This window comes from Rhinatrema bivittatum, chromosome 2, assembly GCF_901001135.1.
Source record: "Rhinatrema bivittatum chromosome 2, aRhiBiv1.1, whole genome shotgun sequence".
NCBI classification, from domain to species: Eukaryota; Metazoa; Chordata; class Amphibia; order Gymnophiona; family Rhinatrematidae; genus Rhinatrema; species Rhinatrema bivittatum.
Genome location: NC_042616.1, coordinates 749,585,407 through 749,657,495, shown reverse-complemented (window position 1 = coordinate 749,657,495; position 72,089 = coordinate 749,585,407).

Sequence of the window (72,089 nt, the reverse complement as noted above, 5' to 3'; positions counted from 1 at the left end):
AAGGACACAGTCATTTTATAACATATGCATGCTTGTTAGAACATAGCCTGACTGCGCACACTTGTGCACACAATTTTAAATGGACACACGCCTATGTGCACAAATGCTGCTTCTACTAAGTGGTGGGATTTTAAAAGACAGTAGTGGGATTTTAAAAGACTGACATGTGGACACCATTATCAGTTTTACCAGATCATTCCCAAGTGACCTAGGTAAGGAACAGGACTTTCTAGCCGACTAGTTTAATAGCTTCCCTTCTCCCCTATTAGTCCTGACCCTTAAAACCCCACCGATCTATTTATCTTTATTTTATAACTTGCATGTCATCCATAGCAGAAGTAAAATTACGCGCTAGGGGACCCCCAGCACATGTCTGTGCAGATAAGTATTTCCTCATTAATTTCAAGTTAAAATCCAGGAACGCTCATACCCTGCCAAGACATGCCCATGCGGCAAGTATGCGAGCATTCAGGTGGCTTTTAAAATCCACTCAGTAAGCCGGCCCAATTTGTGCACGTATCTCCAAGTTTTGGCACGCACTGGGTTTATAAAATTCACCTCTAAGTGTGATGCTTTTAAACACATTTGAACCTTAAAAATGGGCATTATACGTAGCATTTAAAAACTTTCACTAGTTATTAAATGAGAGGAGGAATGAGGAAGATGACAGTTACTTTTTTTTTTTCAAAATAATTTTTATTAACTGGAAGACGTTACACTCACATGGGAGAACAATAGCATATGCAACACAGAAAACAGCATACAAGTATTGTACATAAATGTTTGGTCTAACAACCGATCCCACTATAATGTATTCCCTGGTTTTCTCTTTTTTCCCCTCCATCCAGTCCTAGCCCAATCATCCCCTCCCCGCAGAAACAACTCCAAAGCATCTCCATTCGTACCTCATGCATACTACATACAAACCTCCCTTTCCCCCACCCCCAATGCCCTCCCCCCCTCGGAACCTCAGTTAAGACCATATGGGCTTATATCCAGTGTTACTGAGCTCAGTTTGTAAAGCAAGAGGAAACAAGGCATAACATGCATTCCAACAAGCATTATATATCTTGTCCGGTTTTCTCTTGCCCAAGTGGGTCCATATGTTCCATCTGTAGTAAAGAGGCCATCCTGCCAAACCACACATCAACTGAAGGTTGCGCCAAGGAATCGGTCCAGAGAGCCAGTATGGTGCGGCACGTCAACATAACCGCTAGGCATTCAAATATTGCTCTAGAACGTGTACCAGGAACCCGATCAGTCTGTTGGTGAGCCAGTAAAAGGCGACCTACAGGAGAAATGACAGTACCAGTACTTTTATTAATCACGTCAAGAACTGATTTCCAAAAAAGCTCCATGTGTGGGCACGCCAACAAACGATTTATTTATTTATTTATTTAAAAACTTTTCTATACCATTGCTAAGTTAAATACCGTCGCAACGGTTTACATGTAGGCACATATTTAATGTAAGTAAAAGTGTACTATAGCACATTCTAACAGGTGCCTTCAAAGGTTCGGTTACAATATATCATTAGACATAGTCATTTAGCGAAGTAGTTCATGACCAATTGTACCAAGGTACTTACACCGGTAGTTTTATTACACATAGTATTATAGTTATGGTTTATTGTGGTGTAGAGTTCATAGACTAATCTACTGTATAGTCCTAAGGACTGTATGTCGGTGCCTTTCTGTCTTTATACGATGGTCTTTATACGATGGTATAAATTGCCCTCAGCCGCATCACACCGGCTACATAGAGAGACTGCGTAAGCTTCATATGATACCAGCGAATGTCATCACAGTATATATTATGAAGAATTTTGAATTGGACCTCCTGTAGCCCCATGTCAGGCAGCAACTGGTAAAGAGCCGTAAAACAGCTCTTCAAGTAATTCGGGTTCATTGGGTAGTCCAACAAGGCAGTCCAGCAAGTCGTAAGATGGTGCAATCGGCCTGGGTGACCCAGTGATTGACCGAGTTTTTTCCAACCAGCAATTGTATTCTTGAGGCAGGCAGTGTCAAAAACCTTGGTAGCAAATGTCGTTTCTGCTGTCAGGTCCTCTATAGACCATGCGAGGGACAGGATATAATGACGGGTTTGCAGGTACGCATAAAAGTACTTAGTAGGCAGTTGAAACATATGGGCCAGAGTAGCAAAATCTTGGATAACGTGGGAGTCCAGTTCTAACAAATGAATTATGTATACCACCCCATTATCAGCCCAAGCCTGGAAGACCGCCCTGCTGTCCCGCCCCGGCACAAAACTTGCATTCCCTAGAAAAGGCAAAAAAAGGGAGGCTATACCCCGCAAGCCCCATTGTCTCCACAACCATCGCCAGGCTCGGATACAAGGTTGTAAAAATATTTTGGGGTAGGTCAGATTACTCCGCAACCCTGGGCGCAGCTGAATAATACTTAAAGGGGATCTGGGTTGAGACATCTTATTTAACATCCCTAATGCATAATAGCAGTAGGTCCAAGAAATCAAAGAGGTAGGCGATCTATAGTAGCCGTCAGGTAAACACAAAGGAATAGATGCCTTGATCTTTTTCAATACTTTTAGTGAAGCAGAGACGTGTTCATAAAAATGCCCGACTCAGGCCGAGTTTCGCAGCTCAACAGCTGCTGCCTCAGGGGCTCAAACACTCCAAAATCATGAATAAAATACAGTAGTGTAGTATCATCCAGTGAACAATGATTGTGTATCAGCAATGCAAAACAAGTTATCTCCCAGTGCCTCTGCTCCTTTCCCGCTGTGGAGTGTTTATCTGTGGGTGTGCACCATGTGCATACGCCTGTTACGAAGCCAAAGCTGAAGCAGCCGGGCAGACTTCTGTAGTGTTAAATCCAGGCTCTTTTCCCTTGGATGCCTCCTTGTCTTCCATGAAAATATGAAGTGACAAAATCATGCATTTTCATGCGCCATCATGTGGTAGTGTTAAGTATCAAAAGAGCTCTCGAGCCCTTTGGCTTCGTAACAGGCGCATGCACATGGTGCACACCCACAGATAAACACTCCACAGTGGGAAAGGAGCAGAGGCACTGTGAGATAATTTGTTTCGCATTGCTGATACACAATCATTGTTCACTGGATGATACTACACTACTGTATTTTATTCATGATTTTGGAGTGTTTGAGCCCCTGAGGCAGCAGCTGTTGAACTGCGAAACTCGGTCTGAGTCGGGCATTTTTATGAACACGTCTCTGCTTCAATAAAAGTATTGAAAAAGATCAAGGCATCTATTCCTTTGTGTTTACCTAATAGCAGTAGGTCTCCGTAATCCACTCACCCACATACCGCAACTGACATGCCACATTATAAAGTCTGAAATCCAGAAAATTAAGCCCTCCCTGCTCCTGGGGGTGCTCCAAGATGGTATAAGCCAATTGAGCCCATTTCCCCTTCCACAAGAACTTTTGTAAACTAGTACGCAATTGTCGAAGATCCCCAGCTTTCAACCAACAGAGAATCATGTGCAGCAAATAAAGAAGTCGGGGTACTAGCACCATTTTAATAAGGGTACTCCTACCAAGTAGCGAAAGTGGCAATGGGTTCCAAAGCTTCAGCTGCACCTGAAGCTTAAGGAGACTTGGGGCAATATTCAGCTCGTAGAGTTGTTCCAGCTGTCAGGGTACCCATTAGGGATGTGAATCGTTTTAGGACGATTAAAATTATCGTCCGATAATTTTAATATCGTCTTAAACCGTTATGGAACACAATACAATAGAGATTCTAACGATTTATCGTTATAAATCGTTAGAATCGTGAGCCGGCACACTAAAACCCGCTAAAACCCACCCCCGACCCTTTAAATTAAATCCCCCACCCTCCCGAACCCCCCCCAAATAACTTAAACATTTCCTTGCCAAATCCTACCTCCTTCAACCCCCCACCCTCCCGAACCCCCCCCCCCCATGACTTAAATTACCTGGGGGTCCGGAACGGCAGCGGTCCGGAACGGGCTCCTGCTACTGAATCTTGTTGTCTTCGGCCGGCGCCATTTTGGAAAATGGCGCCGGCCGAAGACAACAAGATTCAGTAGCAGGAGCCCGTTCCGGACCGCTGCCGTTCCGGACCGCCGCTGGACCACCAGGTAATTTAAGTCATTTGGGGGGGGTTCGGGAGGGTGGGGGATTTAATTTAAAGGGTCGGGGGTGGGTTTTAGCGGGTTTTAACGATTTTAACGATATATCACGATATTTTACCCCCCCAAACGGCAACAATACGATTCCCTCCCCCTCTCAGCCGAAATCGATCGTTAAGATGATCGAGGACATGATTCACATCTCTAGTACCCATACACCCAGATATTTGATCTTGTCAGGGGTCCACTGAAAGGGGAAATGACCATCTTAAGAGCCAGGCAAGTGAGCATTTAGGGACTTTCCATAATTGATTTTCAGCCCCACCACCAGTCTAAACTGATCAAAAAGGTGAATAATAGTAGGCACACTGGTGCGCGGTTGTCCCACAAACAAAAGGATGTCATCCGCAAATAACGCAGTCTTCAAAGGGTGGCCATTTACACTAATCCCAGTGAACCCTGGATCGCCTCGCAGCCGGATAGCCAGGGGCTCTAAGGCCAACAAATAGCAATGGGGAAAGGGGACATCCCTGCCGGACTCCGCAATATAAAAGAAAAGGGTTGGTAGGCTCCCCGTTAAGCAGAATAGAGGCGCTAGGGTTACGATAAACAGCCTTCAACCATTGGAGATATGCCCCCGAGAAGCCGTAACGTTGCAGGGCCCAGAACATATATTCCCAGGATAAGGAATCAAAGGCCTTTTCCGCAACTAAACTCAAAACCAAAGCCTCCACTGTCAATTGATAGCTTAAGACTGCCAGCAAACACCAGATATAAGCCCCTTGCCGCCCTTTGACAAACCCCGTCTGATCATTATGAATAAGGAGGGGCAAAATTCCATTTAACCGGGCCGCCAGGACAGCTGCCAGGATTTTTACATCTACATTTAGTAAGGAAATGGGTCTATAAAAACCCACGTCCAAAGGGTCTTTTCTTGGTTTTGGGAGGACGACAATGACAGACCGATTGGATGCCTCAGTAATACGGTCAGTGAGCAAAAGGTCAGCATAGTATTTCTGCTGTAGATTTCAGTATTTTGTAAAATTCGGAGCTTAGTCCATCTTGGCCTGCGGCCTTCCCCAATTTAAGCTTGAGAATGACAGCGTGGATTTCTCCCTCAGTGATGGAGCTGTTCAATGCAGTAACCTGATCATTAGTTAACGAGGGCCACGAGATCCCTTGAAAAAGGGACTCAGCAACATGGGCATCCATAGGCTGAGAGCCATATAGAGACATATAATATTCCCGGGATCTATGCGCGATGTCTGTGGGAGTACTCAAGTGGTCTCCCTGACTATTTTGGATCCCTGTTACAGCTTCCTGTTTGCCCCTAGGCCTAATAAGGTGGGTCATCAGTCTACATGCCCTGTTCCCCTGTTTATATAGGTGGTACCGATAGTAGCAAAGCAATTTAGATACCCTTTGGTGAAGTAAGCCATTGAGAGCAGCCCTAGCCCTATCAGCCACCGCCTTGGACTCCCCAGTCAAGGATGTCATGGGTTGTTGCTGAGCATGTTTAAGAACAGCAGTTAACCTCAAAATTTCAGCATTGCATTTTTTATTTGCCCTGGCCACATACGCTATTATTGCACCTTGCATCACGACCTTACCGGCCTCCCACACGGTCACTGCACTCATATCTGGGGTTGCATTATGTTTTAAGTATTCCAACCACTGAGTTTGCAAATAATTATGGAATACTTTGTCCAGATATAAATCTGGATGCATGCACCAGAAGAATGGAGGGCGAGTCCGAGAGCCACAGTGTATGGTTACCATCACAGGGGCATGATCAGAGATAGAAATAGTGCCAATACTGGCCTCTGTCACCCTCGAGAAACAGCTGTCCGATACCAGCAAGTAATCCAACCTGGAATAAGACTGTTGGGGTTTAGAAAAAAATGTATAGTCAGAGTCTCCGGGATGCAATACCCGCCAAATGTCCATTAATTGCAATTCATCACATAATAGATTGACTCCTTTACTCCTGTCCTGATTATGCACAGGCTTGGGGGGGTCTGACGTCTAGCTGCTTATTCGCGACTATGTTAAAGTCCCCCCCAACTACCGAATGATAGGCAGAGAACTCAGCCAGCCGACTCACCAAGGAAGCAAAAAACAGAGGAGAATATACATTTGGAGCATAAATATTACACAGTACCAGTTTCTGATCGTGTAATGTACCTACGACAATCACGTATCTTCCCTCTGGGTCCTGGTATGTTTGCACCAGCTGAAATGGTACATTTTTATGGATGAGAATGGCGACCCCACGCTGCCTCGAACTGAATGAGGAATAGTAGCAGTGACCCAGCCAGTCTCTCTGCAATTTAGCGTGTTCCTTATCTGTAAGATGCGTTTCCTGCAGGAATATCACCTGGGCCCGCATGCGCTTAAACATTGTGAATAACTTCTTTCGCTTAATTTGGGAGTGGACCCCATCCACATTCAGCGAGACGATTTTAACCTGCGTCATACCATGAACCCAGAAGGACACATAAAAGGATGACATTATTCACATTTGGGCTTCCAAGGCCCCACAGCCTGGGCCTTAGAAGGCAGCTTGGCATATATTGAAACAGCCAGAAATACAAGACTTCCTGCCCTTCCCTTCTAGTCTGCCTCTCACTCACACGTACACACCACAGCCATAGCCACACATACCCCACACACTCCAAATACATCCAAACCCAGAACTCCTTGCTCCTCAAGAGGCACAAAGTACCCAGCGTCCCTGGAGGGCACACTGGCTTTCCTCTGTCCCTTCCCCCCCCCCCCTTTGTATCTCTCCCATCCATCCCCCCCCGGCACGAAACATATAACTTCAAGTAATTAGAACAGATTAAAGAGAACTTGGTAATTGAAACAGCCAACAGCCCCCGGACAGCAGAAAAAGGGAAAAATAAAAATTTAGATAACAGAGGCGATGTAGAGACAACGACTCATCCCTCTAGAAAGGGCCAAAAGCAGTCAGCTTTGTGTTCTGTTGGCAGGACAGCAAAAACTGAGGCGCTGGCATAAACAAATCAAAACACCTCTGCCCTTCAAGTAACATTGCCAGGCTCTAGCGAGGATATAAAGGAATTGACGTCTTCTTTTTTGCAGAAGAAAAGGACAGTACCATTGTGTTGAACTCGTAGCTTCGCAGGGAAAAGTAAGGCAAATGGTATCCCCCATTTGTGTAACTCTGTGCAGGCAGGGGACAGGGCTTTCCGTTGAGCAGATACTGCGGCGGAGAAATCGTGGAACAACAGGATCTTGTGCCTCTGGTACTCCACTCCCGAGTGCTGCCTAAATGCTCGCATAAGCTGAATATTGTGAGACCAGTTCAGAATTCTGGCCATCACGGGCCGTGGTTTACTAGCGTCGGCTCTAGGCGGCCCCAGTCTGTGCACTCTTTCACAGCGCAGCCAGCCAGTGTTCAGCGTCAGGCCCAACTGGCTGGACAGCCAAGTTTCAATAAGATCATACAGTTCTTGCTCTGGTACAGATTCAGGAAGGCCAATAATTTTTAAATAGTTTCGGCGGTTCCTATTTTCTTGATCTTCCAAGCGATCTAGCAATGAAGAATTCTGCGTAGAGAGCGCTTGTACTTGCCTTTCTGCTGCTTGCAGCCTGTCTTCCTGATCAGACAGCCTATGCTCCGCTTCATCCAGCCTCTTTGCCTGCCCCTCAACAGCATTTACAACATCTTCGATGGAGGTTTGAATTTTAAGGAGCCTGGCATCCACCACCTCAGCCACCTTTGCTGATATTTTAAGCAGGGCCTCCTCCGAGACCTCTGCTACCGGGGCTGTATGATCTCCCACAGCCGCAGCCGCCATCTTGGCCACACTATGAGAGTGAGATGATTACGCCGATCTCTGGCGCATTACGCGCCCCTGAGCACTCGGTTCCGCCTCAAAACACGGCAAATCCCCTCCTCCAAGTGTCCTCTGCACCCCACTGTGAGTTTAAAGTCCAGATGCCAGAGAAGGTAGGAAGAATGGCAGCAGATTCAAAGGGAGGGAGGCCGGCCTGGATCGCTGGCACCGCGGGGGGGATCGTGCCTCTTTTTGCTCCTTACCAGTCCCAGAAGCCTAGTTTTCGCCGCAAATCATGGCGAAATGGCAGCCCCATCCAGTCTGCACAGACTCCCATCAAAAAAGAAGGGGATCAAATTTTTCCCGGGGAGGATGGCGTCTGATGGGGAGGGAGGGGGCCCGGAGCAAGTTTAAACTCCTGCAATAAAGGTAGGGGGGTGGGTTAGATAGGGGATGGGAGGGGCAGGGGGGTGGGTTAGATAGGGGATGGGATGGGAGGGGCAGGGGGGATGGGAGGGGCAGGGGGGTGGGTTAGATAGGGGATGGGAGGGGAAGGTGGGGGGAGCGAAAGGAAAGTTCCCTCTGAGGCCACTCCGATTTTGGAGTGGCCTCGGAGGGAATGGGGAAAGCCATTGGGCCTCCCCTAGGGCTCGGCATGCACAAGATGCACAAGTGTGCACTCCCTTTCGCATGCCGACCCTGGATTTTATAACATGCACGTGGTACGTGTACCCCGCACACGTAAGATTAAAAATCTGCCCCATTATCCACAATGATGCCTAGATCCTTTTCCTGGGTGGTGATTCCCAAATAAAACCTTGCTTTGTGTAGCTATAATTTGGGTTGCTTTTTCCCTACATGCATCACTTTGTATTTATCCACATTAATATTAAACATTAATATTAAATATTAATATTTACATAAAATGCCACCAACCTTATATCCCTCTAGTACCTTAAGTTAAAAGTGCTAGAACATCCCTGCAGATCTATATCATCCCTGATTTCATTAGTCAACGTATGTGTCAATCTTTAAAATGTATGTTATAGGTTCACATGAAGTCTTTGTATTTGTCAATCTATAATATATATGTCATGTTATAAACTGTTGTATTCTTCATTTGGAACAACAGTATATAAAATGTCTAAATAAATTAATAAATATATACATAAATAAATAAAAATTAAATGTCATTTGCCATTTGGATGCCCAGTCTCCCAGTCTTGTAAGGTCCTCTTGTAATTTCTCATAATCCTCTTCAGATTGAATAATTTTATATTATCAGCAAATGTCATCACCTTACTCAGTGCTCCCATCTCTAGGATAGTTATAAATATGCTAGTACAGATCAGTGGGATACTCCACTAATCTGGTACCGAGAGAACCATGTTCTCTCGGTACCATGTCTTATAGCTTCGTGTACTTGTTATGCTCTTAGCAAGATACCCTGTATTATAATTCCTCGCTTTAAGATATATTTAATGTTATTTTAGCTGTCTTAAGATACCCCTATATATAGTCCCAGTTATTACATATATATCTCTTGTATATATTGTTACATATCTTGTATATATTTTTTACATATCTTGTGATTGTTCTTTGTAAGGGCCTTGCCCATAAGTTCTTAGTTGTATGTAAACCGATACGATGTGCAAACAGCTATCGGTATATAAGAAACTCTAAATAAATAAATAAATAAATAAATAAATAAATACATAAATAAATAATCACCTTTCTCCACTGAAAAAATTAACCATTTATCCCTACTCTCTATTTTCTATCTATTAACAAATTCTCAATCCACAATAGGACAATGTGTCCTATCCCATGACTTTTACATTTTTTTAAAGGCTCTCTTATGATATAATTTGTCTAATGCTTTCTGAAAATCCAAATACACTATGCCATCACTTTTATCCATATGCTTATTCACACTTTAAAAAAAAATGTAGCAGATTGGTAAGGCAAGACTTCCTTTTCCTAAATCCAAGGTGGCTTTATTCCATTATGCTATGACTTATCTATATGTTCAGTAATTTGTTCTTAATAATAGTTTCAACCATTTTTCCATGCATTGACATCAGCTCCCCAGTCTGTAGTTTACTGGATCATGCCAGAACCGTTATTAAAAAATGACGTTTCATTGTCCATCCTCCAATCTTCAGATACTGTAGTTGATTTTAATGATAGTTTACAGATTACTGGTAATACATCTGAAATTTCATTTTGCAGTTCTTTCAGTACTATGGGGTATATACCATCTGGTCCAGGTGATTTGCTATGCTTTAGTTTGTCAATTTGCCCTATTACATCTTCCAGGTTTACTGAGATTTGTTTCATTTCCTCTGAATCACTACCTTTAAATATCACTTCTGGCAAGAGTATCTGCCTTACATTTTGCTTAGTAAAGACTAAAGCAAAGAATTTGTTAAATCTCTCAGGTATAGCCTTGCCCTCTCCTAATGTCCCTTTTATCCCTTGATCATCAAATAGTCCAAGTGACCCCTTGCAGACCTTTTGCTTTGAATGTACCTGAAAAGTTTTTTATTATGTGGTTTTTCTTCCTCTGCAAGCTTCTTTTCGAATTCTGGCTTTGCCTTCCTTATCAATGCTTTACATCTAACTTGCCAGTGTTTATACTTTCTTCTGTTTTCTAAATTTAGATCTTGTTTCCATGGTTTGAAAGATGTTCTTTTGGCTAGACCAACCTCTCTCACTTCACCTTTTAATCATTCTGCAGTCACTTGGCCTTCCTTCCATCTTTTATAATGCATGGAATACATCTGGTCTGGGCTTCCAAGATGTTATTTTTAAACATACATGCCTGATGTAAATTCTAGAGATGTGGTTCGGTTTTCGCCCTATTTAGGAAATTGAACGAAATTTCCTAATTCGTTGTTGTTTCGGAGCCTCCGAAACACGACATAAATGGCGTTGTTTCGGAGGCCCTGAAACCGGAAACGAAATTTCCCCCGAAATTCGGGGGAAAATTTGTTTTCGGGTTTGCCTGGGGAGAGGGGCAAAAATTATTTTTTTTAATTAAAAACCACCCCAAACCACCCCAAATTTAAATTAATTATAATATACCACCCCCCGATCCCTCCCCAAGACTTACGAAGATCCCTGGTGGTCCAGCGGAGTCCCGGCTTCCATTTGCCATGCCCTCCGTGCCCTAGTTCGTGCCAGTGCAAGCCGCGCGCCAAAATGGTGCCGAATAGCCCGAACGACCATGTCACAGGGGCTTTCGGCGCTATTGGTCAGCCCCTGTCACATGGCCATCGGTGCCATCTTGTGCTCCTATCATGTGACAGGAGCTGACCAATGGCGCCGAAAGCCTCTGTGACATAGTATGGGCAAAGGCTATCGGCGCCATTTTGGTTACTGGCAGCCGAAAACGAAATCGCTCTCCGACCCTTGCTGGACCCCCAGGGATTATTGGCAAGCCTTGGGGGGGTCAGGAGGGGGCTCCTGACCCCCCCCAAGGAGGTCAGGAGCCTGACCCCCCCAAGGTTCCGGACCGCCGCTGAACGACCTCCTGCACTCGATCTCCTGCCGGCGCCATTTTCCGTACGAAAACGATTCACGGCGAGAAATCGCTCCCGGAACCCCGCTGGACTCCCAGGAAACTTTTGGCCAGCTTGGGGGGGCCTCCTGACCCCCACAAGACTTGCCAAAAGTCCAGCGGGGGTCCGGAACGACCTCCTCCGTCGAATCGTTTTTGTCTATGGCCGCCGCCATTTTGCGGTGGCCATTTTGAAAAATGGCGCCGGCTGAAGACAACACGATTCTATTGAGGGGGCCGTTCCGGACCGCCGCCGTTCTGGACCACCGCCGGATCCCCAGGTAATTTAAAGCATTTGGGGGGGGGTTCGGGAGGGTGGGGGATTTAATTTAAAGGGTCGGGGTGGGTTTTAGGGGGGTTTAGTGTGCCGGCTCACGATTTTAACGATTTTTCACGATAGTTTACACACCCAAACGGCAACAATATGATTCCCTCCCCCTCCCAGCCGAAATCGATCGTTAAGACGATCGAGGACACGATTCACATCTCTAATTCCATGTTACCATTACTAATAATAGCGGTGGTTATTATATAAGTCAACTTAATTAATAGCAGGTAATGGACTTCTCGTCCAAGAACTTATCCTATCCTTTTTTAAACACAGCTATACTAACTGCACTAACCACATCCTCTGGCAACAAATTCCAGAGTTTAATTGTGCGTTGAGTGAAAAAGAACTTTCTCCGATTAGTTTTAAATGTGCCACATGCTAACTTCATGGAGTGCCCTCTAGTCTTTCTATTATTCTTGTTGGCTCTTGTACCAGCTACTCCATGAAACTGTTGTTTTTTTTATCTGTTGGGATATTTATCCGGTCAACACAGGCGTAGTTAAAATCACCCATTATTGCTGTGTTGCTAATGTTGTTAGCTTTCTTAATTTCTGTTAGCATTTCAACATCTGTCTGTTCATTCTGGCCAGATAGATGGTAATATACCCCCACTGCTTTTCTTTTCCCCTTCTCACATGGAATTTTTATTCATAAAGATTCTACAGTACATTACATTTTGTTTCCAGCATGACTTTTAACCTGTTTGACTCTATGCTCTATTTAACTTGTAGTACCATCCATCCTCCAATTTTATCAATTTTATTATTGCAATACAATTTGTTCCCTGGTATCAGAGTCCCATAGGTTATCCTCCTTCCACAAGGTCTCTGAGATAACATTTACAGTACGTCTACCTCTTCATTCAGTGCTGTACATTCTAACTCTCCCATCTTATTTTTAGACTTCTAGCATTTATATACATTTCAAAATACATTTTTTGTTTGTTTAATAACCTGCTTAGGTAATCTGAAACCTTTCTGATCTGTTTGATCTTTACTTAATGGCACCTTAATTGCATCCTCTCTACCGGAATGCCCTAACTTCCCTGTTTTGTTAGTATCCCTGAAAGTTACATCATTCCAAACTATATGCTTCTGAATGACTGTTAGCTTTCCTCCATCATCAAGTTTAAAATCTACTCTAAAGGTTAGTGTCAGCAGCCTGGTTCCAGTCTGGTTAAGGTGGAGTCCATCCTATTGGAATAGGCTCCCTCTTCCCCAAAATGTTGCCTAGTTCCTAAAAACACCGAAACCTCTCATCTGCACAAGAGATGTGAATTGGAACCGGAATCGGTTCGGTTCCGGTTCTGATTCAAATCATGCATTTTTTTTGTCCAGCCCGATCGTTTTTTTTTTATCGGCTGCGTCCGATCCGATAAAAAACCCACCCTGATCCTTTAAAACCGCTCCCTTAGCCTCAACCACCCTCCCGACCCCCCAAAAAACATTTTAAAATTACCTGGTGGTCCAGCGGGGGTCCCGGGAGCTTTCTCTCGTGCTCGGGTTGTCGGCCGATAAACAAAAATCCCACCCCGACCCCTTAATACTGCTCCCATAGCCACCACCACCCTCCTGACCCCCCCAAAAATGTTTTAAAATTACCTGGTGAACCAGTGGGCCCCAGGAGCGATCTCCCGCTCTCGGGCCATCGGTTGCCACTAATAAAAGTGGCGCAGATGGCCCTTTGCCCTTACCATGTGACAGGGTAACCATGACATTGGCCGGCCCCTGTCACATGGTAGGAGCACTGGACGGCCGGCGCCATCTTTAAAAATGGCACCGGCTGTCCAGTGCTCCTACCATGTGACAGGGGCTAGCCAATGGCATGGTTACCCTGTCACATGGTAAGGGCAAAGGGCTATTGGCACCATTTTTATTAGTGGCAACCGACGGCCTGAGAGTGGGAGATCGCTCCCAGGGCCCACTGGACCACCAGGTAATTTTAAAACGGTTTTTTTTTTGGGGGGGGGGGGTCGGGAGGGTGGTGTAGGCTAAGGGAGCGGTGTTAAAGGGTCAGGGTTGGTTTTTTGTTTATCGGCCGACAGCCCGAGCGCGAGAGAACGCTCCTGGGACCCCTGCTGGACCACCAGGTAATTTTAAAATGTTTTTGGGGGGGTCAGGAGGGTGGTGGAGGCTAAGGGAGCAGTTTTAAAGGGTCGGGGTGGGTTTTTAGGTTGTGTTCTAACTCCCGTTAGTGTGCACTAACCCGATTAATGATTTTTTCATGATAAATCGGTGGAATTTCTATTGTATCGCACTCTTTAACGATTAATGACGATTTAAAAAATATCAGACGATATTTTAAATCGTCAAAAAACGATTCACATCCCTAATCTGCACCATCACCTCATCCACACATTGAGACCCTGGAGCTCGGCCTGCCTCTGGGCTCCTGTGCATGCAACAGGAAGCATTTTTTGAGAATGCAATCCTGGAAGTTATTGATTTCAATTTCCTACCTAAAAGCCTAAATTTTGCTTCCAGAGACCTTTTCCCAGCCTTTCTATGACATTAGTATGCACATGTACCTTGGCAGCTAACTCCTTCCCAGCACTCTCTAGGTGTCACATGAGGTCTGCTATCTTTGTATCAGGCAGGCTTGTTACCAAGTGAAACATGCCCACCAGCCACCCAGCTATTTACAGTACTTTCCTACTGATCAAATTATCCACAACAACAGTCATTCTAACCCTTCCCTCCTAGTCATGATCTCCTGGAGGCACACCCACAGTGTGAGAGGATAAAGCATCACCTGGAGTTCCTAGTTACAGGATCAGTTATTGCTATACTAAGGTCCTTGATCCTCCAAAGCAGCACAAAGGATGCTAGATTGGCATTGGAACCACACTACTATGTCTCTGAAGGTCTCATCTCTATACCTGGCTGCCTGCCTCAACTCATCCAGCTCTGACACTCATTCTCTGAAAACCAAGAGCTCTTTGCACCAGGTGCACACATGCAATCTCTCACCTACAGGTAAGTAATCACACATGTGGCATTGACTGCAAAAGACTAGATATTCCCTATCCTGCTGCTGGGCTTCATTCGGAGCACTGAGAGTTCATCTCTCAGCACGCCGAATGATACCCAATCTTCATGATGTCAACTGTGCTGTTTGTACATGTGATAGTGTACCATAAGCTGGCCCACAAGCCTTCCCCACCCTGACACCTCCCCCATAACAGTGATATAAATAATACTCTGACCCATTTTCCTAATCTTTATTTTCACACTTTTTTCAGTGCTTCAAAGTGGATTATATTCAGGTACCGTAGGTATTTCCCTATCCCCAGAGGGCTTACAATCTAAGGCCTGGATTCATCATTCTTCGCAGAATGATGAATCCTGCGAAAACTGGGGGGGTGGGGGGGCTGCCAAAGCCCGCAGCTTTCGCACTACAGCGGTGTGATTTCGGTGGCCGCGGTGTGCCGGCTGCCGGGTTTCGCACCGAATAGCACCACCGTGAAAGGCCCTTTTCGCATGCGAAAGCATGCAAATTAGATTGGGGTGGAGTCAGGGCAGGGAGGGGCGGAGTCATGGTGGGGAGGGGGCGTAGTCGGTGGTGGCTTCTCTGCCGGCGATAATGTTACTAACGGTGCGAAAGATGGCAGCCGGAACACTGCTGCCGCCGAAATCGCACCGCTATAGTGCGAAGGCTATGGGCTTTTGCAGGCCCTCCCCCCCTTCCCCCCAACCCCCATTTTCGCAGGATTCATTATTCTGTGAAGAATGATGAAACCAGGCCTAAGTTTGTACCTGAGGCAATGGAGGTTAAAGTACTGAGGCTCTCTCTCATGTGTTTTCCATGTAACTGCCGAACATTGCTATTAATTCCTCCCACATGAATAATTAATGCATAATTTGCATATAATGTTTGTGTTAGGGCCTTATTGCAGGTGTTAAGCCCTTATGGCAAAATGATGAATGATCCAGCTGCAATTGACCTATTTTGAAGTTTTTCCTCCTAGTGGTGGTGATAATCTAGTTATCAGAAAATGAGATGGAGTGGATGGGAGTATGAGAATCAAACTAGTAACTAGTTTCCCACCTCATATCAAGTAAGTGTCTTTTAAAAACTCAAAATTTAAATGCTGGCCAAGAAATACTTTCTTTTACTGGCTCAGAGAATCAAAGTTTATTTTCCCACTTCACAATCACTTCTAACACTGGCAAATACTAACCTTAAAACTAGTAAACAATTTGAATACAGGCAAAGAAATGTTAACCTTTAAACTAGCAGAAAATATAAACAGCCAGTAATAGTTCAACCCCTCCCAAAGACATATTATTAAAATGTAATATTATTATTATATATATTATTAATATTTATATTTTGTCTTAAGATTTAAGTGCTTTTTCCCAGCAAGTCGAAACTTACCTCAGCAGAAGGTTCCACTGTCAGCATTCCTTCTGGGCCAAAATCTATGCTCCCTAAACGCACACAGTTCTTAACACTTGCAAACAAATTTGCAAATGCTAACTTATATTAGCTTACAAAATTAACCCAAAGTCTATTCTCCCTAAACACACATTATTCTTAACACCTGCAAACAAATACTAGCCAATAATAGTTTAGACATTTAATTTTTTCCTTTGTTAAAAAGATTTTAAGTGTTCTTTCCCAGCAAGTCCAATTTACCAGCAGCAGATGAAGGTTCCTCTGGACTAGGGTTTACACAGTTATCACTTTCTTATATATCTGTGTTTCTAAGGCAATTACTTTAAAAAAAAAAAAAAAAGACCAACAATAATCTCCTTTGAGTGATGTGCACTGCAAATAGATTAACAATTGGCCTTCTTAGCCAATCTCTCTTCCTGTTTGTAATAATACTTGCCTTTAACACCATTTTACATCAAACACTAGTGTTGCGGTCCGGTCCGTGAAGCTCACGTCCCGGTCCTTACCTCGAGGGTTCTTGCCGGCTGGGAACAAAGCAGAGTCGGGATCTGGGCGTCCCTGTGGGGGAGACGCCATTGCTGGCCTGCCTCTAGGCGTGCGCGTGTGCGAATGCCCCGTGCTTTTCTAGACAGTTTCCCGCCGGAGGGTGGCTCCGCCCCGAGTCTGACGTCAGATGCCGCGGCCTACTTAGGGCCACCGCGGACACCCGATCAGTGCCTTGCAACAGGGTTCCTTCGGTCCCCCGTTGCTCCGAGCTCCGGAGTCTGCCAGCGTCTTGGCTACTCCGTTCCTGTCTGCCTGCCTGCCGGTTGCTGTCTGCTTGCCTGCCTTCTGCTCAAGCCGGGTTCCTGCCAGCCAGCTCAAGCCTGCCTGCCTACAGCTCTAGCCGGGTTCCTTCTAGCCAGCTCAAGCCTGCCTGCCTACTGCTCAAGCTGGGCCCCTGCCCACAGCTCAAGCCGGGCTCTTGCCAGCCAGTCCAAGCCGGGTTCTTGCCAGCCAGTCCAAGCCGGGTTCCAGTCCGCCTACGACCCTAGCGGGGTTCCTGCCTGCCTACAGCCCGAGCCGGGTTCCAGCCTGTCTACAGCCCTAGCCGGGTTCCTGCCTGTCTTCGTTCCTGCCTGCCTCAGCCTAGCCTGATACTCGCCTGCTTCTTCTCCATCGATCGCCTCGCCTAAGTCCCAGCGGTCGGGCCCCTACGGGCTCCTCCCGGGGGGGCTCCGACTTCCAGGGTGAATCTCCTAAGTCCCAGCGGCTGGACTCCCAAGGGCTCCTCCCGGGGGAGTACCAGCTTCCAGGATGAAACCGCTTCGACCTGCCCGCCTGAAGTCTGCCTCCCGGCCTGTTCAGTCGAGACCACTGAAGTTCTTCCCAAGTCTCCTGTAGGCTGGCCCAAGGGTCCACTAGCCCGTATTCACAACAACTAGTGACTAGTTGCCCAGGAACCAGTATTCTCACTATTCAGATCAAGTGATCTTTGCAAACTCACAATTATAATACTAATACTAACCTTTACTAACAGAAAATTAAATCATTTTCCCTAAACACAAACAATTTTTAACACTAGAAAACAAATAATAATTTATACTAGTTCACAAAATGAATTTGAAGTCTATTCTTCCTAAACACATACAATTCTTAACACTTATAATCAAACATTAACTAATATTAACTCACAAAATTAATCCAAAATCTATTCTTTCTAAACACACACACAATTTTTAACACTTGTAAATACCAGCCTTAAAAACGTAAACACAGTATGCACAGCCAGTAATAGTTTAACCTTTTAATATTTAGTTTTTTAAAAATTTTTGAGTGTTCTTTCCCCGCAAGTCCAGCTTATCCCTAGCAGATGAAGGTTCTGCAGTCAGCCCTCACTCTGGTACTCATTCCTTACTTTGATCTGATTGCCTTTCTTCAGGAATGTGTTTTGCTTCTAGTTATGTGGTTTAGCTTTCAATAAAGTTATAGCTTATAGAAAAAGGGCTCTTTTTACAGATTACCAACAAATTGTTTCTTGTGATTGTGTCAATAGGTGTATATTGGAAAAGAAATGTAGATTATATTAACATCTGATACAATGAATTCATCATACAGAATAGAAATAGCACAGTCAAGAATAAGAAGGAAAAGAGGGGGAATTTCCTAAAGCTCATATACAGTATTACCTCTAAACCAGCCAGCTGTGTACATAAGAAAAGACCTAATCCCCAGTGAGAATAGCCCAGAACAAACATGCTGTCCTCCTTGCATTTGTATCTGTATCCTTTGGTTATACATATAAACACAGAAGCAAAGAAACTGATAACTGAAAAAACCTCCAGCTCTATCAATCTAACATTTTCCCCATCAACTGCAATATTGCAGACATTACATTCTAATTTCAGTCAGTAAGGATCAACTGTGATTGCACCATTCTATTTGAATTGCAGTATGCATTTTATCCTTAACATCTCTACTGGGAGTCTGTCTTATGCATTTTCTACTCTTTCCATGCAGAAATATTTCATTACATTACTCCTCTGAGTCTTTCCCTTCCAGTCTCATATTATGAACTCTTTTTCTATAACTAATTTTCCACAGAAGACTGTTTGCTTGTTTTGTGACAAGGCGATGACTGGAGCCAGAGGGATGATAGGTTACATAGAGAGAGGTATAATCAGTAGGCAAACAGAGAGGATAATGCTTCTGTATAGGTCACTGGAGAGGCCTCACCTTAAGTACCGTTCAGTTTTGGAGGTCGCATCTCAAAAAAGAGAGATAGGATAGAACGTTCCAGGAAATATTTATTCTCTAGAGGAGAGGAGAGACAGAAAGAAAGCTATAGAACTAGGGTTCATGATGGGATACTCCAGGGGGTAGATTCAGGAACAATGACAAGAAACATTTTTTCAAAGTAAGCGTGTCCTTCTGTAGGAGGTGGTGAAAGATCCCTAGTGGCTAGAAGATAGAACTGAAGTAACCAATGTTAACGTTTCTGCTTGGGGGTAACCTATAGATAGCAGGGTGGTAATCTGTATGGACTGGCAGCTACAATTCTAAATACCTTGCTGAGCTGACTGGATTGGCCATTTTAGCTTTTAACTGCTGTCATTTACTATATTAATATGTATTAGTTAAGTCTGTAAAGTAATCAAATGTATCACCCATACCCACTCTTTATCTCTTTTCCTCCAGGGAATGAATATTTAGATTCATAAATCTCATCTCCTAAGGTTTAAGGAGGGTAATTTTCAAAGTCATTTCTTTGGGTAAAATGGCTTTTACAAAATTACTCACCTGATATGTGGTAAATTTATGTACATGTCCACTATGTGTGTAAATCTACCTGCAGTGAGCTCAGACATTCCCAGAGCTAGGGTTGGGGAGGGATTAGCATGCACATGTAAACGTCTGTGTTTTCAAAAGTATGCACGTAACTTTTCCTGGAAAAAAAAATCAGTGCACAAATAAACAGATAGTGTGTTTTGGTGGGATAATTTTCAAAGGGAATGTGTGTGTGTATGTATGTGGCTTTCTAGAACTGGTCTAAAATATGAGCATGATTAAATTAAAATGTATGCGGGCAGTTACAAAATTGGCCCCATAGTGTAGACCATTTGGATAATCATATTCTGGATTTATTTTACTCTCTCTATAGAACTCCAAAAATGCAATCCACAGAATTGAACATCCCAGAATTTGTAAAGCGAAAATCTCCAAAGCTATATTATACAAGTGATCAAGCTTCTACAACTGGCAGCCTGGATATACCCTTAGCAGTGTGGATTAGAATAACTGGACAGACTGGGCAGGTCAATTGGTCTTTTTTCTTTGGTTATTATACCATGTTGCTATGTTATGAAGGTGGATGTAATTGACTTCTAAAAAACGGTTCTGTTTCTTTAAAAAGTGCTTTAATATTGTTATTTTGTCTTTAAAAAATGAAATTATTTACAAGTTTGGCTTTGTGAATTTTTTAAATTTTAAATCCTTATTACTTATGAAGTCCATATTCAGCTGCTGCTTAGCTATGCTAGCTATTCAGGTATACATATCCAGCTAACTAGTAGTGATATTCCGTGGCTATCTTAAAATTAGCCAGTTATGTATAACTGTCTAACTTTAGGGCAGCCCTCAGCCCAATCAGAGTTAGCCGGAGAGGTTGATCCGCTAATTCTGAATATCAGAGTGAGCTGGTTAGCTTATCTGCTCCACCTCAGAATGCCCCTGACTTATCCAGGTACATTCTAATTACCTGCCTAGCATTTAGCCAGATACAGACTGAATATAGCTAGGTAAGTGATTTAGATGAATAACTATTACTTTATCCAACTAAATGGTGTTTGAATATAGACCTCCTTCTATTTACACTATTCACTATTTTTCATGTTATCTTTGGAAAGATAGTATTCTCATTGGCAAATACAAAAGACAGATATTCTAGTTTGGGAAGTGAAGGATGAATGAGGAATGATGTTTCAGTACAGAAAAATAGGTAAGTAGTACATATAAATATTCTCACAAAGAAGTAAGAGTACCTAGGTATGGTATCTATGGTACATAGGGATCCATCTATCCTTTCATTTGGGCTTCCCTTTAGTAGAACCAAATGTTCAAATTTTCCTGATTAACAACTGTCATAAAAGGGTTTATTCAGGAGAAACAAACGAGGCTTACCAAGAGTTAATAACCTTATACCTATTCAACTACTCTGTGCCTCCCTGAGGCCTTAAACTCAAACATGGGATAGACTCTGTGGATCCCTAAAAGCTTGAAGATGACAATTAAGAAAAAGGTGTGTGGGGGTAACCTGCATGGAGACGTAGTTAGTACCCTTAACCAGAAGGCATGGATGGGGATTACTACCCTTACCCAATTAGCCTTGATGATTTTGACACAATTGCAGCATCACTCTCTGCTTTGACGACTTTGGGGTGGGGGAAAAAAGGGTATTGTATTCTGAAGACAGCCAACACTGGGCCCCACTTTTATAATCTGGGGCCCAGTGTTGGCCAAGTCCAAAAGCAAAAAACATTCAAACAGCATTGTCTGAATTATCAGGAAGGCTTCCCACCACATAAAAATGTGGCAAGAATTTTGTTACAGATTTGACAGTAGCTTAGCTTTGCTTGTAACTATTACTATCCTTAATTGAAGGCATGGGGGTAACCTTCATGGAGCAGCAGTTACTGCCCTTGGCAGATACTTAAGGGTAACCTGATGGAGCAGCAGTTGCCAACACGGGAAGCTTGCAGGGCAGACTGGATGGACCATTTGGACTATTTCTGCTAACAATACTATCTTATTGTCTTTATTCTTTCCTCCCTTTATTTCTGTAAGATTTCCATTATTTTTTCTCAAAAGATGTTTGTTAAATTTATTTTCCTTTAACGACATGGAAAAGCATAGAAGCCATGTTGTGAAACCATCTGTCCTTTTATTTTTTTTTTTTTCATTCAGATAGCATATGAAACACAGAGAACACAGAGATCCATAAAGGTTTTAGCAGCCTTTCTCACTACTTTTAAATAGACAGTTCTATCTTCTCTGACATATCATGGCACTCATCTTTTAAAGCCTATTAATAGAGCAAACTCTACCAACCACATAAGCATCCTAACACTCTCACTAATCATGTAAACCCCTTCTCTTCAAGCACACGTTATGCTCACATCTTTCTCACGTAAATTGTATATTTTGTAAACCGATGTGATGGGCTTTCACCTGAACACTGGTATATAAAAACCATATAAATAAATAAATAAATAAATAAATAAATAAATAAAGTATATGCACTACTTATTCCTACACTAGACATATGCATCCATACTTCTGCATTCACACCGATCTATCATGCTCACACATAGCATGACTCAAAAAAGATCCTTCGACTATTTGCTTAGCAAAACACATATTCACTACAGTAACACATCACCTTCAATTCACACTCAGGGATCCATTACATCATACCTTATAGAATTGCATTACATAGCAATACTAAATCATCCCTACTTCATCATAATCCCACATATGCACTTCAATATAAACATAAACACGTTTTCAATCGTTCACTTTTTCTGCACCTCTCATACAACTTGACATACAAGAAATGGGACCAAACAGGCTGAGGTAGATCTTCAAAACATACGTGCGCGTGTACTTTTGTTCGCGCCACCGGTGCTTATGCAAAATAGGCGCGCTGGCATGCGAGTGCCCTGTGCGCGTAAATCCAGGAGGATTTACGCGTGCAGGGGTTTTAAAATCTACCCCATTGTGAATGTGTGTAAATAGTGGCCACAAGATCTTTTGCCAAAATACATACATGCTCGAGTTAATACCAGCAATTCAGCCATTTGAGCTGAGTTGGTTTCTATATGAATCAGTGCACTTTCAATAACTTCAAGATTCTGCAATGTCCTTTTCTTAATAACTCATTTCATTAATATTAACATTTCTATCAGGTTTTGGAAAAAACAGGTAAAGAATAATTTCTAATTTACTAAATCACACAAAGCACTTTTTTGTGAAAATTGTATGACTTTAGAAATGAATAATTTTCTTCTTCATTCCTGTTCCTCAAAACAAATCTTACATGGTTAATAAGCATACACTGTGTCAGGGTTCTTTTTTTTTTTTTCTTCTCTGCAACAAGGAGTGAATTCCTAAGGGTAGGGCTATTTTCTATTCATACTCACATAAACTAAAAGCATATTTCTAAACAATTGAAAATAAAGAAAATATTTTTTTCCAAATACATGAATATTTTGACTATCATTTGAGAGCAGGGATATAAACTTAATAAAACCTTCAAAAAATGCTAATAAATAAAATGGAATGGATTTTAAATATTTGGAAAGCAGGAGTATGATAATCCTGTGCAGATATTATCATACTCCTTTTTTTTCTTGTTCTGAGAAAGAACTTGAAAAAAAACCACTCTGCTTCACATATAATCATTAAATAGTCTCAACATTTTATACTTCAGTGTTTAATATATCGCTGAACATGTTTTCTTGAAGTGAATAATATGTTTTGTTTGCACTAGAAAGACATTAAAGACTTTTCTTTTTACTTAATTGTCATCTTATACTATAGAAATACATATCATACAGTATAACTATGTATTAATAAATGTTGCAATATTCATAATTTTTATTATTATTCATTTTTTTCTTCCTAAACCTAAACAAGACAGATAATAGAATAACAGCTGGATTTTAAATTGGCCATGTGCATAGAAATCGCCACTTACGCGCATGTCCGGGCCCTGTGCACGCTGCACACATTTTAAAAAGAGCCTGGCCATGTGTGTAAGTGGCGATACACGCATAAGTGCCAGACCCTGACAAATGGGCGAGCCGGGGGGGCAAGGTTGGGCAGTCCAGGGGCCGGAGTGGGTCCAAGTCGGGCCCTGAAGTAACTCAAAGTAAAAAAGGTAAAAAAAAAAATGGGGATATAAAGGGTGGGGGAAGAGATGGGAAGGGAGGTTAGGGTAAGGGGGAGGAAAGTTCCCTCCCAGTCCTCTCCTAAATTAGAGCGGACTGGGAGGGAACTGAGGGAGCCCCGATCTTGTTGGTGCTCGAATTTGCTAAATTTTACTCCCCTTGCATGCGCTGCCCACACATACATGCACGGATTATAAAATTCAGCACACACGGATTATAAAATCCAGCACGTATGTGCGCACGGCCCACGTATTTTATAACATAAGAACATAAGAAATTGCCATACTGGGTCAGACCAAGAGTTCATAAAGCCCAGCATCCTGTATCCAACAGAGGCCAAACCAGGCCACAAGAACCTGGCAATTACCCAAACACCAAGAAGATCCCATGCTACTGATGCAATTAATAGCAGTGGCTATTCCCTAAGTAAACTTGATTAATAGCTGTCAATGGACTTCTCCTCCAAGAACTTATCCAAACCTTTTTTGAACCCAACTACACTAACTGCACTAACCACATCCTCTGGCAACAAATTCCAGAGCTTTATTGCGCGTTGAGTGAAAAATAATTTTCTCCGATTAGTCTTAAATGTGCTACTTGCTAACTTCATGGAGTGCACCCTAGTCCTACTATTATTTGAAAGTGTAAATAATCGAGTCACATCTACTCGTTCAAGACCTCTCATGATCTTAAAGACCTCTATCATATCCCCCCCTTAGCCGTCTCGTCTCCAAGCTGAACAGCCCTAACCTCTCTGCCTTTCCTCATGGGGGAGCTGTTCCATCCCCTTTATCATTTTGGTAGCCCTTCTCTGTATCTTCTCCATCGCAACTATATCTTTTTTGAGATGTGGCGACCAGAATTGTACACAGTATTCATGGTGCGGTCTCACCATGGAGCGATATAGAGGCATTATGACATTTTCCGTTTTATTAACCATTCCCTTCCTAATAATTCCTAACATTCTGTTTGCTTTTTTGACTGCTACAGCACACTGAGCCGACGATGTTAAAATATTATCCACTATGTGCGTGCCAGTGCGTGTATTTTATAAAATTGGCACGTCCTTTTAAAATCTACCCTTAAATGATTTAACTTTTCTTAAAGATAGCTGCTATCATGGACAGCTAAGTATATTTTGAATTAACCCCCAATCAAATGCATTTAGCAAATTCAATTCAGTGGCATTAACAGAGCAAATCAAACATCTTGTTTAGATAAAGGGGAGAAAAAATATTTCTATTCACATGTCTTATTACATTTCTATGGTGTAGAACAGAAAATGGGATTGTAATTTGTAGATAGTTTTGAAAATAAAATACAAACAGTAAAACCAAAATCTTTCCCTATGTTTTTTTCTAAAATAATTTTATAGTTGAGACTTTAAAGTAAAACTGGATGTTTATTCATTCATAGACAATATAATTTCTTTCTTAGGCTTGGAAAAGAAAAGAACCATAATAAAAATGATTTAATATGCATATATCATCACAGCAAGGCTCATTACCAACACACGCATACACGAACATATTACCCCTGTCCTCAAGGATCTACATTGGCTTCCCATCCTTTTCCGTATACACTACAAGACCCTGACCATAGTACACAAATCTATCCACACACACAACTCCAACTGGCTTGACCTCCCTTTCACTGCGCCCCTGTCCTCCCGAGCCACCAGATCTGCCAACAAAGGTAATCTACATGTACCGTCCTTGAAGGCAGCTCATCTCTCATCCACCCGTGACCGCTCCATATCCATTGCCGGCCCCGCCCTCTGGAACTCCCTACCCGTCCACTTGCGCCTTGAACCCTGCGCCATCAAATTCAAAAAGAAACTAAAAACATTCCTGTTCAACCAAGCCTACACAGAATAGACCCTCCCTTCCCTCTATTGCTCATACCCCCTAGGTGACCGCCCTTTTCCTTATATTAAGGAATCTAATCACAATGTACATTGTTGTCTTCTTGTTATGACCTCTTGTTGATTTCTTGTTGTTTAATCTATTTTCCCTACTGCTCTAGGTTAACCCCCTGCCCAGTTCGCCTCCCCTGTTGAAATGTACTTCTAAATCTTTTGTTAATATGTGAACCGGTATGATGTCCCCACTAATACCGGTATATAAAAGTTTCTAAATAAATAAATAAATATTGAGGAACAGTAGATGAAAGATACTGATGGGGTGGAGGTAGAGGAGGTAGGGCATGCATTGGATCATCAAGACACTCTCTGTACATGTGTCCTGGTTTATGACAGTAAAAACATATAATTTCCTTTTTAACCCCTTGTTAGGAGAACTTCCATTCCTACATTTGTTCTCCCTCTACCTCTCCATCCATCCCTACCTTGTCTACAATTTCTCTGTGAATGATCTAATTGATTTATTTGGAGGGCCACCAATTTATCAAGTTGTGCAGATTTGGCAACATTCATCTGCTCATAGCATGCCTTAGCTATAGCACAGAATTTGGCTAGTTTTTTTAGGTAGCCCAGGTAATACATGCATTTTGCACCTTCCCTTTAATTTTGAGGGGCGACCCCATATAAAAATAACTTGTCAAGGCTGCTTGATTTGCTTTACTAGTAGAATCTGCTAGTCCAGAATGGGCCATAAATGTATCAGTCAACCTACTTAAATACTCAGCTTGTTCCTCTTTATCTGATATTTTACATGAATGTAATTATGTTTAATCTCTTTTGGGGGGAGAAGTTGAAAGGCTGCTTCAAATAAAGCATCAATACTTTCCCTCACCTCCTCTGCCCACTTCCTTGATTCTTTTAGGAAATTAGGAAAGGAATTTGTAATTGCCAGCAAATCATTTCATGGCCATGGCACATACACTTGAAGTGAATAATTAATATTTTTATTAGCACTGGGTACTGACCTCAAAGGGTAGTTTCCAGTGTATAGTTGTCCATCTTTTACTGGACATTTAGACTTCAAATTATAAAATCTTTGATGATAGCAATCTGGATAGCCAATACAGTATCTAATCTGAGGGGTAGATTGGTCTTTGGGCCTTTCTCTTTAAACAACTCACTCAAGTCTAATTTTTTTATTATACAGTTGAGGCCTTGTAGGTCAGCTAAAGTTTGCCTCAGTACCTTTACTGAGTCATCAGTATGAGGTCCTGAAGTCTCTAAAGATTTAGGAGTCTTTGAATCAATCACTGTCTGAGGATGACAACAATTCCTCAATCAGAGACGGGTTTGAGCATCCAAATGGCAGATGACGGGTTTGGGCATCCAAATGGCAGATGAAATTTAATGTGGATAACTGCATGGTGATGCATATAGGGAAAAATAACCCATGCTATAATTACACAATGTTGGGTTCCATATGAGGTGCTACAACCCAAGAAAGAGATCTAGGTGTCATAGTGGATAACACATTGAAATCGTCGGTACAGTGTGCTGCGGCAGTCAAAAAAGCAAACAGAATGTTGGGAATTATTAGAAAGGGAATGATGAATAAAACGGAAAATGTCATAATGCCTCTGTATCGCTCCATGGTGAGACCGCACCTTGAATACTGTGTACAATTCTGGTCGCCGCATCTCAAAAAAGATATAATTGCGATGGAGAAGGTACAGAGAAGGGCTACCAAAATGATAAGGGGAATGGAACAACTCCCCTATGAGGAAAGACTAAAGAGGTTAGGACTTTTCAGCTTGGAGAAGAGATGACTGAGAGGGGATATGATAGAGGTGTTTAAAATCATGAGAGGTCTAGAACGGGTAGATGTGAATCGGTTATTTACTCTTTCGGATAGTAGAAAGACTAGGGGGCACTCCATGAAGTTAGCATGGGGCACATTTAAAACTAATTGGAGAAAGTTCTTTTTTACTCAACGCACAATTAAACTCTGGAATTTGTTGCCAGAGGATGTGGTTAGAGCAGTTAGTATAGCTGTGTTTAAAAAAGGATTGGATAAGTTCTTGGAGGAGAAGTCCATTACCTGCTATTAAGTTCACTTAGAGAATAGCCACTGCCATTAGCAATGGTTACATGGAATAGACTTAGTTTTTGGGTACTTGCCAGGTTCTTATGGCCTGGATTGGCCACTGTTGGAAACAGGATGCTGGGCTTGATGGACCCTTGGTCTGACCCAGTATGGCATTTTCTTATGTTCTTATGTTCTTGAAGAGCTAGTTTTTAACTTGCTGCCCTTAAGCCTATATACCAGAGCCAGGCCCTGTTTATCATGCTGTCCTTCTGATAAATGAGAATCACCAAAAGGATAGGTTGACAATGAGGCCCCTCCTCCAGTACCCTCTCCACATTGTCTGGTCTATGAGGAGGGGTAGTATGTTTTTTTTTAAACACCCCCCTTGAATATAGGATCAGAAGAACTGAATTATCCTTTTCCAGCCCTTCCAAGGCTTTTACTGGGTATAGTGAAATTCTGGGATAATTGAATGGCTTATATATTTCAGTAAGTAAAACATTTAATTCCTTCTTTGTAAGCTCCAACTCTCTTTTTGCTTTTCCTAGAGAGTCCTTAACTTCAGCATTAATAGATTTTTGATTACTTTTCTCAGCTTCTTGCCACCATGCTGACAAAGCAGCTGTTTCTGATTAATTTTTCCTTTTCTTTCCTCCAGTTTCAAGTAAGACAACCTTCTCAAATTAGATGTACCTTCTAATGGAAATTGCAAGTTAACCTTATCTTTTGTAAAGCCATGCCATTTTTTTCAGATATCTTTTATCTATTTGCTGGTAACTAGACATATAAACTGCCGCTGAACTGGCCAGAGAGTTCTGTGAAGAAGCATTCCCCATGTTAAAAAAATAAACATTCACCACTCCTGTCTGTAACATTACACAAGCATACTTAAAAAAAAACCAAGTATATCCCACACCACCTAGTTGAATTTAAGAGCTATGCCTGTGCAAAATCTCCTTATCTTATATCTCCTCCTTTTTTCCTTTACCACTATATTTAATCCTAAAACCAATATTTAAAATTTCCACTGCCACTACCAATCACAAAAAATTCTTTAGCATCAATGTACATTATGGGGTAGATTTTAAAAGAAGTGCATGTGGCCTACATGTGTGCGCGTTACCCGCGCTACCTGGTGCAAGCATGTTATGAAATCCGGGGTCAGCGCACGCAAGGGGGTGCACAATTGTGCACCTTGCGTGCGCCAATCCACCCTGCCTTCTTCTGTTCCCTTCTCCCTAACCTAACCTTCCCACCCCTTCCCCTAACCTTCCCCTCCCAGCCCTACTCTAACCTCCCCCTGACTCTTGTCTTTCCTTTTCTGCCTGCTTCCGGGCAGGCGCAAGTTGCACTCGCCGGCTGCTTGCCGGCACGTGATCCTCTGACACAGCGGCAATGGCCGCTCCGTCAGAGGCCTCCGGCTCTGTCCCACCCCCACACCGCCCAGCCCCCACCCCTTTTGTAAAGCCCCAGGGCTTACACGTGCCCCGGGGCTTTACACACATTGCCGGGCATTTTTAAAATAGGCCTGATTTAGCAATAAAACAACACTTCATCTTAATGGATTTTATACAAAGTTACATGGCAGTGGCAATTTGCTCTCTTTCTCTCTCTGTTTCCATATATCTTAGACAGAGGCTAATATATATCTAATTTCTCATTAAAAGATTATATAACCAATCAGATTCATTATTATTTAATAAACTTCCTTTCATTGCATCTTTATTTTTTTCTATCATACAATTTCTCCAATCACAGACCTAATCAAAGATCTGCACCAAATCTCTTATTGCCCCATGTACCTAAGTACAAATACTGAAGCAGCACCCCTTTTCTTCCATTCTAGATTTCATCAGTCATTTCATGCTAGGTATCTACTGCAATATTTTGTAATACTTTATCATGTTTTTTACAATAAAAACTACTTGCACTGTGTTATGATTATGTGTCTAGGAGCAAATGTAAAAATAAGCCTACTTCTAAGATAAAATTAACTTAGTAAACAGCAGACATGTTAAGCTTTGCAAAAAATATAAAAAGTATGTATATTCCACTATTTTGCTCTGTATAGCTGACCTATAAAATAGAGACCTGAAGACCCAGAAAAAAGGGGTTTTCTATTCTAAATTCCCTAATACCTGTTGCTGTGTGAACTAGTATAGTACCAGAGCTACTTGCTGTGCCATAGTACCTTGGATAAAGAAGCTGTTTTAACTCTCTGTGTCTGGGTCTGGGTGTACCATGTGTACTGTGTACAAGACTTAGTGCATCCAGAAATAGACCCGTCTGTGCCAGTCACCACCACAGATACAGCCAGCCACTTTGTGGATTAATTTATTTTAGTTCTGCATTTATTACAGGTGCATGGCTGTGCTCACACACATTTAAGAGCATTATTACATTCTTTGCTTTTTCTGTGTGTATGTGTGTGTGCACGCACATGTGTATGCGTGCATGTAGTACACTAGTAAGCAGGGCAAAATACTAAAATAGTTCTAGTGTAGTTTAGTCTCTCTGTTTATTGTTCAACATTTCACACAGAGAGATTACTGGAGTCACACTAGTGTCAGTGTTTCAAAAACATATCCACTACATTTTAAGAAATAAAAATTAAAACATCTGTTGTCCAGCACTGCAGCAGATAAAATCCCATCATGCAAAGGTATTAGAGGACATGGGAAGCTAACAGTTGTTAGTAGAATATTTGCTAAGAAGAGAATAGTGAGTCCCCAACCAAAATGAAGAGGGTTTTTTTTCAATCCAAAACATCAGTAGGAGAGGCAGGCATGTCAAGCCACAAAGAATTGAAATTTGGGGAGGATATGTCAGTTCCATCAGGGTCTCAGCCAGATCCTCTTGTGTCAGAGGAGAGGTAAAGGGAAGGTATTAGTAGCAGCTGCAGAGTACAACCACCAGTGCCTTTAGAAGTAGAAGTACATGAGGTGAAACCTAAATCACCAGCAGCGCAATCCCTTAGTGCAGTAGAGGCCATAAAAACAGTTTTGTTATCCTCTTCCACTGAATCAGAACTTGAATAATCTCCCTTTAAAGGATTCCCTAAATCTGAGATGGGAGAGGCATTATCTGAAAATCAATATTAGGAGGTTTAGTCCATACCATGCTAGTTTACACTTCACTGACAGAGGAGAGAGAGGAAGGAGCTGAAGTTGGTGAGGGAGAACAGACCACACTGACAGTGCAGGAACAGAGGATGAGTGAATCCTCTGGGCTAGTTTCTCAGGCTCCATCTGTCTCCACTGTCAGGAGCATCATCCACCCCCAAGGATGCAAACAGAAGCAAGGGATCATGAAATAAATCTGTGATCTGGAGCCATTTTCAAATTAGGGTGGACCCACACTTTGTGCATTGTAACTATTGCATGAAGGACATCAGCTGAGGGAAGCAATTGGGCCACTTAAATAATTCTGGAATGAAGCATCACCTTCAATGATAGTAGCAGTAGTCAGGGGGGCCCTTTTGCAAGAACGAGAACACTAGTATTTGAAAAGGGAACAAGTGTTCCTCAAGCTGCTTCCAAGAATTCGGCTCCTTCTACCAGTCAGGTGGCAGGCTGCAGCAGCAGTCCCCAGCTATATCTAAGAAGCAACAGCCCACCATGGAGGAAATGGGGTAGTGTTTGGTGACACTGTCACAGGGAAAGAGGCAGGCAGCATCCAAAATGGTGACTAGGACTATTGGTGAGATGATTGCTTTAGACAGTCAGCCCCTGCAGGTCGTGGAGAACATGGGTCTCAGTTGTTTGCTGCAGCTCTTAGTGTCAACCTATAAGGATCCCTCCAGGACCACTTTCAGCAGAAAGGCTCTCTTTCTCTTTCTTTTTCTCTTTCACTTTCCCCACCCCACCCTCTGTCACTCTCTTACACACATCCACCATCACCAACTCTGCTCCACACTCACCCTATCTCTAGATCTCTTCACCCCTAACACCACGCCTGGCTTTCTTTCTCACAGACCCTTTCCCTCTGGCTCTCTCGTCCATGCCTTTTCCTCCAGCTCTTTTGGAACCCCTCCCCGTGTATCATGCCTCTGCACTCCCCCAAACACATTCACTCCTCCCACACGATTCTCATGCGTCCCCGTATCATAGTTCTCTCTCATCACCGCAGACAGTCCAACTTTGCAGTACTGATTTCAGGGAGATGGTGGAGGATACTGCAGTCACCTCTCCTTGGTGTGTTTCCCCCAGCATTCAACCACCTTTTCATCTCCCCCCCCCAATATTTATCTTCTCCCACCACTCCACTCTTGCAACTCCAGCATTCATCTCTTCTTCACCTCACTCCCTTTCAGCATTCACCTCTTCTCCCTTCCATATCAATTACTTACAACTTCAGTATTTTGCTCAAAGATACCTCCTTCCTTTTCCTCCCTCAGCCCACAACTGAATCCTGCGGCTGTGTCTGTATCTGAATCATCCCCTCCTCTCCTGATGAAAGAATGGGAGAGAATTAGATTAGGGCAGTGCTTCTCGACCTTGTTCCCATCGTGACACACCTGACAGATAAAGCTCACATGTGTGACACGCTGCTCATTAGAATCGATAGCAAAAAATTTAAAAAAGGCCCAGTATTACTTTTAATGTTAAGAATGACATAAGGGAAAGATAAGTACTCTTTCTGAACAGAAATTACATAAATAGTGAACCAGAACAGCACCAACTTCCAGCACTCAAACAGTAACCACCTTACTTAAGAAAAGGCAACACTGAAAATATTACACCAGGCCTTAAAACTCCAATACTCCTCCTAGTAGGAAAACAGAACAATCCAGGCTACTATAGAGCCCTACACAGAAACTACACGCCAGCAGAATACCTCACCTGAATCACATGTGCAGACCCTCACCTAACAAAGAATAAAGAGACCTTAAAGCATAAATAGAAACATGCAGACCAAAACTGAACTGGAAACCGCAACAAGCCAGAGCCTCTATATGCACTACAACAAAGAAAAAAGAGAAACATCCCCAGTCTTCAAAGCAAATCAATAAATCTAAAATCAATAGCAGTAAACCATACTAACAAAAAGAATGGATTATGTCAAAACAGCTGATGAATGGAATATACAATAATTAAAAACTCATATCAAATATTTCCAGACATCAATAAAATATTTCAAAACAGCAGACATAAAGACCCAATAATTCAAATTAATAAAGATAAAAATATGTTCTGCGCCAAGGTTTTCAGAGTATCCACGATGAATATGCATGGGATTGATCCGCATGCACTGGTTCAATGGTATACAAATCTATCTCATGTTTATTCATTGTGAAAGCCTGACTAACTTGGTGTGTCTCAAGGGCCAAGTTGAGAATCCCTTGGGCTATATAGCTTTTGGATATCATCATGTCCAGTTTTCATTCAGGCAATGACCAGATCTGTAACTCCATTGTTAGATTTCTACAAGGATGGCCCTCCAAAGCCATGGGGATGGTAATTTTCAAACAGCTTGCACAGATTAAAATCTGTGGGAAGTTTTTCCATCCAGACTTTAGCCTGAAATTCCAAAGCGAATTTATATACATAAATCTGCTTTGAAAATTCATGGGTGTACTCAGAAACAGTGTGGACATACATGCATTTAATTATACCAGCTCAGGTGTAGGTGTACGTTTATTGGGAAATATTTCTGTGCATACTTTGGAAAATCAAAAGTATGTGCGTACATCATACCCCTGATTCAACTCTGCTCCTAGAATGCCTCTTTGTAATACATGTAAAAGTATGTGAAAAATCACTTTTGCATATACTTTTATATGCACACCCCCCAGATAATTTTTCAAAGAACATTTATGTGTATAAAACTGGTTCTTATGAAAGCAATTTTCATAGAAATACAAGAGGGTTGTGTGCATAAAAATAGAATGCATAAGTAACATGAACACAAATGTATGCAATTTTATAACCTTGAGAGTATGCACTTGTAGTGTCATGCATAAATGAGAACATTCATAAAAGGAAAGATTTAGAGGCATTCTGGGCTGGGGTTCAGAAGTACGTGCATAAGTTGCTACTTTGTAAGCATTATATACGCATACATTACCAAACTTGTCTGCTAATTGACTTCTGCAATTGCAATCAGACTTGTCTTTTGTCTGCAGTTTTTTGGTTGGAGGACTGGTTGAACTTGGGGGAGTTCAGGGTTTAGTGCTGGTGGGTCTGGGTGAACATGTGAAAGAATTGGTGAACCAATGATTCCAAGTACACACGCAAGTAAATATTTTCAGAGGAGCACTACATGCATACTTTATAAAATACTGGCCTCCTTGTTTAATACCAGGTTATTTCTGCATGTAATGTACTACACATATTTTTTATAAATATGTACATATATTTTACATGATCCTGCATGACAAATATACATGCTTACTGAAACATAAATGCATACTTTTAGGATAGAAATACACTGTATTTTTTTATAAACTGTTTAGTTCCCGCCATGCAGTTTATAAAATCTCCACGAATTCACTTACACGTGCAAATGGTATATTGTGGACAGTTATATTGCAGACAATTCTGAAATTCAGCTATATGCACATAAATGGTTATGAAAGTTGCCTCCTTAAATGGTGCAACTGTAGAAGCACATCCTTCCATATACAGTATTTTCCTATAAAAGAGCTGTTTTAAAATAAAGGGGAAGACAGGATAAGAACATAAGAACATAAGAAATTGCCATGCTGGGTCAGACTAAGAGTCCATCAAGCCCAGCATCCTGTTTCCAACAGAGGCCAAACCAGGCCACAAAAACTGGCAATTACCCAAACACTAAGAAGATCTCATGCTACTGATGCAATTAATAGCAATGGCTATTCCCTAAGTAAACTTGATTAATAGCAGTTAATGGACTTCTCCAAGAACTTATCCAAACCTTTTTTGAACCCAGCTACACTAACTGCACTAACCACATCCTCTGGTAACAATCCAGAGCTTTATTGTGCGTTGATAGTAGCAGTCATGTCTCTTTCACTAGATGTGTCAGGTCTTCTCTGCATACTCTGCTTCCCAGCATGTCTTGCTGCATGTGATACTCCTGTAAAAAACATAAGGATCAAGAAGTAAAGTTGATTTTATTAGATAAAAAAGAATTGTTCTATGTGAGTGAAGCGTGTGCTGGCTAAATTAGTTGGGTCCTATCAGCAGAACATATGCAGATACAGGCAGGTATGGACCCCCTTTTTTTTTTATAATTATCTCTTTATTCAATTTTCCATAGTTAACATAATACAAAAAGTATGTCATTTCACATAATATAAGAAATCACATGAGAGACTTTCATAATCCAATAATCCAATAACAACTAAACATAATCATATTTCTTTCATATGAACCAATAATGTGGGGGGTCCTATAAACCAAGGAAATAAAGCTAAAGTAAAAACTAATTCTGAGAAGGAGCGGTTTCTAATTGATTCTCTATGACCATTACTTCAGGTGATTTTGATTCATTCTTAGACTGGTTTTATCCCTTAAGACATTCTCCAGGTGTGATGGCTCATTAAAAGAGAACTTTTTACCCTGGTAATTGACAAAACATTTTGAAGGAAATTTTAAATAAAATGTGGCTCCAATTTCCAGGGTCTTGTTCTTTAACCTAAGGAATTGTCTCCTACGAACTTGCGTAGGTCTAGACACATCCGGAAACACATAAATATTTTGGCCACAGAATTGCAAATCCTTGTTCTTAAAGAATTTTCCCAATACAGTATCTTTCTCTTTCTCCAAAGAGAAGGATACAAATAATGTTGCCCTTCTATTAATAATATCCGTAGATTCTTCTAGGAAGGTTGATATCCCTAAACTTTTCTCCTCTATCTGCCCATTGTTGTTAATAGGGCGAGCTGGGAAATAATAAATTTTAGATACAAGTGGTATATCCTATCTTCATATGCTAAATTTTCTTTAAAAATTTTACAAACATTTCACTAGGTGATAACAATCTAGTGATTGGAAAGTTTACAAATCTTAGATTTTTAATTCTCAGTACATTTTCCAAATTTTCTATTTCAGCATGTAAAGAATTACTATCTAGGATATTCACACTCTCTCTCTCTTGAAAATTCTGGATTTTCACTACTACTGTTTTTAAAGTTGATTCTACTTCATTTAACCTTTTCCCTTGTTCCAATATAGACAACCTATTAACATTAACTAATGAGGATAAAGAGGTATTAACTTGTACTAAGTTAGAATCTAATTTCATCAAAACCCTCCACAAATCCCCCAGAGTCACATTGGCCGGATCCACAGAAGCAATCTGTGATTGGTCCATGGTAATTATCACATTACCATCCTCTGCTTCTAAAGAGTGTACTACAGATCAGGGAGCTGACTCTACTACAGTCAATGGAGATTGCATTTCTTGTGCACTCACGTTTCCTGTCGTGGTCTCAACTTGAAGGTCTTTATCCATGTTTCCTGGTGGTTGTGGAGGGGTCGGTCAGTTGCCTGGACTTAATGAGGCATCAGAGATGTCTTGAGTAAAGTCCATATGCAGCGTTCCCTGCCAATTAATATGAGCGTCCATGGGACCAGTTTTTACAGTAGATGGAGACAAGGTAACAAAGCGTGCGTTCCTTTTCTGACCCATAGATTTGAAACAATAAGGTGTAAAGAGACTTCCCTAGAGTCTTTTCCAGCCAGCTGCGGTCATTCGCGGTCAAAGCCGGTCTAAACCGTCTGAACCCCTTCGGCGCGCGTGGCTTAGGCAGCGTGCCGGCGGCATTGCGCGCCGACACTCCTCGGGTTTTAAGGACCCGGTCCCTGGATGATGACATCAGGAACGCAGGATCAGCTGGTTCTAATCAGGCTCATCTTCATTCTCACCACTTTCTCGGAGGGAGCTCAGCTGGCTCTTTCTCACAGTCTCAGCGTTCCACACCAGGACGGCTTTCTCTCACTCCTTCTCGTTCTCTCACAGGACCTCACTAATCTCCGACGCTCCTCGGGTTTATGGACCTGATCCTTGGATGATGACGTCAGGAACGCAGGATCAGCTGGTTCTAATCAGGCTCATCTCCATTCTCACAACTCTCTCAGAGGGAGCTCAGCTGGCTCTTTCTCACAGTCTCAGCATTCCACACCAGGACGGCTTTCTCTCACTCCTTCTCGTTCTCTCACAGAACCTCACTAATCTCCGACACTCCTCGGGTTTTAAGGACCTGGTCCTTGGATGATGACGTCAGGAATGCAGGATTAGCTGGTTCTAATCAGGCTCACCTCCGTTCTCACAACTTTCTCAGAGGGAGCTCAGCTGGCTCTTTCTCACAGTCTCAGCATTCCGCACCAGGACGGCTTTCTCTCACTCCTTCTCATTCTCTCACAAGGCCCCTATAGACCCCTTTTTGAGTACATCATCATCATCATCATCATCATCATCATCATCATATTAACAATAACAATAACAATAATCTATCATATATATTATAGGCTTAGGCATTGGATGTTGTCTGTTGGTGGTGGGATAAGCAGCAAGGGGAAAGGTGGGTGGCATAAGAGGTGGCAGACAAAAATTGGTTGGATATAGTAGGCTATGGGCTCACAGTGTATCTTCCCTCTCCCCCCCAAACAAATATACACACACCTTCCATTTCCTTTCCCAGTCATCCAAATCCAACTCACTTACCCAGCCCTGGCCACTCACACCCTCCATACCTTTCCTCCCCCCCCCCCCCCCACACACACTTACACATCCCCAGGCACTCATGCACACAAACACCCTGCATACTGCCACTCTTTCTCTCTGCCCACCCCCACTCACATCTCTCAAGCTGTCTACACAGCCTCCATCAAATCCTTTGATCTCTGACCACAGCCCTTCCATAATCCCTCTGCCTTACACACCCGGTCTCCCATACTCACTGGGGAATACTCACAGGCCCATATCAGTTCCACTTCTGCCGCACAACCCAGCAGGCACAGACACACCCCTCAATTGCAGAGGAATAGACACACACCCCAGATTTTCCTCTGTCAACAGCCTTGCACAAACACACACAACACCCTTGCCACACTCACTTCCTCTCCTTCACCTCTTTCACAGAGATGCCCAATTCAGATTCAGATTTACCTTTACTATTAGAATTATTGTCATGACAATTTTAAATGCATTGCTAAAGTAATATACACAATGATAGATAATGATGGTTAAAATTATAATAATGATTAAAGTCAAAAGGGGAAGAAAAGACAGGAAAAACAGTATTACAGAACTGTATTAAAAGTTAAAGAGAATTACAAGTTACAGCATACATACAAATTTCAGAACACCCTCCCCCTCTCTCCAACAGCCGTGCATACATACATACATACACACACACACACACACACACACACACACACTTGCCTTCTCCCACCAATATCGATGTACACACAGACAGTCCTGCATCCACTCCACCTAAGTAACTACACATACACAGTCCCCATGGCATGCTCATTCCTCAACCCACTGCATCCACACAGACCACCTAGTAAGGCCACTGGTCAGCCACATCAGTAAGAATGCACACGCTATTGCGGGTCTCAGAACACATTTTCTGTTGGTTGACATTCATAGTAGACATGAAGAGAGAAGAGAGAACAGCACTGCCTATCATGATGATGATCAGATTTTAAAATTATCATTCAGTGAGCAAACATTAATTGTCTTAAAATATTGGGATGGCAACATTGAAACAGCCATGCAGGCACACATGTATGCATGTATGCCAGCTTGCGCCAAAGGACGTTGTCATATTATAACATACACAAGTATATGCGTGCCATGGTATAAATTGGCTGTACGCATGTTTCTGTTTTCTCTTTTCTGTTTAGACATTTCTGTTTAGACATTTTATATACCGTCGTTCCATGTATAGATCACAACGGTTTACAAAGTGACATTCGTAACTGTAACTCAACGAATAGACAGAGGTGGTATGCAGAGGCCAGCATTTATCTATCAGGTCAACATTTCTAGTCCATATTAACCTTGATCTAGTCCTTCTTGTTTAATGTGTGTGCACAATTTTATATGAACGTGCACATGTGCGCACAAATGCTACCTCTACCACTCAAGTGGGAGGATTTTATTAGATTTTATTTGACAGTTTTCCCAGTTCATTCCCAGTTCACCCAGGTAAAGGATAGAACTTTCTAACCCCCCAAGTTAACTAGCCTACCTTTTACCCTATCTGCCCCAACACTAAAACCCCTCTAATCTCTTTAGTTTTTTTTGTTTCAGTACTTAATTGCCATCCATAACAGAATTAAAGTTATGCAGTAGGGGACCCTGGGGCACGCCTGCGCGCATAAATACTTTTGTGCAGATTTCATTGAGAAATCTAGATTAGCCCATGTTCTGCCTAGACTATGCACATTGCTTGCCCCTTTTTTCGAAAAAATATTTGTGCACGTACCGGGAGATACACACATACTCAAGTGCTTTTTAAAATCCACGTGGCGCACACAAGCCCAACTTCTACACATATTTCACATCTTTGGCATGCATAGAGCTTTTAAAATTTGCTTTATAATGTTCTCCAGTGAAATTTCAATGGATATCAGCTAGTAATAATAATAAAAATAACATTATAGCATGCATTTGCTGCATACATTACTGCCAGAGGTGTCCAGAGCACAATAACATTAGCCCATGCAAAATGATTGTTGGGCAAAGTCTGAATAGATTTCTGTAAGGTAGGTAATGTAGAACTGGAGCCTTTGTTGGAGCTTATGAGATTCCATTTGCCTTCCTTTCTACTCTTGCTGTGCTGTTGATATCTTGAGTTGTGTGATCATGATAACAGTGCAGACATGATTATTGCATGGTTTTCTAAGGGAAAGGTTGACTTTTCCAGATGATGTGCTAATGGGCAGGATAGTTGTCTTTTAATGAGAAGAAAATGTATGGAATAGATGGGAAAGACATTTTTATAGCATTTTGAATGTTGATAACCTTCTATGCCAGTAGCTTTTGATGTTTTATACTTTGCTGAGCAGTTGCAGGTGTTTTATAGAGCACAACAAGGCATTTGCTATATGTGTTTTCTTACTATTATTTTCTATAGATCCAGGCTGCATAATTGTTTTACAACATATGTAAATGAGTCAGTGTTCAGATTTAAGTGTGGGCAAGTATATTAGACTTCTTCTTAGACTGTACATAATGAGCTTTGTACATATTATAAGGAGATAAGACAATGCATTCTGTGTTGTGGAGAGACATTTACATAAAATCTCTCATATACTCATTATTGTCTAATTTGCCACTATTCAAGATCATTAAACAAGCTTTTTTAGTACCATCAGGGGAGCAGAGGAGAAATTTGGATGATCATTATGACTAGCCACAGCTTCCTTTCTGGCTTCTAAATGGATGAATATGCACCCATAGTGCAACAGGTGGGCCTTGTGAATTTCCTCTAGACAAAAATAGTTAAAATATACTTGAAACAGGTAGTAAGTTTAAAATGTCTACTGTTTTGCATTTTCATTTTATGCTGTTATACATTCTTAAAAATGAGTTTTATAATGAATTGGATGAAATGGTTTTAAAAGAAGCGACACTATTAAATACCCCCATCATAACATGCACCCTTTTATTTCATGCAAATGCCTTGGATTCTGAGAAGGCTTGTATAGAGATGATGAACGCATACAATTTGCATTTTGATTAGGTCTCACTTTTTCATTTATATTACACACAGGACTTAAAAATCAACACTTCATCCTAAGCCCAGATATCATCATATCCTATTAGGAGCACATCACTAAGGAGGATTCTTCTTCTACTTGCCACAGTGGTTTAACAAATTAATGCATTATCCTGCAAAATCTTTTTGATCTAAGGATTGGTAGAAATCTGCCTAATGCTGCTGGTTTGATTAGCACTGGCTTTCCTATGCCGAGCAAAGAAATTCTGTCTTTTGACCATGCAGACATTTGCTTCCTGGAAGAATCTGAGGAAAACTAACCAAAGGGAAGATAATTTTCAAAGAACCATGCACACACCCATAAATGCATGTATACGGGCATGCTCAAGCAAATGTAGGCACACAATACAAAATACACAGAACTTTAATGTGCCAATTCTGCATGCAGATGTGCTGAACTTTGCACATTGTTTTGCATTGCGCACACAAGTTTGCATGTACCATGCACATTCACATGCGCGAGCATGCGCACACTTCCGTGAGTGCAGAACTTCCAGATCTTCAGGAGCATGGAATGTGAGAATCTCATTGTCAGTCTGGCATCCTAACTTCACCAACAGGTATCCCTGATGGTGCAGTACAAGGGGGACATCTTCCCCATTACTGAGTTCAGGAGAAACCTGTGGAGGGACAAACTGGCATGGCAATCTGTGTGCCACACCTTTAACAAAGGAGCATCCAACTCACATAGGGTAAGTAGAATATGTAAGGATATTGGGGCTAGATAAGGATGTGCATGGGGGTCACTAGGTGAGTTGTGAGGAGTAGGGGTAGGTAAATGTGTGCCTGGTGGATCCCTCGGGAACTGTGGGGGATGGGGATAGGTAAGGTATTATGCTCGTGGACCCTTGAGCCGGCTAGAAGATGATGAAGCAGCATTGAGGGAAGGCCCACAGTGGAGTCATAGCTGGGAGGCAGATCAGAGCCAGAAGACCAACAGATCTTTACCACTAGAAGCCCGAGATCTCCCCGGGAGGAGCCCTTGGGGACCCGAGCCGCTTGGACTTAGGTATGGTCACCTGGGGATGAGAGTCCAAAGAGAATTCCAGAAGTCGTGAGTCAAGCGAGAACCGGAGCCAGGAGACCAACAGGAACTTCACCACTGAAAGCCCGAGGTCCCCCCGGGAGGAGCCCTTGGGGACCCGAGTCACTTGGACTTAGGTGGGTTCTCCTGGAATGAGGTGTCCAATGAGAAGATCGAGTCAAGGCAGGTAGCAGAGACTGGGGATAAACCAGGAATAAAGACGGGCAGCAAAGCAGGATATCAGAGAACGAACCAAAGTCACGAGCCAGGAAGATGAGCCAAGAGGAAGCAGGAATAGGAGCAGGCGAGGATGGAGCTGGAAACAGGAATCAGGCTGGAACGGAACTGAGGTCAGGAATAAGCTGGTTCAGGAATCAGGAACAAGCTGGAACAGGAATCAGGAACAAGCTGGAACGGAGACAGCAACTAGATAACTCCTGGGAGCGAACCTCGTTGCAAGGCAAAGCAGAGGTGAGCTGGGACTTCCTTAAATAGTCCCCAGCTGATGACGAGCCTTTAGGGGCCGGGCCGAGGTTTCCCACCACGGCCCCTTTAAATCCTGCAGAGAGACATGCTCGCGCGTCTAAGGGGCAGAGCTAGGTAGGACGAGCAGCTGGCGTCTTCCTTGTGGTGAGGACGCTGATAGAAGGCCCTGATGCGACCGACCATGGAATGGAGTGGGCCACTGGCAGGAGGACCCACCGCGAAGTGAGAGGGGGCTGTTAGTGGTCGACCGCAGCACGGATTCATAACATAAGGATCTTTATAGGTGGCTCAATAGTGATTCCAAAATGGCATACAAATTGGGTAAGAAACAATAAGTATGTATGGATACTGTAAATGTTGTATATTCCATTATTAGCATGAATGTACATTAGTTGTCAATGTAATATAATGTAACTGAAATAGTAAGCAAGGTTAACAAAGAATGACTGAAACCTATGGTCACAAGTAGAGTAATAAAGTAATGATTAGTTACAACTTCCTCTGGAACATTTCATACATTCCATGGAGGAACTAGCACTGGAAATCTTTGGCTTCCTTTCAGAAGGCATAGATTAAGGCCTGTCACATGATTCTTGTTACTGCACAAAGCTGTCTCTTCTATTACCACTGGCTGCACAGCACAGCTTGCTAACTCATGACCAGGGGACAGGTATCATGGCCCTTTATGGAGGCAGCACACCACTTCTAGGTGCATTAATGTCCTGCTACTCACTTCAGACATCAGTAGAATACATTGTTACATACCAGTATGGTGGTTAAAATAATAGCTACACTGCACACTCAACTTTGTCATCCTGTTTTTCCTTAAAGATTGAGGACCTCAAGAAGAAGGCCTGGGAACTGTGCCAGAAGAAAAGGAAGTGGCTGGACCAACTGTGCCCTAGAAGGGAATGGGGCTGGAGGTAAGTTTATTTTCTGGCCATAAAGGAGATGTTCACAAGGTCTGTCAATGTCCTGTTTCCAATATGATCTATGCTATTAATCTACTGCTGTGCATGAGCCTGTTTCTGCCTTCAGCTTTAACAAACACTCATTCACGCATACTTAGATATAGAAATTTCTCTTAGTCACAAACAGCACTGACATGAAGCATTAATTGGAAGGCCTAGCTAGCTGTCCTTCATGGAATTCCCATTATATCAGCATGTGTTCCAATTGACATTAAATGGTCCCTATCCTATACAACTATATACAGCCTCATGGCACTAGATTTCTTGCTATGCAACCAAAATCCATCACTTCAAACCCTGAAACAGAGTCTAACTCAGAGTCCATTGTACATGCAATGCTCCATTAAACAACATCCCACTGAAATTATTCTACTGTATGTCAACAGATCATTCTGTGGGTGATCCACCACATACATGATGTGATTGATCCATAGCTATACCTCTCATTGAAAAGGAATGCTCTACAAAATGTAGCCCTAAGGCCCCTGAGTCTAACCTCCCCTATCCCTGGTGTTCTCCAATCAGTACCTGCAATGTGTGGTAAAGAGGAAGCAGGCCAGAATATTACAGGAATGGCCTGACACCTAGGTCAACTTCACTGCAGCTCAACAGTTGGTGCTTGGCATCATTTTGGAAACTGTAGTGGGAAGCATTGACCAATTAGACACCTCCCAACCTGAATGCAAGCAAGGTGAGCATTCGATATATTCGGATAGTAAAAAGACTAAGGGGCACTCCATGAAGTTAAACTCCATGAAGTTAAACTCTGGAATTTGTTGCCAGAGGATGTGGTTAGTGCAGTTAGTATAGCTGTGTTTAAAAAAGGATTGGATAAGTTCTTGGAGGAGAAGTCCATTACCTGCTATTAAGTTCACCTAGAGAATAGCCACTGCCATTAGCAATGGTAACATGGAATAGACTTAGTTTTTGGGTACTTGCCAGGTTCTTGTGGCCTGGATTGACCACTGTTGGAAACAGGATGCTGGGCTTGATGGACCCTTGGTCTGACCCAGTATGGCATTTTCTTATGTTCTTATGAAAAAAATCAACATTGAATGATTCATTATATGTTTTGTACCATGTTCAGATATACCTGGTCATTGTTCTGTGAAGGTTGTGTGCACTTTAACACAAGGATTCTCAACCCAATCCTCAGAACACACTTAGTTAGGTTTTTCTTGATATCCACAATGAATATGCATGAGAGAGATTTGCATATAATGGAGGAAGTGCATGCTAATCTATCTCATGATATTCATTGTGGATATCCAGAAAAATTGACTGGCCAGGTGTGTCCTGAGTACTAGGTTGAGAACAGGGAGGGCTAATGAACACCCTAGGCCTCTTGAATGCCCAGTTTCCTACACAGGGTTCATAGTAACTAGTAAGCCTTGAGATTTGTCCTGCTTTGTAGTTCAGTCTACTCAGAAACTATCTGCACACCTATGGTATACCTGAAGTTTTATTGACAGATGGCTTAGAAATGCATGTTTAGCCAGGCACATCTTTTGTATCATGTTACCTCTGTAACTGTATGCACACAGTACCTAATAAAACTAGGCACCACTTACACCGTATGGTTACTTTCCAGGATGTGATCTTCCTGTTCTCCAAACCTTGAGCCAGTAAACAACCATTTTGAAAAGCAACAGCATTTAGAAAGCTTTGCATACTGGTTCTTCCAGGGAATATATCGGTATTACAAGAATGCTTTGTATACATTTTGAGGTGTATCAGTAGGTACTCAATGAAGGAACTGCTCTGTTAGGCAGAAAGGAAGGTTCACAGAGAATAACCCACATATTACTTTATTTATTTTACAAATTGGTAACCCACTAACCCGCAGACTTTAGAAGGTAACAAAATTCACATACTTAATATAAACACAGTACAGACAGTACAAAATTAATGCAATAACTAGATGAAACAAACTAAAAAAATTATATTAAAACAAATTTAAAAATATTGAACGCAATAGCAAAAATTGCTAGTCATCAATCATAGGCATACTATAATTCTTTGAGATAACTAGGGAGGGAAAGCTTTGGAGAAAAGATACATTTTTAACATCTTTCTAAAATATAATAGATGATATTCCATATTTAGTGATTCTGGAAATACAAGAATGTGACTCAGCTAAGCGAGTGGACTTATGTGTAGGGATCACCAATAATCTACGATCTTTTGAACACAAATTGTGAGGAGGACAATAGAAAATTGGATGTGGAAAAGAAGAAGGAACAAGGCCCTTAATGGTTTTAAAGATCAGAGTAAAAGTATTTTAAATTGGATCCTCTGCTCTATTGGGAGCCAGTTGAGTGCTGCCAAAACTGGGGAGCTATGTGTATGTAACAATGTGCCAGAGACTAAGCGGGCTGTTGAATTTTGGATAAGTTGTAGCCCATGAATTGTGGTTTTTGGCAGGCCTAGACAGAGAGAATTACAGTAATCTAGTAAGTTCATGACCAGAGTTTGAGCTACCATCTTAAAATCTGAGAGATTTAAGAATGGCTTAATGGAGTGTAAAAGGCAGAATTTATGGAAAGATCCTCTCACCAAAGACTATATATGGGGACATAAAGAAAGATTAGAATAAATCAAAATGCCCAGGTTTCTAGCTTTAGACCTGATAGGAATAGTAATACCATTAAATAACCATCTACCTGGGAAATTGTCAGGTTCTCAGCAAGAGAGTAACAAAATCTCAATCTTATTAAGATTCAGAGGAAGATTATTATCTGAAAGCCATCTGCTAATGTGAGAAAAGCAACTTGAAAGCTGATTAAATGCTTCACTAAAGGAGGTCATGATGGGGAAAAAAAACTATATGTTGTCTGCAAACAGTTTAAAATTAATATCAAGCTGAGACAAAACAGTACAGAGAGGTAACTTGTAAATATTAAAAAGAACCGGGGAAAGAGATGAAACCTGAGGAACACGATAATGAACTAGAACTGGAATCCCCCAATAACCGCTGGGAGAGAGCGATTTGAGAGAAAAGATGAAAATCACTGATAGACTGTAGATGCAAAACCTATGGACTGAAGTCAGCCTAAAAGAATAGAGTGGTTTATGCTGGTGAAAGGTCTAACAATACCAGAAGGTTTAAGTCTGGAATCAAATCCCATCCAAACGGAATCAAAATTAGTTTGAAGTAGCGTTTCTGTATTATGACAAGAGTGAAAACCATATTGAGCATCATGAAGAATGTTATTATCATTTAAGAATTCTTATACTTAGGTGTGGGCTACCTTCTCAAACACCTTCACTAACATTGGAAGTACAACAAATTAAGGTCTGTTTCATTCAGGGTGCCCCTTAATTTGTTTCAGGAGCTCCATGAATGAAACAAATTGCCCTTCATCACATTTGCACATTTGTTTAAATGAATGCACATCCCTATTTGATATTTCTTAGGGTTGGGAAGCAGGACAGGAGAAGGTCAGAGCACTCTTGCAGGGCAAATGCTGTCAGTCCTCCAAGATATAAAGATGTCAATAAGAGGTTAGATGGTATGTTGTGGTTGTGTAAGTACCTAGAAGCCAGCCCCCGGTTACATTATCTTCCTGGAAGTGTTCATGAATTCTTGAATGTGAAAAGATATAGGAACTGTGTGTGGATTCTGGAAACCTGGGTGCAATGTCTGTATATTGAAGGAGTGGAAGCCCTTCGTGGTTGTGGTAGGTGGTCTTGTCTTCTTGACTGCAGTCAATAAACCACAAGACAGAGGGGAAATGTGCTATTTGCTAGAAATCATGCATTATTTGATGTTGCTGTCTTCCATGAGGAAAGGATATATATTGGCATGTTCTCCTGAGCAAGGCAGCCAGAACCTGATCTATACACATAGAGGTCGCAAACTGGCTGATTCAAGCTGTAGTCCCAAGAGGTGTTTTGGAAGTGTCAGTGGTGAAAAATTCCAGGGCAATTTTAATTTTGGAGTGTACAGGCAAGGCATTGCCCCTTTGGGTAGTGGGTCCCAGATCTCCCTTTTACTGCTGGTAAAGGTACAATTTGGGTTCCTTGTTGAAGCTGAACCTGCAGATGAATTGCTCCTCAGATAGATCCAAAATTATGTCCTATTTATTTATTTAATTTATTTATTTATAGATTTTTCTATACCGGGGCACGTAAATAACATCACCTCGGTTTACATTCAAACAGTAATTCAGCATTGCGCTTTACAGTATAACATAGTAACTGAACGAATACAATACAATATATAACTTTGTATTAATAGAATATAAGCAATATATGAGAGACTGAGGAAATTAGGATGAGTAGTTGAGGACTCAATTCATTAATAGTAGGCTTTTTTAAATAACCAGGTTTTAAGGTTTTGTTTAAATTTTTTGTGACAGAGTTCCTGGCGTAACTCAGAGGGCATGGTGTTCCATATTGTTGATCCAGCAATGATGAAACATCGTTCTTTTGTACTAGAGAGTTTAGTCAGATTGGGTGCTGGGATCTTTAGTTTGGCTAAGTTCTGGAATCTTGTTGGGCGGGAAGACGTTTTGAATTGTAGTTGATCTGTGAACCAGTGCATATCTCTATTTTGGATGGCTTTATGTATCAGCGTCATAGATTTATAAATTATCCTGTAAGCCACGGGTAGCCAGTGCAAAGACTGAAGAGCTGGAGTGATGTGATCATGGCGGCTTGTGTCGGTGATAATGTGGGCAGCTGCATTTTGCAGCATTTGCAAAGGTTGAATGGTAGCTTTAGGTAGACCTAGTAGCAGAGCATTGCAGTAATCAATCTTTGATAAAATAGTTGCTTGTAAGACTTATGTCTTACAATCAACTATTTTACATTACAATTTTACTTACAATTACTTACAATGTCCTAGTCCTGAATACTCTGTGTAAGGGGTACTACCTCCTCCTTCTCCTCTGTTCTCGCTCCCTCCTCAGCCATATAGACCTGAGTACCCATAGGGCCAATAGAGTCATATGGAAAAGGGACTTTCCACTACTTACTTGCAACTGCTTGTAAGTTGCTAGAACTCACTCTGCCACCTCCCTTTATAGCCCTTTATGTCCCTGTTTCCCCCTTAATCTGTTCATCTAACCCCCAGTATAAACCTGTATGTCCTAGCTACTAAGCAGTAGGGTTCTATCTATCCTAGGAATGCTAAACCAGTATATTCTTGAAACCCTCCTAAACCAGTATATTCTTGAAACCCTCTATATGACCCGTAGCTTGCCATTGTCCCCCCCCGTAAGTCCCAGTATATCCTTGATACACTCCCTTCCACCCTCTGGCCTGCTCCTGTGTCCACTCACCCACAGAGGCCAAACCACCAAATTCAAGTTGCTATTCAGAGTGAAAGTTTGCACATGTATGCATAAATAAGCTACAGCAAGTGTACGTGCGTATTTGAGTTGACATCTGCTGACATATGCATGTACTTCACTTTTAAAGTAAATCTCTACGCCCCTGACACTCCCCAAACACATCCTTTTTCTGCATGTATAAAGGAGCGCGAGTATGTTCATACATATGCACATGTGGCCCATTTTTAAAATACAAGCTGTGTATGTGCAAGGGCCACATATGTATGTATATGGCCTTTTTATGGTACTTCCCTTTGAAAATCCACTTTAAAAGTTTTTATTCAGCTAAAAGCAAAATTATAGAAATCAGACTAAGTATTGTACCTTAACTGATCAAAATACATCTATTAACAAAATGGAGAAAATGGTGGTCTAGAGGAGTGGAATTTTTAAATAAAACAATGCTGTTGTAAGATGTCAAATATACTTTATACTAGCAATAGTTTCCTGATGATCAGTTCCTTCCAGAAATTATTGGTGTTATAAAGCATGGTGTCACAATGCTTTGTTACAGCATTAATTGCCCTATGTTTACCCCATGCTGTTAAGCAATGCAGCAGCCAATAACAAGCTGACAACAAATGTTTTTGGGGGGATAATTTTAAAACCTTCCTACTTCTTTGTTAGAGAGCTTTGTGACAGTTTACGAATTAGGATGTGTGTAGCTGAATTTGAGGATGGCTTTTCTACCAAGCATCGCCACAGTCAGAAAGATTAGGTATGAAAAGCTATAAGCTCTTATACAAATATTTACTGTAATTTATATCAACATGACAAAAATATTCAATAATGGCATGATTCATTAAGATTTTTCCCCATAAATAGAGAATGGGAGAAGAGCCAAACTGTGCCTATATTCTAAGAGGTCACTATTCAAAACTTAACATTTAAATAGATAGCTTGGAGTTAAATGGCTAACTTGGTGTTAGATGGATAACTTGTGAGTTATCCATCTTAATGACTTTGAATATTGACTTCTAAATGTTTTCTCTCATTTTGTGTGTCCCCGGGAAAAATGCTTGGATGGCCATGTTCAGCAAAGCGGGAAACAGAAATGAACCTGGTAAACTTTATATTTACCGTATTTATTATTTGGATTTATTGCTCACACTTTTTGAATAAGGAATTTATCCAAGGCAGGATATGATAATGTAAGTGGCCATAAATAATCTTTGATTTTTGCAATTTGACATAATATAAGGTGCATATCATTATATCTAAAATGTTAAATTACTGGTAATAATACTATGGTTCAGCAGCTTTATCTGTATAATTTTTAGGGACTACTGAGAGTTAGAGCTGCCTCTTCTGCTGGTTGGGGAACACAAATTGTAACAGGTGAATTATCAATTTACAAAAACTATTTACCTGTGTTAAGTGCGCTTAATGTGGGTAAAACCTACTAACAGTGCAATAGCATATATTGCAGCAATTTTCATAAGCCCACTTACATGGGTAAAGTCAGGGCCAGTGCTAGCTTTTTTGCTGCCCTGTGCGAACAATTATTGTGCTGCCTCCCCCCCCCCCCCCCCCCCCCCACACACACACACACACACACTACACTTCATTCATTCTCCGTCCCGGGCCTGCCAAAAAAAGCCCAGCTCCTTCCAGCAACCTAAACTTTAAAAACTGTCATCCTCTACCCTCCAGATCTTCACCCTCACCCCGGAACCCATTAATGATGCAAGAGTATTAGGTGCCCTAAGCAAATCTTATACCCTTGCACCTCTGCCTCCAGCTCTCTCCACATACATGGTTAAAAATTATGCATTTATAATAGATTTTGCATGAAAAAGAATATTCAAAAGACAGTCTTCTGAGGTAAAAAAAATATATATAAGTATTTGCGACACATTTTTGGTGCTTTCCAGAAAATCCTACAAAAAAAAAAAAGACTTGGAACCATATGGCATTAGGTTTACTGTAATGCGTATTAGGTGTGGGTTTGAACATCAGAAAGCCATGAGTACATTACAATTACAATATAATAAACCTCCCACACCAAAGCAGCACTAACTGCCAGCACTTTAAAAAGTAAAAACCCTACACCAGGCCCTAAAACACCAATGCACCTCCTATTAGGAAAATAGAAGAAACCAAGCTGCTATAGATACCTACATGCTAGCAGAATACCCCTCCTCGATCACACATGCTGAACACAGGCAGACCCTCACCAAATAAGGAAAAAGAAACCATAAAATATAAATAGAAACATGAAGGCAAAAACTGAATAGGAAAACCGCAATAAGTCAGACTCTATGCAGTGCAACAATGGAAAAACAGAAATCACCAATCCTTAGACATTAAACATTAAAATCAAGAACTATAATAAGTACATTAATCATACTAGTATAAACACACTAATAACAAGATTATTTCAAAACAGCTGGTGAATGGAAGATCCAATAATTAAAAACTCATAAATAATGGGGCAGATTTTCAAAGGCTACGAGCGTAACATATGCGCGTAACCTGAGAAAATCTCCCCTGCGCGCGCCGAGCCTATTTTGCATAGGCTCGGTGGTGCACGCAAGCCCAGGGACGAGCGTAAGTCCCGGGGCTTTCAAAAGTGGGCGGTCTGGGGGCATGACGGTGTTCCGGGGGCGTGTCTGGGGGCATGTCCGGGGTCAGGGGGCAGTCCGGGACCAGGTCCGGAGGCATGACGGCGGTATGGGGGCGGTACGGGGGCGTGTCCCAAGCCCTCCTCCATTCCAGCCGTGCCGGAGGTTTGCGCACTGTCAGCCTGCAGGCGCGTGCAAGATATGCCTGCCAGAGGCAGGCGTAAGAAATAAAATAAGGTGGGGGGGATTTAGGTAGGGCTGGGGGATGGGTTAGATAGGGGAAGGGAGGGGAAGATGGGAGGGGCCGGAAAAAAGTTCCCTTGGAGGGAATGGGGACAGCCATCGGGGCTCCCCTTGGGCTCAGCACGCGTAAGGTGCACATGTGTGCACCCCCTTGTGAGCGCCGATCCCAGATTTTATAACATGTGCGCGGCAGCGCAAGCATGTTATAAAATCGGGTGTAGATTTGTTTGTGCTGGGTTGCACGAACAAATCTACGCCCACACATAAGTTTTAAAATCTGCCCCAATATGTTTTAAATTTCTTAAACACCAATAAAATATTTCAATCAAGCAGCATCCAAAAATTAAAACTAATAAGGATAAAATAACTCACACTCTCCATACCTGGAAACTTTTGATTTCTAGTTACTCTGAGATTGTCGTGGATTAGTGAGAAAGAGATACATAAACTTTTTCCTCTCTCTCTCTCATATAGATATACAAGCCGTTAAGCCCGTTAAAACGGGCTACATTAACATTTTTTTGGTTCATTTCCTTCCTCCTCATTCTCCCTCCCCCCTCCCCCCACTCTCTCCTCTCTCCCCTCAGTCACTCCTCTCTCTCCCCCCTCCCTCCTCCACTCAGTCACTCCTATCTCCCCCTCCCCCAGTCACTCCTCCCCCCCTCTCCCTCCTCCCCTCAGTCACTCCTCTCTCCCTCCTCCCCTTAGTCACTCCTCTCTCCCCCTCCCCTGTCACTCCTCTCTCCCCCTCCCTCCTCCCCCTCCTCTCTCCCCTCCCTCCGCCCTCAGTCACTCCTCTCTCCACCCTTCCCTCCTCCCCTCATTACATCCTCTCTCCCCCTCCCTCCTCCCATGTCACTCCTCCCTCCCCTCAGTCACATCCTCTCTTCCCACCCTCCCAGCCTCCCCTCAGTCACTCCTCTCTCCCCCCTCCTCCGCCCCTGGTCACTCTCCCTCCCTCAGTCACTCCTCTCTCCCCCCTCCCTCCGCCCCGCAGTCACTCCTTCCCTCCCCTCATCACGCCTCTCTCCCCCTCCCTCCTCCCCTCGGTCACTCCTCTCTCCCCCCTCCCTCCTCCCCTCACACTCCTCTCTCCTCCCCTCAGTAGATCTCCGGGGTGTTCCTTCCGTTCGTCCGTCCCTCCCCTCTCTTGCGCGCATGCCGCCGCCGCTCCTGCTCTTCGGGCCGCCGCTCCTGCCGCTCCAGCTCTTCGGGCCGGTGCCGCCGCAGCCGCCACTCCTGCTCTTCGGGCCGCCGCCGCTGCTCCTGCCGCTCCTGCTCTTCGGGCCACCACCCCTCCTGCTCTTCGGTCTGCCGCCGTTCCTGCTGCTCCTGCTCTTCGGGCCACCACCCCTCCTGCTCTTCGGTCTGCCGCCGTTCCTGCCGCTCCTGCTCTTCGGGCCACCACTGCTTCTGCTCTTCGGGCTGCCGCCGTTCCTGCCGCTCCTGCTCTTCGGGCTGCCGCCATTCCTGCTGCTCCTGTTCTTCGGGCCACCGCCGCTTCTGCTCTTCGGGCTGCCGCCGTTCCTGCCGCTCCTGCTCTTCGGGCCGCCCGCCACTCCTGCTCTTTGGGCCGCCGCCGCCGCGCCTGCCGCTCCTGCTCTTCGGGCCACCGCCCCTCCTGCTCTTCGGTCTGCTGCCGCCGCTCCTGCTCTTCGGGCTGCCGCCGTTCCTGCCGCTCCTGCTCTTCGGGCCGCCGCCGCCGCTCCTGCCGCTCCTGCTCTTCGGGCCCCTCCTGCTCTTCGGTCTGCCGCCGCCGCTCCTGCTCTTCGGGCTGCCGCCGTTCCTGCCACTCCTGCTCTTCGGGCCGCCGCCACCGCTCCTGCCACTCCTGCTCTTCGGTCTGCCGCCGCCGCTCCTGCTCTTCGGGCCGCTGCCGCTCCTGCTCTTCGGGCAGCTGCCGCTCCTGCCGCTCCAGCTCTTCGGGCCAGTGCCGCCGCTGCCGCCGCTCCTGCTCTTCGGTCTGCCGCCGCCGCTCCTGCTCTTCGGGCCGCTGCCGCTCCTGCTCTTCGGGCAGCCGCCGCTCCTGCCGCTCCAGCTCTTCGGGCCAGTGCCGCCGCTGCCGCCGCTCCTGCTCTTCGGGCCGCCGCCGCTCCTGCAGCGCCATTTTTAAGAGGCACACTCTGACCGACGTGCTCGCATGCGCGGTAGAGCTGCTCTCTACTGCGCATTTGCGGCACGTCGGTCAACCTTCATTTATTAGGTTGATATCTATACATACACATGCATACATATGCTCTCTCCTTCATGTACACACGTTCCCTCTTACATACACATGTCCATTGCCCACATGCACATTATTCCTCTCTCACATACATTCTCACACACATGCTCACAGATGCTCTCTTCTATATATTCACGTACCCATACTCACACATATGTTCCCCCTTACATACACAGGCACACACAAAAGATCCCTCTATTTCTCACATGCTCAGACACACACACATGCTCACAAATACACACATACTCAGACACACACACACACACACACACACACACACACGAAGAGAACACTCAATGCTTCAATACCTCAACCTTTCCTGATATAAACTGAAGAATTTACTGCTCAAAAAGAGCTTACTACTATTTAGACTTCTTATTCCAACATCCCTAGAGCTTGCATCTCAGTGTCTCAGTGCTCCCTCTCTCTTACACAAACACACATGCTCCTTCTTTCATACACATGCCTCCCTGTCACAAGCACATGTTCAGACACCCACACACATTCCACTTCACAAACACACACACACACATACATGCTCAGACACCCACACCCTCTCCACTTCTGCTCACACACACACACACACACACACACACACACACATACACACATGCTCAGACACACCGAAGCTTAGACTCACATAAGTTTCCTCCTGCTCATACATAAACCAAGGCCTCTCCTAACAGCCCTGGCCTTCTGCGGGGCAGGTTGGGTGCTGCCTGGCGGCTTGTTTTTTCTTTCTGGCCGCCTAGCAGGTGGTCCTGTAACTCCTCATCTTTACCTTGTGGCTCTGAAACTCTTTGCCATGCAGCAGGCTTGGAACTGCCGCATGGCCCTATAGCTCCTCCTCTTCTTTGCCACGCAGCCCTGCAAATCTCACATCTTTGCATGTGGCGAGTTGCGAACCTCTGCGTGGCCCTTGGGCTCCTCTTCTTCACCATGTGGTACTATGGCTCCTCTCTTTCTTTGCCGCTGGACCCTCTGCCGCCACTTCATCTTCTCTGAGAGGTTGGTTGGGAACCGCCACACTGACCTGCAACTCCCTCCTCTTTGCCACTGCAGCCTGCAGCTCCTTCTCTTCTTTGTGGCATAGTGGTGCCAGCAGCTGACTCAACTCAGTCCCAGCCATGAGACCTTTGCCTCCTCCAGGCCGGCACCCTGTGCAAGTTCATGGCTTGCACAGTGGGTTGCGCTAGCCCTGGGTAAAGTGCATATATGCATATAAATGCTTTTGTATTGCTGTTTGGAAAATTGTGACTTAAAGCCTGGGATGAATTGTGAGGTTTCCTGTGTGTTTGAACACTTAAAGGTCATAGGGCCTGATTAAATATCTAACATCTATTCTAAAGCAATATTAGAAATACAGTCCAGAAGCAAGATGAGGGCTATCCAGGTGTACTGAGTGCCATTTATATGAGTATCACCAATTGGCAAAAGGTTGTATGTGTGCACTTGGTGCAAAGAGTTCATGGCTCTCAGAGAATAAGTCCAATTTCTAGAGGTTAGAGTGGAAGACCTAGAGGAGTTAAAACAGATGGAAAGCATCACAGAGGAGACTTACAACAACATAGAAATAAAGTCTCAAAACTAGTCTGGCAACCACTGTGCTGTCTTGGAGGAGTAAGATCATTTGGAAGGAGAGGATCACCTTGTATCAAGGATTTATCTCCAAGGGCTTGTGTTGGGGAGGGAAGGATTAGGACGGCCTTTGTATTTGTCAAATCAGTCATTAGGAATGTACATAGCTAGGTGGCTGGTGGACATGAGGATCACTTGATAGTTTGCTATCCTGGTGCAAATATGGCAAACCTCAAGTGTTACACAGATAAGATTTTACAAGGTATTAAGGAGAAACAAGCTGTCATGGTTCATGTGTACACCAACAAAGATGTGGAAGAAAGATTCTGGAAGCCAAATTTAGGCTTTTAGGTAGAAAGCAGAAATCCAGAACATCCAGGGTAGCATTCTGGAAATGGTCTCTATTCAACGTGCAGAACTCCAGCAGCAGGCAGAGGTCTGGAGTTTCAATTTGTGGATGAGATGACTTTGTAGGAACTGGGCAACATGTTGGTGAAGGAGCAGCCTATTAAGAACATAAGAATATAAGAACAAAAGGATAGGCTCCACCTTAATCAATACCTCAGCTGGAACTCAACCGCAGATGTTAGGGGATAGATCAGCTTTTAAACTAGAACATGGGGCAAAGCTGACAGTCATTCAGTAGTACAAAGTTTGGAAGGAAGTATCTTGAAAGGATACTAACATTTCATCCCAATAGAGAGGTTCCAATAACGGAAAAAGTAGCCTAGGTGTTGCACAAGAGGTGAACCCTTGGGCCGAGGTGGGGTTGATGCTACCCATAGGAGGGATCCTATGGGTCCCCACCATCAGCAGGCAGAGTGGGCTGACTGACAGAGTCTGGCTGGAGCTTCACCAATACCAGCCCTCATTCTCCGCATGTTGAGCCTTTGGGTACCAGTGCCGGCTGGAGTTAGGTGGGCCTCCATGTGTAGCGAAACGGAAGTGTCTGTACTGGACAAGGCGGAGTCCCAGAGACCCGGGTGCCAATAGGAACCAAAGTCTGACAGGATAGCAGTGGGGTTGCTTGGTGAAATTGTGGTAAGGTAAGAGGCTGTGTCACTGTGTGTTAAGGAGAAGCGGCCCTGTGGTAAGGGGCTATTTCCTGTTTTGGTGAATAAAGGGTGGCATCCCATAGATAAATAAAGGGCAGCATTCCTTAGGTGAATAAAGTGCAATTTCCCTTGGATAATAAAGGGGTGGTGACTCCAGTAGGAAAAAGATGAGAGATGGGTCCCCATCTTGTGGAAAAAGGGTGGCAATCCCTTGGTGAAAGATGAGGGTTGGGTTCCCATTTTGGTGCACCTGGTAATTGGTATCACCCCAACAGCCGGCACAGGGAGGTGGCAATCTGTCTTGGGGAGGGGGAGAAGTGTAGACACTTGGTGCAGACTCTCAGGAAAATTTTGTTTTGAAAATTGTTTCTTGTGGTGTCTTGCTTGTGTCTAGTGTTTGTAGTATGTGAAGTTGAAAAGAGAAGGCTGGACTGGGAGAGACAGAACTCTTAGTATACCTTTGCCACTTGGTGATATAGGAAACTGTTGTATGTGAGAGTGTGGCTGAAATGCCTGGTGATTTACATTTTTATTTTTCCATTGATCACAGTACTTCCATGCTGGTACCTGAATCATCTGTTAACATATCAGTCAATTGGATATGGCACCACTATGAAGTAGAGATGTGATTCAGCCGAACTTTTTGGTTCGGCCTTCGTTATTGGCCTGCCATGGGAAATTTTATTTTCCTGCGGTTTGGGACGATTTTATTTCTGATGCCCATGAACCGAAGCCTGAAACCCGCCCCAACCCTTCAAATTCAATTATTACAATGGGGGGTTGTAAAAAACCCCCAAAAATCCCAAACCCACCCCAACCCTTCAAATTTAATTAATTGCAACCCCCCCGCCCTCCCGACCCCCCCCAAAAAAACTTGCTGAAATTCCCTGGTGGTCCAGCGGGGGTCCCGGGAGGATCTCCCCCTCTCGGGCCGTCAGCTGCCAGCAATCAAAATGGCGCCAATGGCCCTCTGCCCTTACCATGTGACAGGGGCTATAGGTGCCATTGGCCGGCCCCTGTCACATGGTAGGAGCAATCGATGGCCCACGCCATTTTTAAGATGGGGGCCAACCAATGCCACCGATAGCCCATGTCACACGGTAATGGCAAAGGGCCATCGGCGCCATTTTGATTTCGATGACCCAAGAGGGGGAGATTGCTCCCGGGACCCCACTGGACCACCAGGGACTTTCGGTAAGTCTTGAAGGGGGGTTCAGGCAAGTCTTGGGAGGTCGGGAGGCTGGGGGGTTGCAATTAATTAAATTTGAAGGGTTGGGGTGGGTTTGGGATTTTGTTTTTTTAATGTGTCCTTTCTCCCCACCCCGAAAATGATAAGAAAAGCAGATTAAATTTCGGGGCATTTCTTATCATTTTGTCACCCCCTGAAACATGACAAAATAGGAAATATCGTCTCTATTTCCTATTTCATTGCAAACAAATGCACATCCCTACTATGAAGTTACTGCTGTTTCATATTTGAAGAGCTGACATTCCAATATTAATGATAATGGGAAGATGCAGTTTTCCCTTGAGGTAACTTTTGATTGGGATAAAATTGTATACCTGGAGAAGGTTTTTAAAGAAAGAGAACATGTTAGTGCAGGCGAATGGTAAGCCTATCAGAATGGGCAGCACAAACTTTCATTTAGAAGGATAAATCTGCCAAATTGAGTTTAAAAGATTATTTAGGAACATCTCAAAAAGCATTACTGGAGGCAAATGAGAAACTAAGGCTTCTACACAGTGAAAATTCAAATATGAAAATGGCATCTCCGCACAGTGAAAATCCAAAGGAAGAAGCTCAACACTGTCTTAAAAATTGTCAGCATGGAGTAACAGATACAGACAGTAAAAATGGTATCTGCAGCTCTATAGAGATGAGAGGTGAATAAGGCCTTGCCCCGGCCTCTGGTACCAATAACCCAGCCCCTCCTCGTTATACTCCTGCCCCTTTTATATCCAGTCATAATTTCATCCTGTCATCCTGTCCTGACCCCCACCTCCCATCAGAGGATACTCAGGACCTCTTCTAATACCAAGTGGAGGTTAAAAGCAGAATTGAATGAACTGTGCAGGCTGATATTTAAGATCTAGGGCAAATCTGGGTGTACTACCCTCTGTGAGGGTCAAACAGATGTGGAACATTATTTCCCAGTTTAGAAAGTTGTGTGACACATGCTGTCCTAGTGTGCTTACTACCTCTGACATTGTTGGGTAGATTTTAAAACTGATGTGCGCGTAAATCCCGGGGTTTACACGCGTGGCTGAGCCTTACGTGCGCTGGGCAAATTTTCAAATGGGCCCGGCCATGCATGTAAACCCCGGTACACAAATAAGTGCTGGGGCTTGAAAAGGGGTCGGGCCGGGGGGGCGGGGAGGGGCAGGGCTGGGGGCGGCTGGTACAGCGACCATTTGCTGCTGTGCTGGGGAAGCGCTCGCTGGCAGTCGGCCGGCGCATGCAAGTTGCTTCTGCTCCAATGGAGCAGTAAGCAATAAAACAAAAAAAGGTAAAGGTAGGAGAAAAGGTTTGGCGGGTGGGGAGGAGAGGGGAAGTGGGAGAGAGTATGGGTAGAGAGGTAAGGAAGTTCCCTCACAGCCCTTGATTGCATCGCCGCGTATAATCTTATAAACTTGGCTCTCCCTGTGCGTGCCACCCGCACACGCGCGCACGGATAATAAAATCCTGCATGCATCTTATAAAATCAGCGCATCCTTGTGTGTGCACCAGGAAGCGTGCGCACCTTTTAAAATCTACTTTTAAATGTGTATCAACATGTAGAAAGGAGCACGTTGTTTAAAAGAATTTTAGAGATTTTTCCTGAGTTATCAGAAAAACCTCACTGAAAAAAAAAAGGAGGATCCCTTATTATTATTAACAGATTTTCTGGGTATGCTTAATCTTAGTTTTCTTTTTCTTGTTATGAGAAAAAGGGAGTGACATCATTACTTTTCACTTGAGTTTTTTTTTTCTTTTTATTGGGGCCATTATAGTCTTATCAACATCAGTGAGGCGCGCCCAGCCCTGCAAGAATCTCTCCAAGTGATGTGTCTCCTAATCCTCAAGTGAGTCAGGTGTAGCAACATCATCTGAGCCTCAAGAAGCTGAGCCATTGTCTGGAACTGAATCATCATTCAATTACCACTTTGAAGTGTCTCCTGACTCATCCCTTACCCAGAGGATTCTCCTGACAGTGACTAGTTCCTCCCATCTGCTCCGTAGTGACAACATTTAATACAACTTCAAAGGCCTTTTGACATATGCAGCATGGTCAAACAAGGATGTGTCCTTGCCACTACAGTTTTCGGGATCTTTTTTGCTTGCCTGTTAAAATGTTTCTTCAGATTAGCAACTGAGAAAAAATACCCATAATCAAGATCTGATGGGAAACTGTTCAGCTTCCCATGATAAGAGTAAAAATCAAAGTGTGTAAAATTATTATTAAAGAACTATTGTTTGATGATGAATTGCTGACAAGCTCACACTGAACAACATTTCCAATTTTGCATGGATCATTTTATCCATGCATGTCAGTCTGCAGAAGACAAATGTATTGAGAAAGGATGTTGACAAGTCTCCATCTATCACTATCAACAACTACACACTAAAGGTCATCAATAAGTTCACATACTTGGATCCACCATCACAAGCAACCTCTCACTTGATGCAAAGTTAAATCTGTGAATTGGAAAAGCAGTCACCACTCTGTCTAGATCTACAAAAAGATTCTAGAAGAACAGTAAACATATGGAATACAACAAAATTAGCATCTGTAAAGTTTGTGTTAGTACTCTTCTCTATGGCAGTGAGACGTGGACACTGCACTCACATCAAGGGTGATTTGATCATTTCCAGATTGCCTGTGTTCTTCTGACCCTAGTGGAAGAGTCTTTGATATGTGCAAAATAATATTACCAATTGCTAATATTTCTTACAGTTATTAAAAGTTATTTAAATAGGTTTATAACCAGCACATCAAAACATGTACCAACTAAGTAAATTTAATGAATTGGTTCAGGAGGTTTTTTGGGTTTTTTTAAAATAGAGAGGCCATTTATCTATTTCTTTATAAAATGTATATTCAGATATCTCTCATCACTGCTGTGTGATGCAGAGTGCAACACAACAAACAGACTCATAAAACAATTAAACATCATTATAAAATTAATATGTTAACACAGTCATGTAAAACAAAATCTGGCTACACATTATATTTAGCACTCAAAGGGTTCTACTGTGTATCACATGGCCAATTCTTGTATACCCAACAAGCAAAATCTATTGCAAATTCATTGCAGATTTCCATGGAACAACAGATTTTCTTTAACCTGCTTTGAATTTTCTAAGATTTTGTTGAGACCTATGGAAAACAAATCTGATGAGTAATCCCACTATATATTTCAGAGATATCTACATAATTTGTTAAATTTAAACCAGTTTGAAAACTGCATAGAGCAAGTTTGGCTTCTATTTCTGTACTACTATCCTCCGAGTCCATTAGAGTAAAAGTTTCTCTATGACAATGAGACATGGATACTGTACTTGCATCAAGAGAAGAGGATGGCTAGTTTCCACATGCAGTACTTGCATTTCATCATTAACAACTCCTGGAAGGATAAAATCACAGATTCCAAAGTTCTGAAGTAAGCGCAAATTTCCACTACATTCACCATGCTGAAACAGAGAGATCTCCAATGGGTTGGGCATGTTCATAATATGGATGATGGTAGAATTATCAAAGATATCGTATATGGAAGTTAACCTCAAATAAAAAGCCAATTGGCAAAGTTTGATCATTTTGAGACGTCTCTAGGAACTGAGTTAAATTTAAGTTGTTCAGGGACATCATTTACCATTCTGTTTTCTCCTTCCTTACGAGAACTACTACTTGGGATATAATATATCCTAGTAGTTATCAGTAAAACTTGTTCTGGCAATTTCAAAATTTCTAACATATATTTTTTCCACATTTCTTTTGGTGAAATTAATTGGCTCTTTGGGAAGTTGATGAAACACAAAATTTTTTCCCCTCAGGGTATTTTCAATATTTTCCAATTTGTTTGTCAGAATAATATTATCTTTAATTAATGCACTTTGTTGTGCTTTACTACTATCTATTTCGATCTTTAATTTAGCGGTATTTGTTTTTCCAATTTGTGTTTCTTTTTCAACTTCTAAAAGTCGCGTATCTATTTTCTCCATGTTACTATATACTGGGGACATCTGAGTATAAATATTTTCATTTAGAGACTGAATAGCCTCCCATATTGATTCAAGAGATATGGATGCAGGCTTTTTCAATTCAATCCTACTATGGTAGTTTCTTATCTAATGGAAGCGGATAAGGAATTGACTTTGAGAATGTTTTTTAGACATAGAACGGAATTGTTTATGGGATATAAGGTTAATATATTCCCAGATTTGGCCAAGAACACTCAAAAAAGGAGGAAACAATTTCTCATTTTAAGACCTAGAGTGTTAGAGATTGGTGCAATGTTTCTTCTGAAATATCCTTGTAAATGCCTAGTTAAATATCAAAGTTTATCCTATGTTTTCTTCCATCCGAACCAGCTTACAACTTTTCTTGTGGGTAAGAGGGTAATGCCTGAGAGTTCATCCCCCAAGGATTAGGGGAAACTGTCTAGATAAAAATGCTCATTAATGATATAGTTCACTGTGCTTTAGTTCCACTATTACTTTAAAAGTTTAATAATTTAATACAATTCTCAGATCTCGGATTGTGGACTTTGATTAATGTTACAAAAGATATATTTTATGTATTGAAATATTTCATATACAACTTGAATTGTACATGTTTTCTAACAAGAAGTGTTCTCTTGATTGTAATGTTTAAAATTTCATTAAAACATATATTTAAAAAAAAAAAAAAAAGCCAATTGGCTGTCCAGACCTGCAATTCAAGGATGTATATACGCCTTTAAATCCCTTGATCTTGACATTAATTCCTGGAAAACATCTGTCCAAGATCGAAGGTTCTGGGAATATGAACTCTTCGAAGGCCTTCAAAAATATGAGAAAAGACTGCCATGGATTCAGTAAGACAAAACAGCTTGTGGAAAGAAAAGCCAAAGTTTGGATATAGATGCATCAGTTTTCTACTGCATACATTCCAACAGAGACGGGGCATTCACGTGTAGGTCTTTTAGCTAAAAGAGGTGCTACCTACCTAAAGATTTAGAAGAACAAAAAGGATGCATATCCATGATCTCTCAACACCAAAGAAGCCTAAAAAGACTAACGGGTGAATTTTCAAAACTCGATGTGCACAAAAACCAGGAGATATGTGCATGGTTGGACCATGTGTACGCCCAGTACATTTTAAAAATGGCCCAACCACAACTTATCTCCTGATATGCAAAGAAGTACCGGGCTTGGTAAAAGGGGAGGGCCAGGGGGCAGGATCTGGGTGGGCTGGATGGGGCAGCGGCCGACAGGGGCAGCGGCCATTAGGCCCTGTCATTGATTGGTGCAGACTGGGAGGGAACTGGGAAAGGACAACTCACATCGCGGCCTACTTGCATCGCAGCCATTAGGCCCTGCTCCTTAATTGGAGCAGACTGGGAGGCAACTGGGAAAGACTTACTTACGTCGCCGTGCGTTGTTTTTTAAACCCCCCCCCCCCCCGAACTTGCGCAAGCGAGAGGCCACACACTTGCACATGCGTGCATAGGTATTAAAATCTGGTGCACGTGTGCAAGGGAATGTATTTCATAACATGCACGCGGCAACGCATGCATGTTGTAAAAGCGGCTCATCAGTGTGTGTGCGCTGGAAACTGCGAGCAGATGGATGTGTGTGCACACCTTTGAAATCTAGCTTTAAAGGTTTTCTCTCATTTTGTGTCTGTGGATAAAGTGCTTAGTATATAGAGCTCTTTGTGAATCAGGCCCTTAAAGAGTTTAAAAGAATCATGATATTCTCACATTAGCTATATTTTTGGACACTGCATTCTACCATCAACCTAAGTAACATGTGTGAGGAGTAAAGAGATCAAACGTACAAAATTACATGTGCTGTCACTTTGTTTCTTTGCTTCATCCCCTAAGAGGCATTTTATTTACTGAGGATTTTGGGCTGTCATTCAGGCTATAGTACTAAATAATCTTGATTATTGTAATGCTCTATATTCAGGATTACCTAAGTATTATGGGGTCGATTTTAAAAGGTGTGCAAGGTTCCTGGCACAAGCAGATGGATGCGCCAATTTTTTAACATGCGAGTGTTGGTGCGCACATGTTATAAAATATGGTTCCCACATGCACATGTGTGACGGATTTTAAAATCTGCACATGTATGTGCAGGCGGGCAGCCTCCACGCACAGGGAGGAGGTATTTTTTCAAATACCTGCGGTGATGCGATCGGCCTTTTCCCCAGTTACCTCTCTGTCCACTCCAATTAAAGAGCGGACTGGGATGGAACTTCCCTACCTGCCTACCTAATCTTCCTCTCTTTTCCCCTCTCCAACCTGTTCCCTAAATCTACCCTAGCTAACTCATTTTTTTTGTTTTTTTTTAACTTACCTGCTCTTTTGAAAATGTGCACGGCACGTACAGGGCTTGGCCATGCGTGTAACCCCCGAATATTACACGCGCAGGGCTCTTAAAATTCGGGCTTTGATGCGAACTTTAGACCTAGTACAAAATGTCACAGTCTATTTAATATATAAATTACTGTGGGGTTGTAAGCTAACATCTTTTAAGAAAGATGAATATGTGAGAGCGTGCAAGTCAAGATTTTAGTTATGGCGTATAAATCCATTTATTCTAGCTCATATTGTCTTTCAAACAAACTACATTGGCATGTTCTTAATCGCTGTTTACACTCATCTACTCAAAGTTTACTTTCCAGACCTTCAATTAATCAGTTTCAACTACAAATATCTCTAAATTGTACATTGTTCCAATTTTGTGGAACTTCGTCCCTCAATAAATAAGGCAGGAATCAGTTTATCTAAAATTTAGAAAGCAATTGAAAGCCTTTTTATTTTGTCAGGTGTACTCAGATTGAGTTTTTATTTTACATGTATTTAAAATGTTTTGCTCATGTTTTAACATTGTGACTGTTTAAGATGTCATCTGCATTGAACTGTTGGAAACTGCAGAATAAAATGGAATAAGCAAATAAATAAATTCTTGTCATAAATGACATTTCTTTAAAATTCCATCATCAACAGTTGATCAATACTGCGCATTATCTCTATGCATTTCATTTTTCCTCTAGTCTGGATTTGTTATGACATTGAAATACACTTTATGCTTGCCAAGGATTAAACACCCACAATAGAAGGCAAATGGTCAGAGGAGGGACTGGCTCAGCTCTGGAAACAATAGAAGCAGCCTCTCACATAAAGTTCCTTTAAAGTTAACATATTGAACAATAAACCTGCAAGCTGAAGATGTTCCATTTTCTGTATAAGTGGAGGTGGGGGGGGGGGGGGGGTTACTCATTCAAACAGAGAATCAGAAGAAAATAACTGAAGTCACAAAGTAAGCAATTCTTCCTGGGGAATTGCAGTGAACAGTTGTAATTAGAAATCTAATCATGCCAAAGAGCTATTTCGAGTACGCTAATAAGAAATTCAAAAGCATTCATCAAATCATAATACATATGAAACATAATCTGTACACAGATGTGCCAATAAAGCTGACTGCAGAAATGCATGCATGCACATGTCAGACTTCCCAAATGGGATGGAAAACAACTGAAGGTGATCAGTGATGGGAAGGGTATGAGAGAAGGATCCCCTTCCACACCAATACATTGATATTTTGCATTCTAATGAACATGGAGCTATTATATTGTCTCCATTTTATTTTCCATTAACATACAAAACATTTTAAGGAGCAGATTTTCAAGAGGCTTATTTTGTTCTCATAATTTTAAGAATGCTGCGGACTATAATGCTACAAAAATGAGAAAAGTCCTGCAACAAGGGAAATTTCCCACCACTGAAACACTTCCCGATGGATGAAAATAAACATGTTCTCTAAACCTTTGCTGTTCTGTATCATTATTTATTTTCCATCATTGTATGCAGGTTCTCATTGTTTTGTTTCTCAGCTTTTCCTCTTGAATTTGAGCTTTGCCACTTGAATTTCCTATCTCTCCCTTTTACTGTCCTTTACAACCTTGTGTTCTTCAAGACTTTACCTCGATTTTCTACTTTATTGTATTCTCACTTTCTTTTTAAGAAAGTGGATCATCTCTATTCATTCTTTTCTAATCTCTTTGCTTGTAATCTGCTCTTCTGTTTCTCCAATCTGTTGGCTCTTCCACTTTTGTTCCTGTTCTATCCTTCCACCTCACCATTTCTCTCTGTCTTGCTTTCTATCTCCCTTCCCACCTCTCTCCCTCTACCTCATAATCCTCATCATATTCTCCTTCTTCTTCTTTCCCTCTTGCCATGTTTCCCTTACTTCTTACAGGCAGTGTATGATGCTGAAGGTGGGCCCTAAGCATGTTGCTTTTTTTCCATCTCTGCTGAGATACACTACATATATTTGCTGTATAAATCAGGTTAGTTTGTGTTATATTAGTTATTCTGAAAGCCAGCTCTATTTGGTGATCTCAAAATACTCTTAGGAACAGGTAAACAAATATCAATATTCCTATATCCACCAAAGTAGTTCTTTTAATGGAAATTTTTACTATAAAGGGATGGGAAGATAGTAGTAGAAAGATGGGAACTAACTCCATTTATCCATTCTGCTCCATTTATTAGCCATCTCCCAGCTCCATACACTCCTGCCACAACACTTCTCTCCCAGCTCTCATCAGGGACCTTCCAGCTGCCCCTGTCTCTCTCCACCTGGAGTCATTCTTGAAGGTGGTGTTCACTACACCGGATCACTGCCCAAGAGTAACAGATACTTCCTTCTATCCCATGACTTTTTAATTTCCTAAGAAGTCTCTCATGAGGAACTTTGTCAAATGCCTTCTGCAAATCCAAAAACACTATACCAACTGACTCACCTTTATCCATATATTTATTTATGCCCTCAAAATAATATCTGTCACCTGCTCACCTTTATCCAGATGTTTATTAACCCCTTCAAAAAAATGTGGAAGACTTGTGGACAAAACTTCCCTTGGGTGAATCCATGCTGATTGTGTCTTATTAAACCATGCCTAACTATATGTTCTCTGATTTAGTTCTTTATAATAGTTTTCATGATTTTTCCCAGTGCTGAAGTGAGGCCCACAAATCTGTAGTTTTCTGGATCATCCCTGGAGTCCTTTTCAGATATCGGGTTACATTGGCCACCTTCCAGTCTTCAGGTACAATGGACAATTTTAATGATGGGTTTCTGAAATTTCACTTTAGAACCCTGGCTTGTATACCATCTGGTTCAGGTGATTTGCTACCCTTCAGTTTGTCAATCTGGCCTACTGCATCTTCCAGGTTCACTATGATTTGGTTCAGTTCATCTGAAATATCACCCTTGAAAACCATCTCTGGAATGGGTATCTCCTCAACATCTTCCTTTATAAACACCGAAGCAAACATTTATTTAATTTTTCCATGATGGCCTTATCTTTCCTAAGTGCACCTTTAACCCCTCAATCATCTAATGGCCCAATCAATTCCCTCACAGCCTTCCTGCTTTGGATATTTAAAAAAAATATATTATGAGTTTTTGCCTTTATGGCCGGCACCATCTTTAAAAATGGCGTGGGCCATCCAGTGTTCCTACCATGTGACAAGGGCCGGCCAATGGCACGGATACCCTGTCACATGGTAAGGGCAAAGGGCCATCGGCGCCATTTTGATTAGAGGCAGCCGACGGCCCGGGAGCGGGAGATCACTCCTGGGACCCCCACTGGACCACCAAGTACCTGTAAAATGTTTTTTGGGGGGACGGGAGGGGGGGGGAAGCAAAGAGATTAATTTTAAAGGGTTGGGGTGGGTTTAGGGTTATTTTTGTGTGCTGTTTTTCCTGCCCTCCCCAAAATGATAAGAGAACCGCCACGAACAATATCGTGGGGTTTTCCTTTCGTTTGGGGAGCCCCCGATTTCAGACGATTTTGAAAATATCGGCGATATTTTCAATCGTCTGAAGCCCGATTCACATCCCTATTATCAACATTGTTGCCTAGAACCTTTTTCTGAATGGTGACTTCTAACGTAAAACCTTGCATTGTGTAGCATTGTGTAGTTATAATTTGGACCTCTTTCCTAAGTGCATCACTTTGCACAAGTCACATTTAATTTGCATGCCCATTCTCCACGTTTTGCAATGTCCTCTTGCATTTTCTCATAATCTTCTTTTAATTTAACAACTTTAAATAATTTTGTGTCATCAGCAAATTTGATCACCTCACTCATTGCTCCTATTTCCAGGTCATTTATAAATATGTTAAATAGCAGTGGTCCCAGCAAAGATCCCTGGGGTACTCCAGTATTCAGCTTTCACCATTGAGAAGATTTAACATTAAGCCCTACGCTCTGTTTTCTATCTTTTAACCTGTGCCAATCCACAAAAGGATACTGTTATGGCTATGGCTGCTATGCTTCCACCTCACCACCAGGGGTCCTTGTAGAGCAGGCTCTCCTGGCTGGCCCAATCCACCTGCTCTATGTCCTGGAGGTTCCCTTATAGCCCTGCCTACCCTAAACTCGAGTGCTTCGGCATCGAGCTCATTTGGGCTCCCTGCTCTAGCCTTCCCTTCCTTGCCGTGTGGCGTTCGGGCCTTCTGCCTTGCCTAGCTGTGTGTGTGGCCTTCGGGCCTTCTGTTCTGCCTTGCCTTGCCTTGTTGTGCGTGTGGCCTTCGGGCCTTCTGCTCTGCCTTGCCTTGCCTTGCTGTGCATGTGGCCTTCGTGCTTTCTGCTCTGCCTTGCCTTGCCTTGCTGTGCGTGTGGCCTTCGGGCCTTCTGCCCTGCCTTGCCTTGCCTTGCTGTGCGTGTAGCCTTCAGGCCTTCTGCCCTGCCTTGCCTTGCCTTGCTGTGTGTGTGGCCTTCGGGCCTTCTGCCCTGCCTTGCCTTGCTGTGCGTGTGGCCTTCGGGCCTTCTGCCTTGCCTTGCCATGCTGTGCGTGGGGCCTTCGGGCCTTCGGACTTGCCTTGCCGTGTGTGTGTGGCCTTCGGGCCTTCTACCCTGCCCTGTGTATGTGGCCTTCGGGCCCTCTGCCCTGCCGTGTGTGTGTGGCCTTCGGGCCCTCTTCCCTGCCATGTGTGTGTGTGTGGCCTTCGGGCTCTCTGCCTTACTATAAGGTTCCTTGTCTCTGCCTTGCCGTGTGTGTGGTCTTCAGGCCCTCTGCCTTGCCGTGTGTGTATGTGTGTGGCCTTTGGGCTCGCTGCCCTGCCGTGTGTGTGTGGCCTTCGGGCCCTCTGCCCTGCCGTGTGTATGTGTGTGGCCTTCGGGCCCTCTGCCCTGCCGTGTGTGTGTGGCCTTCAGGCCCTCTTCCCTGCCGTATGTGTGTGGCCTTCGGGCTCTCTGCCCTGCCGTGTGTATGTGTGTGGCCTTCGGGCCCTCTGCCCTGCAGTGTGTGGGTGTGTGGCCTTCGGGCCCTCTGCCCTGCCGTGTGTGTGGGGCCTTCGGGTCCTCTGCCCTGCCGTGTGTGTGTATGTGGCCTTTGGGCCCTCTGCCCTGCCGTGTGTGTGTGTGTGGCCTTTGGGCTCTCTGCCTTACTATAAGGTTCCTTGTCTCTGCCTTGCCGTGTGTGTGGCCTTTGGGCTCTCTGCTTTGCTACTAGGTGCCTTGACCCTGCCTGGACTCTGACTCTGCTTGCCTGCCACCTGCCCTGACTCAGCCTGGACTTTGTCACTGTTGCCTGCTGCCTGCCCTGACCCAGCCTGGACCTTGACGCTGTTGCCTGCCGCCTGCCTGACCTTTGCCTGGACTCTGTCTCTGCTTGCCTGCCGCCTGCCCTGATCCAGCCTGGACCTTGACGCTGTTTGCCTGCCTCCTGCCTGACCTTTGCCTGGACTCTGTCTCTGCTTGCCTGCTGCCTGCCCTGACCCAGCCTGGACTTTGACGCTGTTGCCTGCTGCCTGCCTTGACCCCGCCTGGACTTTGACTTTGTTCCCAGCAAGTATTCTGCTCCATTTATCAGCCATCTCCCAGCTCCATACACTCCTGCCGCAACACTTCTCTCCCAGCTATCATCAGGGACCTTCCAGCTGCCCCTGTCTCTCTCCACCTGGAGTCACTCTTGAAGGTGGTGTTCACTACACCGGATCACTGCCCAAGAGTAACAGATACTTCCTTCTATCCCATGACTTTTTAATTTCCTAAGAAGTCTCTCATGAGGAACTTTGTCAAATGCCTTCTGCAAATCCAAAAACACTATACCAACTGACTCACCTTTATCCATATATTTATTTATGCCCTCAAAATAATGTAGCAGATTGGTGAGGGAAGACGTCTCTTGGCTAAATCCATGTTGGAATTTTGCTATTATAGCCTCTCTCACCTCACCTTTTAACCATGCCAGTAGTCATTTAGCATTCCTTCTGCCTTTTATGTAGCATGTAATACATCTGGTCTGCACCTCCAAGATGGTATTTTTAAACAAAGTCCACGCCTCTTAACCTTTGCAGCTGCTTCTTTCAGTTTTTTCTTACCAGTTTCCTCATTTTATCACAGTCACCATTTTGAAAGTTAATATCTGTCACAGTAGATTTCTATAGTATCCTCTCTCCATTTTTCCTGTGCTTGTAGTTGTTCCAATTGCTGTTTCTTGACTTTGACCTTTCCTGACCATGACTCTGCCTCTGTTTGATGCCTAGCCTGACTCCTGTCTGATCACGACTCTGCTTCTGTTTGTTGTCTGCTCTGACTCCTACCTTATCATTATTCTGCTTCTTTTTGCTGCCTACTCTGACTCCTGCCTTACCATGACTCTACTTCTGTTTGCCACCTGCCCCGACTCCTGCCTGACCATAACTCTGCTTCTGTCTCTTGCCTGACCTCTGCCTTTGCATGAACTCCACCTGCCTTGACCTTGCCTGACCATCCACTTCTCTGCCTCATGATTTGATATGGTTTCTTGGCTTGTCAGTCAGCATCCTCAGGGTCCACCCCACAAGCCCATGACAAGTATGATCAAGTTTTTTTTAAATTTAAGATTATTATGTCAACTTCAACCATATCTTGCTGAAAAAAGATCTGGAATTGTTGACTTAGCCACTGATTTTGAGCCACTTATACAATGTATTAGGGCTGCTTGAATGTCCTTATGAGGCATTTACCACTCTCCACCATCCTCCCACTACAAATCTTGCAAATCGCAGCTGCCAGAATCCTCACTGGAACAAAAAAACATGAGCATATTACCCCAATTCTGATATCACTACATTGGCTCCCAATAAAATTCCGAATAGAGTATAAAATACTGACCCTAATACACAAATTAATACATGAAGGACAAATGGACTGGTTAAAAACAAAGATAAGACTCCACACACCAAAACAAAACCTCCGCTCAACCAACAAAGGCCTCCTGAAAATTCCACCTGTACGACTAAACAACTAACCTCAGCCCACGATAGAGCCATAACCCTCAGAAGCCCCAAACTCTGGAACACACTCCCAACAGAAATAAGAACACAACCAAACCTAAAAACTTATGGCAAGAAAAGATCTTCAACAAATTCCAAAAACATTTAAACATTTGGATTTTCTGGATTTCAATCTCCTACCTAAGGGGGTTATTTTCTAAACCCTTATCGCGTAAATTAGGCCCCTAACGCACGTGATAAGCCCATATCGTATGCGAAAAGGGCCTTTTCGCATGCAATATGATGCAAATTAGGGGGAGGGGAGGGGCGGAGTCGGCGGTGTTTCCCCTGCCAGTGATACTGTTACTAACATTATCATCGGCAGTAGCATGCCGAATAACTTCACCTTTTATGGTGTCGCTATTTGGTGCGAAAGCCAGCAGCCAATGCTCCACTGTGGTGTGAAGGCTGCGGGCTTTCGCAGGCTCACCCCCCCTTTGCCCCATCCCCCGTTTTCGCAAGATTCACCATTCTGCAAAAGAATGGTGAAAATAGGCCTAACATTCTAAATTTGTCTTCAATATCCTCCCTTCTGCTGGCTCCTCCCCAGAACTCTCTTTCCTCTGTATTCTCTTATTTCTTAATATAAACATTTGGAGGGTTTATAGCTTCTTTTAGCTTAATCTACTGTTCTTTCACGTCACTTACATCTTCTGAACCTGCTAGATTTTTTTCCCATTTTACTAAAGCCAATATTTTTGAAATACAGGATTTTGACTTTATTGTCTTCTCGTTATCTTGGCTACTATATCAAATCATACCATCTTATGATCACTTTGTTTAGTGATCAGGCACAATTAGGGGCGGATTTTCAGAGCCCTGCTCGCCTAAATCCGCCCAAAACCGGGTGGATTTAGGCGAGCAGGGCCCTGCGCGCCGGTATGCCTACGTTCAAAGAGGCCTACCGGCGCGCGTAAGGCCCGGGGTTTTCGGAGGGGGGCGTGTCGGGGGGCGGGCCCGGTCCGTCACGGCGTTTCGGGGGCGTGTCGGCAGCGTTTTGGGGGTGGGTACGGGGGTGGTGGCTACGGCCCGGGGCAGTCCGGGGGCGTGGCCACGCCCTCCATACCCGCCCCCAGGTCGCGTCCCGGCGCGCAGCAGGCCCACTGGCGCGCGGGGATTTACTTCTCCCTCCGGAGGCGTAAATCCCCGGAGAAAGGTAAGGGGGGGGTGTAGACAGGGCCGGGCGGGTGGGTTAGGTAGAGGAAGGGAGGGGATGGTGAGGGGAGGGCGTTAGAGGATTCCCTCCGAGGCCGCTCCGATTTCGGAGCGGCCTTGGAGGGAACGGGGGTAGGCTGCGCGGCTCGGCGCGCGCCGGCTATACAAAATCAATAGCCTTGCGCGCGCCGATCCAGGTTTTTAGCAGATACGCGCGGCTCCGCGCATATCTACTAAAATCCAGCATACTTTTGCTTGAGTCTGATGCGCAAGCAAAAGTAGGCCAAATCGCACTGTTTAAAAATCTACCCCTTAGTGCATAGTTGATATTCTTTTGTTTTGCTAATAGTGAGCATTATTGATGCTATATTTTAGCAGGCATGCTAAAACAAGTCATGCATTGTCTGTTGTTGCTTTAGTTTGAACACAAATATTTTAGTAAGATGCCCATTAAAAAATGGTAACAATCTACACAATAAGAGAATCTTTTGTAGAATACAATATTTTCATGCAAAACTTGTGAAATTACCCCGATTCATTGTGTGTTGGAAAGATAGTTGGGTAAGAACAAACACACTATGATGTATTGAAATATATATTGTGTCACATTGTTTTTTGATGTTTGATTTTTAATGGTGTGAATGGAGTGAGTGGATGTCG